This window comes from Triturus cristatus, chromosome 11, assembly GCF_964204655.1.
Source record: "Triturus cristatus chromosome 11, aTriCri1.1, whole genome shotgun sequence".
NCBI lineage: Eukaryota > Metazoa > Chordata > Amphibia > Caudata > Salamandridae > Triturus > Triturus cristatus.
In genome coordinates this window covers 105,867,830-105,939,918 of record NC_140594.1, presented here as the reverse complement: position 1 = coordinate 105,939,918, position 72,089 = coordinate 105,867,830, and the positions used below count along the sequence as shown (strand labels likewise).

The window sequence follows — 72,089 nt, the reverse complement described above, 5'->3', positions numbered from 1 at the left end:
TTTGTCGTTGTTCAGTTCGTTTCATGCTTGTGAAAGACTTATATGTACGTAGGAAGCAGTTTCCGTTTTCTCTAGCATATGCTGTAACTATTCACAAGTCTCAAGGATTGACTGTAGATTGTGCATTTGTGAACATTGGTTCAACTGTGTTCAAAGAAGGTATGGCATATGTTGCTTTGTCACGAGTGAAAACATTATCAGGTTTATTCATGATAGACTTTGATGACTCAAAAGTTAGTGCTGATACAAATTGTGTAAAGGAGTATAATAGATTAAGAAGAAGCTATGCTCCTCATTTAGGTCAGTATCCTGTGTTGGAGAAACGTGTAGTTTCTCGTAAAAGGAGAAATGAGAATATCTGTAATGAAGATGTAGAGAGGAGGAAAAAAAAGAGGAGTGATGTAATTGCAAGCAAAAAGAAAAAGGAAAATGAAGAACAGGTTGTAGGATGTCATTTTGAAAATAGCTCTGGTGTCAACTGCTACGCTAATGTAGTGCTGAATGTTGCATTTTATCTGGAAAGTGTGCAAGAGCAGATAATAGTAAATCAGGGAAAAAGATTCTGTTCTGAGTTGAGTCTCCTTTTTCAAAAGCTGAGTAATGATAAAACTCAAATAGAAAGTGCTACTGAAATTAGAAAACTTTTAGATGTATGTTCAGGACGAACACAGTTTTCTCAAAATGTACAGCAAGACGCACAGGAATTCTTGATGTTTTTTCTTCAGGTACTGGAAGAAGAAGGGGTTCCCATTGAAAATTTATTTGGTCTCTCTTATAAATGGGAACATAGTTGTGAAAACTGTTATAATATATGTGGCTCTAATGTTGATTCTGAAAGGTTTATTTATTTAACATTGCCAGAAAGTAAAACAGTCACTTTTGCTAAATTAGTTAAAGATGCTAATCATAGCATGGAATGCAGTGAGTGTCAATCTGACATGTTTTCAACGTTAATTTTAAAAGAATACGGACAGTATGTAATTTTAATGATGCAACGCTGTAAAGCTGATGGTTCAAAATTAGATACTTTAATAAAGAAGTTTACAGGACAGCAATTATCAATTTCAGGAAAAACTTTTGTAACAGTTGCAATAATTTTCCATGATGGACCTACTGTAACTTCTGGTCATTACACAGTTTATCTTAAATGTGAAAAAGGCTGGACACTGTGTAATGATTCCCAATTGATTTTTAAGCAACCTTTGCCTTTTGATTTAGCAAATTCCTATCTAATCTTCCTGAAACCAAAATTTTAGAGAGACTTGGCAAGATGTGTACAAAACAATTTTACCATTTTATTGGATTACCATTGGAATTTAAAAAAAAAATGATTTTACAAATTATCATTTGGCCTAATGGAAAGGTAACCAATTGTAATGTGGACTTTTTCAATTTTTAATGAAACTTTGGAAAACCAAAAATTTAGAAAAAATCGGTAACATCTGCACAATTTAAATTTTGGAATGTTATTGGATTGCCATTGGAAATTTATTCCAAAAAGATTTTTAAAATTACTATTTGGCCATGCGGAAAGGTAAACAATTCTATTGTGGACTTATTTAATTATTAATTAATCTTTCGGAAACCAAAATGTTACAGACAATCGGTGAGATCTGTACAATTTAAACTTTAGATTTTTATTGGATTACCATTGGAAATTTAATCAAAAAAGAATTTTAAAATTACTATTTGGCCTAAAGGAAATGGAATCAGATGTATTGTGGAGTTATTTGAGATATATTTTTGTGATTATACTTCTGAAACAAAAATGTCAGACGGTATTTTAAAGAAATAAGTATTGATATTAGATGATATTTTTTAAGAATATTAATCATTTCTATAAAGTTATGTTTATGCAAAAAGAGATTGTGGGCTTTTTTAAAACAATCTTTGAGATTGTTAATTTTTTTTTTGCCCGCTGTTAAATGATGAATGCAATTGCTTTCACAATTTATAGTGAAATGCAATATATTCTGAAAATAGCAAAAAAAAGGCAAAACATTTTTTTGAAAAATATGTAAATATGTGTACTGTATTATAAAATGTTTTATTAAATATTAATACTTTTTTCTTTTTTTCAGATTGAGATAGAAAATTTTCGACAACTAGAACCATTTTTAAAGCAATTAAAATTAAATTTAAATTAATAAATAATTTTTTGAGTGGGTATGGTAAGTCAAAAATTTCATGGTCCCTTTTTTCCACTTCTCCACAATCACATTTTCCGTTTTTCATTGTAGTCTCTCAAGGACCTTGTAATGTGATAATTGATTTTTAGTGTTTTTAAAAAAAAAAAAATAATAATTACGCGTACCGTACGCGTACGGTAAAAAAAAAATCAAAAAAAAGTTTTAAAAACATATATAAAAAATAGATGAAAGGTAAGGTTGGCTCTTACAAGAGCCGTTGTGTTCATGCAGGGACAGAGGAAAGAAAGAATGGGAATATTAGTCGGTACGACAAATGTGCTGATCTATTTTATTGTTCACTAGGGAAACACTGGTCTCCCTATGACAAATTAGATCATGACAAGTGGCGCACCGTATTTCAACCCTCAAAAAGCGATGGTTTGTTTCCAGAGGAGAAGAAAAAGGAGATGCTCCCACCACAGATGAAGGGCTCACCTGACCTGCAGAAGAAGGACTCGGCCCTGCAGATGATGGACCAGGCTGAGCTGCTGTGGATGTGCTTGGTTGACTTACTGAAGGGTTACCTTCAGTATGTCGAGCATGTGTCCTTCTGTGTACATCTTTAAGGTGTCTCAACATGGTGTGATTCCCGAAGGAATACTTCTTGTTGGGATTCCCTCTTGAAAGTACACGGCCACACAGCTTACAAGTCACTAAGGGTGCATTTACCTTTTTCTTGCCCTCTGGAAAAGTAAAATACTCCCATATGAAAGAGGTCTTTTCTTTCCTCCTTCTCTGCCTCAAGGTAGTGCTGCTAGCCTCATTCTCAGAAGAGCTCTGCTGTTCTGCCATCGTATCACAAAGACAACCCAGCTCCTTCTCCTAAGGGATCACAAGCAGAAATGAGGGGAATGGGTGTGGTGTAGGAGAGTTCTAGAACTGAAAGTAGTTTCAACCAATCAAAAGTTGTGTTTCATGATCACATGACCCACCGTACGCTTACGGTGCGCTTACGGTACGCTTACGGCAAAAGTACGCATGCGCGTAAAAAAGACACGCGCTCGCGCGCATGCGCATAACAGTCACTCCCCAACACTTCCGCGTAACGTGCGCGTGTAGCGTACACGCGTACGCGCCCCACGCGCAGTACGCGCGGCTACGCAAATTGCGTAACTATACGCAAACAGCGTAGATAAATTACGGACATTGCGTAAACCGTACGCTTACCGTAAGCTTACCGTACGCGCACTAAAAAAAAAAAAAAAAAAAAATATTTTCAAAGTTATACTAATATATCTTACCTGTTTGGTAAAAAAAAAAAGAGAAAACTTGAAATATTGCAGATTTTTTAGAAAAAAAACATAGTGTTTTAAGAGAATAAAAAGTTTTTAAAAAACTTGTTTTTTTTTTAAAATAAAAAAACACATTTAATATAAGAATTTATAAAAAAAAATCATAAAAAATCAATAAAAAAAAATATGGGAATCACATATGTTATAGCTAAGAATTAGCATTTAAAAAACCATACAAATTCACTGAAAAAACCATGGGTTTCACACACGTTATAGTTAGAAATTAGCATTTAAAAAACCTTGCAAATTCACTGAAAAAACCATAGGTTTCACACATGTTATAGTTAGGAATTAGCATTTAAAAAACCTTGCAAATTCAGTGAAAAAACCTTAGGTTTCACACACGTTATAGTTAGGAATTAGCATTTAAAAAACCTTGCAAATTCAGTGAAAAAACCATAGGTTTCACACACGTTATAGTTAGCTGGACATTTCACTCGTAAAAAACCAATGAAATTTCCCCGTTATAGTTAGTTAAGCTAACTATAACTCGCGCGCCCGCAATGCACTGCTGATGACGTCACATATTACATCACTCATGACATGGTCAGTGACATCACTCATGACATCACTGATGACATCTCAAATGACATCACTGATGACATCACTGATGACATCATCCTTGTGATAGAGTGGCAGACCTCCTCTCACCCTAATATAACCTTTGATACACACATTCAAAAATAGAGACTGAAATTTTCAAAAAAATGGACATACCAATACCAATTACAACAACCTCTTCAATAATTCTAAGATCCACATAAACATCCACTTATTCACCAACAGTCCTGTACAGTCACTCATTCGTGTACTCACACATCATATGTACTCATACACCTAAACATCCTGTAACACAATGCCACTCATCCATAGAGTTACTCACACACATAGTTACTCATGCTAATAAAGAATCAAACATCCATTTACTTGCATATACAGTTATACACACACCACCACACTTACTTCTACGGAAACTTACACATACTTAGTCTTTTAAACAATCACTTATTGAAACACATACTTATTCATACAGGAACTCTTTCAATCTCTCACTCTCACATACACTCACTTATATACACCAATAGTCACATATACTAGTTTAAAACATATGTAGTTACTCATAGAGACACTATTGAGACAGCCATTCACTCACTAACACACCCATACACACACTCTTCCACCCATACAGTCCTGCACATATGCTGTCTTCAACACATACAAACAGTGAGTTACTCATTCATGCACTTATGCACTACGTAATACCCCCCACTGAACCATACAGACACTCAGACACTCATACTGATACTCAAAAAACCAACTAATAACCTATATAGACACTCATGTTGCTGCTCACCAACCCATGCAGCCACTTATACACAAAGTGAGAGACTGATACAGGTATTTACACATTTAAACATTACTCACTTAGCCATGTATTCAATAAGATACACTTAATCAGTCAGTAATACAATCAATTTTTCAAAAACAAATCATCCATTTAGACACTTATATACTCATTTATTCTTCCATCGACCTTGAGATATATAAAACATATTTAATTTTCAGAAAAACACACATTCACTGGATGATGTCATCAGTGATGTCATCAGTGATGTCATTTGAGATGTCATCAGTGATGTCATGAGTGATGTCACTGACCATGTCATGAGTGATGTAATATGTGACGTCATCAGCAGTGCATTGCGGGCGCGCGAGTTATAGTTAGCTTAACTAACTATAACGGGGAAATTTCATTGGTTTTTTATGAGTGAAATGTCCAGCTAACTATAACGTGTGTGAAACCTATGGTTTTTCACTGAATTTGCAAGGTTTTTTAAATGCTAATTCCTAACTATAACGTGTGTGAAACCTAAGGTTTTTTCACTGAATTTGCAAGGTTTTTTAAATGCTAATTCCTAATTATAACATGTGTGAAACCTATGGTTTTTTCAGTGAATATATATATATATTCACTGAAAAAACCATAGGTTTCACACACGTTATAGTTAGGAATTAGCATTTAAAAAACCTTGCAAATTCACTTAAAAAACCATAGGTTTCACACATGTTATAGTTAGCTGGGCATTTTCCTCATGAAAAACCAATGCAATTCCCCCGTTATAGTTAGTGCAGGCAACTATAACTCACGCGACCGTAATCCGCTGCTGATGACGTCAGATATTACATCACTGATGACATATGTGTCTTTCTGAAAAAAAAAAAATATATATGTATAGCTAGAAAAAAAAGGAAGAAGACATGGGTATATAAATGTGTAAATACAGTGATGTAATATCTGACCTCATCAGCAGCGGATTACGGTCGCGTGAGTTATAGTTGCCTGCACTAACTATAACGGGGGAATTGCATTGGTTTTTCATGAGGAAAATGCCCAGCTAACTATAACATGTGTGAAACCTATGGTTTTTTAAGTGAATTTGCAAGGTTTTTTAAATGCTAATTCCTAACTATAACGTGTGTGAAACCTATGTTTTTTTCCGTGAATATATATATATATATATGTAACTTTTTAGTATTACTTCACTTTCTGCACTTTTTTGCACAAATTTTGCACTATCAAAATTCTCGGGGCGCATGAAGAATTTAGCCTTGACACAAGTATTTGTGATCTTAGATCGTTCTAGAGGTATTTGTACCGAGACTAAGGGACCTAATTATCTCAACATTTACACATAGGAGATGTTGTAAACTTGCACATAATTTAACATTTTTTACATATACCATATTGCTTGTCCATCTAGCGTATTTGCACAAATCATTATGCTTTGTTCGCACATGATAAGTGTTTACATATTTATGCGTATTTTGCACATTTGCGTGTTTTGCACAAACCTGCATGGTTATTGTATAATATCCTATATTTTTACATGCTTTTTAAGAATTTCCAATTAGGGGTCTGTTCTTGATTAATGAAGTATAATTTGCTATGTGCACTTTTCATATATATAACCATGCCTAAATAGGGGAGTTTACTGTATAACTATGGTATTATGATACACAATTTGTTGTTTACGTGTTTTTTACATGTTATGTATCATGGACTAACTATATGCTCAAAAACATATTTTTATAATTAGTTTTTATGGCATGGTATTTTTATGTGTAACCGAGTTGATATGCACTTATAATATTGTTCCTGAACGTTCTTTTTGAATTTTCTAATTATTGCAATTGCTTGTTGTGACGCTGTTCCTTCATATTAAGTATTTTTTCTATGTATATGATGACGTCCGCCCGAGAGTGTTGCTTCTGTGCCTTTAAATATTTGTGTTGCACCTCTGTTCATCATATGACCAAGGACACCGTTCTGTGTCCGAAACGCGTCTGAGACAGCACCAGAAGAAATCACTGCATTAAATTCAATCTGGCATCAGCTATACTTGAGTCCATGTTCCTGCTTTGTGCTCGATAGCACTTGGGAAAACTTCTCCATGTGGATATATATATATATATATATACTATAACGCCCCTGAAACCTATGGTTTTTTCATTGAATATATATATCTATATATTACCTACTGGCGATAGCCAGTAGGTAGTTATAGTTAGGACCACGTTTCCATAGGAAAACCTCAACATTCTATTTTGAATAACTTTGGCGCCGGTCGACGAATCCTCGCAAATTTTTCAAAATAGGTGGGGCGCTACGCTCCGCTCCTACCCTGAAAGTCTCGGGGGGATCCGTCAAGCGGGGGCTGAGATAAAAGGGGGGTCCCAAAACGCGTTTTTCCCATGCATTTTTCCATAGGACCTTTAGAACGAGCTACAGCCCGAACGGCTGAACAGAATTACTCAAAATTTGGCAGATAGGTAGTCCCTAGGTCAAGGAAGTGCCTTTTGTAGGTTTGGTGTAAATCTGTTCAGTAGATTCTGAGAAAATAGCCTTTAAATCAATATATATATCTGAGCCAGCTTACGGTACGCTTACCGTACGCTTACGGTAAGCGTACGGTGGCGTGCGCGAGCGCGATTCTGATTGGCTCTTAGATCTTAGTAAACATTCGAATCGGCCGAAACCAGGAAGCGGCGGCCGCCATTTTGTCTCTCGCACTGAGAGTGATTTTTAAAATATCAAGCCCAAAAACATGTAAAGGGGCTGTTTTGACAACTCCCTCCCACATAGTCATGTTGAGGGAGTCCCCAAACATCCCCCAAGTGCAAAAACGGTTTTATTTTTTTTTCGGCAATTTCGCGGGGTACGCTTACCGTACGCTTACCGTAAGCGTACGGTAAAAAAATAAAAATAAAAAAAACACTATCCACACTTACCCCACCCCCTGTGCTTTTGGTGGCCGAAGGCCATCAAAAGCACAGGGCTTATGTTAAGGGCAAAAAACACTATCCACACTTACCCCACCCCCTGTGCTTTTGGTGGCCGAAGGCCACCAAATGTACAGGGCTTATTATAAGGGAAAAAAACTTAGCATTTAAAAAACCGTACTAATTCACTGAAAAAACCATAGGTTTCACACACGTTATAGTTAGGAATTAGCATTTAAAAAACCTTGCAAATTCACTGAAAAAACCATAGGTTTCACACATGTTATAGTTAGCGGAAATTTTACTGATAAAAAACCAGTGAAATTCCCCCGTTATAGTTAGCGCAGGCAACTATAACTCACGCGACTGCAATCTTCTGCTGATGACATATGTGTCTTTATGAAAAAAAAATATTTGTAATATATGTATAGCTAAAAATGTATGGAAGAAGACATGGGCAAATAAGTGTCTAAATACAGTATTAGCATCAGCAGAGGATTGCGGTCGCGTGAGTTATAGTTGCCTGCGCTAACTATAACGGGGGAATTTCACTGGTTTTTTATCAGTAAAATTTCCGCTAACTATAACATGTGTGAAACCTATGGTTTTTTCAGTGAATATATATATATATATATATTCACAGAAAAAACCATAGGTTTCACACATGTTATAGTTAGCGGAAATTTTACTGATAAAAAACCAATGAAATTCCCCCGTTATAGTTAGTGCAGGCAACTATAACTCACGCGACCGCAATCCTCTGCTGATGCTAATACTGTATTTAGACACTTATTTGCCCATGTCTTCTTCCATACATTTTTAGCTATACATATATTACAAATATTTTTTTTTCATAAAGACACATATGTCATCAGCAGAAGATTGCGGTCGCGTGAGTTATAGTTGCCTGCACTAACTATAACGGGGGAATTTCATTGGTTTTTTATCAGTAAAATTTCCGCTAACTATAACATGTGTGAAACCTATGGTTTTTTCTGTGAATTTGCAAGGTTTTTTAAATGCTAATTCCTAACTATAACGTGTGTGAAACCTATGGTTTTTTCAGTGAATTTGTACGGTTTTTTAAATGCTAAGTTACTTTACGCCATTCGTGGCGTGCGCGCCCACTTAACGCAGTTCGTTCCGTGCGCGCACGGTGCGCTTCGCGCACCGTGCGCGCACAGTGAGCACGCGGTGCGCTTCGCGCACCGCGCACCCACTTTATGCAGTTAGTGCCGTGCCACGTTACGCGCACATGGAGGACATATTATGCGCTTCCTTGTGATAGGTAATCTGTGGAATTTTTTTGGGGAAATGCTGGGCTCTTATAAGCCATGCACAAATGGTGGCCTTCGGCCACCGTTTGCACACGGGGTGGAGAAAGTGTGGATTTTTTATTTTTATAATTTTTTACCGTACGCGTACGGTAAGCGTACGGTAAGCGTAATCGGCGAAATTTTCGAAAAATTAAAATTTACCGTTTTTTGCCTTGGGGGATCTTTGAAGACTCAACTAACATGGTTATGTGCATGGGCGCTGTCTAAACAGCCCCTTTATATGTTTTTGGCATTTGTTTATCAGCTCCCCCCTCAGAGTGCGAGAGAGAAAATGGCGGCCGCCGCTTCCTGGTCTCGACCGATTCGAATGTTTACTAAGATCTAAGAGCCAATCAGAATCGCGCTCGCGCACGCCACCGTACGCGTACGGTAAGCGTACCGTAAGCGCACCGTAAGCTGGCTCAGATATATATATTGATTTAACGGCTATTTTCTCAGAATCTACTGAACAGATTTACACCAAACCTACAAAAGGCACTTCCTTGACCTGAGGACTACCTCTCTGCCAAATTTCTAGTAATTCTGTTCAGCCGTTCGGGCTGTAGCCCTGTCTAAAGGTCCTATGGAAAAATGCATGGGAAAAACGCGTTTTGGGACCCCCCTTTTATCTCAGCCCCCGCTTGACGAATCCCCCCGAGACTTTCAGGGTAGGAGCGGAGCGTAGCGCCCCACCTATTTTGAAAAATTTGCGAGGATTCGTCGACCGGCGCCAAAGTTATTCAAAATAGAATGTTGAGGTTTTCCTATGGAAAAGGGGTCCTAACTATAACTACCTACTGGCGACCGCCAGTAGGTAATATATATATATATATATATATAGCTCCAAGTCTCACTCATACTGCCGAACTCAGGACGGGTGCCTTTTCCCGCTAACGTGAGGGTGAAGTCACGTTTAAAATGAAAGCTCCAAGGATGCGCAGCACTCTTGGAACTTAAAACTGATTTATTGTAAGCAAATGCATTTCGGCGTTTCTGCCTTCTTCAGTGCTCATTGCCCAGACACAAACATCGCACATGTTTAAATACCAGCAAGATGATTTCACTGGTTAAGCGCTGGGTCGTTGCCAACAACAAAGGACTGCCACAATTGTAGTTCCCAATACCAATATCACGGCTGCCATCTCTGTGTGTGCATTTTCTATTACAGTTCTTATGGTAAGTATATTGTTTTCCATTAGTTTTCAAAGTTTTTACAGTCTCTCATAGACTGGAAAACAAAGTTGTCAAATATACCTTGCACGCAGTGCAAATCCGCGTGGGCCTTCATGAATAGCAATTGTCCCTGCGCCTCCTATCAAGGGTGCAATGCCGGTCATCATTGTGGTTACAGATTCAGAGCTGGTCGGCGGGAATGTGCGATCAAATAGGTTCTTATAATGAACTGGAGGATAACCTTAAGAAAGAAATAGCGCTGTGGTACTGGTTGCTGCTTGAAATGGAGGATGGCCCCTTCACGCTCCCAGAGACCCTGTGGGTAGATTGCTTGCCGGAGTTTGCTACGGAAGATCAATGGCAAGTAACAATGTCTATGCTTTATAAAATTGTAGAACCTGCATTTTTAAGGAGGAATCATTTTTTCACGGTGCACAGGGCGTATTGGACCCCTCGAAGACTCTCCAAGTTTGGTTCAGGAGGTGTGGTGGTGTGTCCCAAGTGTAAAAGCCCGAGTGAAGATGATCTACATATGTTTCTGCGGTGTCCGAAGATCCAGGCTTTTTGGGAGGCCGTGAGTTGTTTTCTGTCAAGTATCCTAGGGGTGCAGATTCAGGTAAGCCCAGAGTTGGTTACATCTGGGAGAGCTGATCTGCAAGGTAAGGGCACAGACAATAATGCTAAGCTTATTTTTTATGCCGTGCTTTTGGCCCGTAGAGAGATATGTAAATAATGGGTTTCTCCGGTGCCTCCAACAGAGCATGACTGGTTATGTTCCATGAGATTTACTGCAAAACTGGACATTTCGGATCAGACAAAGAAAATATATAAATTTTGGAATCCTTTTTTGGCACGTTTGGGGAAGAGTAGGGTGTTTTGATTTGTAAGCAGTAAAGGTCCAATGATTAAGCCTGAGCCTTCCTCGGCTGGTGAAGGTTTTTCTGGGTGACTAGGAGGGTCTGGGGAAAGAGGAGCCTTTGGTCTTAGACTTCGGCCTGGCGCCCCCCCCCCCCCTCCTTTTCCCTCCCTCTTAAACTATTTCCAGTAAATGAGGTCGAAAAGCCCAGGGTGGTTTAGTTAGAGTTTTGGGCGGCAAATAGGCAAAAAAAGAAAGAAAAAAAAAGATACAGCCCTTTCTAAACCCCCTCACATGCACAGTGGGCTGCTCTGAACCCACCAGGTCTGCGGCAGTGCGCATGCTCTTCAGTAAACCGCGCAGAGGCTCACACAGGCCGTTCCTATGAGCCGCTGTACTGTTTGCTGATAATGAAAGGCTGACAGAAGTTGGGCACAGCCCCAACACCCTTATTAAGGAACCACCACTGACAATCTGGTTACCTTTAACAATTGATTAAACTAAGATTAATAAGGGGAAGTCAGCATCTTCTGAGGGCAGAGGGATAAACCAGTAGATACTGTGATTTTAAATCAGTATATGGAGCATAATCATTTACCCTGCAAAGATTTTGAGTCTTCACTTTTGGGGTACTATCCAGGTCCCAGAAGGTGCTAACACCTTTTTTCCTTACTGATCAATCGTTTAACTGCCTTTTTTATTTTACTATAAATAAAACCACGTCAAGTTTAACAAAGTAAAGCTCCCGTATGTTCATTGACTTTCATTTTGTATGATTATTACATCTGCTTAAATTGAGTTCCAAATTTACAAACACTTCCTGAAGTAAGCCTTGACTACTCATCTGCAATTTACTGTTGAAATTATGAAGGGAGTACAAATCAAGCATGATGGAATCCTATAGTTTATAGTTTGTGATTTGTAAAGCGCATGGTTGTCCTAGGGCTTCCCAGAGCTAGGGGACAGAGAGAAGATTGAGGCTGGACAAAAATTAGAGGTACTGCTTGAACAGCCACGTTTTGATTGATTTCCAAAATTCGAATTCTTTGTCCAGGATCCGATATTCCTGTGGTAGAGAGTTCCAGAGTTTGGGAGCTAGGTGTGAGAATGATCTGCCTCCCCACCTCGCTTTCCTGGTGCCTGTTGGTTTCAGGAGTCCTTCCTAGCTCGATCTCAGATTCCTATTTGGGACATAAGGGGACACTAGAATTCAGATTTTTCTAGGGCCCCTATTGTGTAAAGCTCTGTGTGTTATGACCAGTGCCTTGAATTTGATTCTGGCCTCATCCGGGAGCCAATTTAGCCTTTGAGGGGCTTTTTGGCAGACTCCCGAGATGGGGCCTTGCACAGCAGCCTTGCTGCCGCATTCTGGACCACCTGAAGTCTGTTGGTCACGTATTTCGGCACCCATAGAAATAGCGAGTTTCCATAGTCCAGACGTGATATGACCAAAGAATGGACTACAGTCTTCCTAAGCTGTATTGGAATCCGATCTAGGATTTTCCAAAGACTTCTAAGTAGTCCGAAACAGGTGGCAGTGCCTTTCTTGGCTTGAGTCATCATTGAAGGGTCCTTTTCTAGCCAAAATCCCAGGTTCTTGATGGATTCTTTAGGTGTGGGTGGGCTGCCCAAGCAGTCAGGCCAGCTTATGGATGGCCTGGGAATTGTCTTATTCCTGAGGATCATTAACTCAGTTTTATCCCCGTTTCCTTTTAAGCAGCTGTTGGTCATTCAGTCCATGAATTTTTCCATGCAGGGCGATAACTTCTCGGAGTCCCCGTTGGTTCTAGGGTCTAAAGAGATCACCAGCTGCGTATCGTCAACGTAGGACGTCATAGAGATATCGAAGTCTTGGGCAATCTGAGATAGTGGCTCCATGGAGACATTAAACAGCGTGGGGCTCAGCGAGGAGCCCTGTGGCACCCCACACGTTAATGATATCGTTCTACGGAGGGTGGTGTTTTCCACGACTTGGAAAGTTCCTCCCTCCAGGAACGAACCCAGCCACTGTAGCATGGTGCCTTGTGCCCGTATGGTCTGCTTTGCAGAGTGTGGTGATGAGACTCTTTCGAGTGATATGTGCGCGATACAAATTCTCTTGATTGATTGATGGTGATCCACTGTGTCGAAGGCAGCACTCAGGTCCAAGAGGAGTAAGGCTGCTGAGTTTCCCTGATCTAGCCTGGGCCTTGGGACATCACCGCCACACCCACCACCCTTGGCTTGGTCAGCTAATTGAGCAAGATGGCAATGTCAAAAGTGACTGATAACTTTAGTAATGTGAGAATTACAGTACCACTGTCACCAGCTACCAGAATGAGGCCCTCAAGCACAGACTCCAGCTCTGACATAGCTCCCTTTCCCAGAGGAAATCCATCCTGGTGCCAGTGACTTAACAAGGTCTACTCCCAACTACAGCACAAGGCTGCAGTGACCCCTAAATGCAAGAAAGGAGAATGCCCCATCAAATGTTGGTATTATATAAAATTGCAGAAATAACCAAGTGCTGTGGTCCCCTCAGACCCCTAGACCCTATTGCCACGGCACCTACTGTACTATTTATAGCTACTCCCTATCCTGGTGTACATCTAGAAAACCAGTTGCTTTTATTCAGCATCAGAAGATGGTCAGGTTAGACACGAGAAACATTGTTTAAAACGCATGTGATACATCGCATGTCATTACAATGCAAGTCGTTACAACGACGTGTTGTTACATCGCATGCCATTGAAAAGCAAGTTGTTACAATGACTTGCTGTAGGGGACAGAAGGTGTTGGATTTTTTGGATTTTCAATCCAACACCTTCCCTACAGTTGCAAACACTGGAGCTGGAATAGTAAATTATACTATTCCAAACTCCAGCGCCCCCCTACAGCAAGTCGTTGTAATGACTTGCATTGTAATGGCATGCGATGTAACAACGCGTCAGTGTAACTACTTGCGTTGTAATGGCATGTGTAGAAAACACATGCGTTGTAATGAGTGCTATTCGTTAGAGACACACTCTCAAGTCAATGTCTACCATTTATCTATTAGAAATACTGAAAGTAGAGGGGCGTGGCTATGATGTCACAGAAGATGGGCAGCCTTGCGTCAGAACTCTGTGTCAGAACAGAGTAATTGTTGTGTCTGATATGGGCAGAATGGACCTTTTAACCCCTTCAGCGCTGCGCAGATTACCGCGCTGTGCTGAAGGTTCCGTGCGCGGGCGGGGCCATGACGGAGCGGTTCCGTCATGCGCACAGCGCGACCGACGCGCATGACGGAACCGCTCTGTCATACGCATCGAAGGGGTTAATGGAAAACTGATATTTCAGTTGCCAACAGTCACGGAATCAGGCACTTTTTGGGTCATTCTTTGAGCATTCTCCTGATTTTATAGATGCTTGCACTCTGCCCAGAGGTGTCTCCTGCAGAGTTGGTTGTTTTATCTGATGATTATCCTCTCACACGTTTGAGGTATGGATCTTGGAGGTGCTGTACAGTCATATATATAAACAGTTCTGAGAGGTGGATAATCATTATTGATGGGCCATTCTACAGTTGTATGAGAAGTGTGATGCTTTCTACTGGTGGCTTTATTTGTGGCATTTTCTTAAAGGAAACCATCACCTTACATATAACTGTTGCAGATTGATGGACTTCTTTTGGCACACGTTTCTTGCTGGCATTTGATTATTTAATTATAAATCCTACCTGTACATCAGCTTGCTATACTACCTTTGCTCCTCTACTGCAAAATGTTTGATAAATAAATACCATATGATTAATATCATGTGATTTTTTTCCCTGGCCTTGGTTACACTCTTTTGTATTCCTTCTTTCTCATGGCACGCTGGCGGTGATTTGTTTGGCTTTCCCTAATTCATTTTTCTATTTTAATCTCAGTTTTTCTGCATCTTAACACGTCTGACATATCACATTCTCCTGCATGGATAAAATTAAAGTTACCCAGTACATGTTTCTCTCCTTCTTACAGTCAGTGATACTTGGAAACTCACACAAGAGATTTCACAAAAATAGAAGATATTCCCACTCTTGGACATGATAATTTCTTTCTACTGCAATCTCAAGCTAATACTCTAAATGAAATCTTTGAATCCTATTAGCAAATTATCTTAAATCTGGGTTGAAGTGTAATAAAGTGGAGTCTCTATTGAATATCCCACCAGGCGTCATGGCGATTGTGATATATAATGCACGGAATACGGTCTAGAGGGGTGGGTCACCCCACGTGGGTATGCTAGCTCTGCATGACTTGTGCGGGGAAGGAAAAAATTCATTTTTTGATATAACCCTCACACACTCTAGTATTGTCATGCTTCATCATTGGGTTCACCCTGACTCCTAACGGTCAGGGTGGGCTCCACCATGTTTCAGTGAGCACTTAGAATAAGTGTTTCCAGCGGGTTTAACTAGAGAATAAAAATACCTCACCTTCTCCTAGGTACCCCTTTATTCGTGGAGACGGTGGGGAAACTAAAATAAGACTCGAGGGTAATGTGGACTATTATGGTACTATGACCCTAGATCTTTAGACCAAAATGTTTCAGCCCTACTCTAAGGCCTAACATGGTCCGGGGCTTTCATCTGGGTATCAGATCAATGCCTCCCTGGTGATTAGGTCACTAGGTTCACTAGTTAATATTGATTACAAACTTTTTGCTAAAATCTTAGCAATGCGTTTAGACCCCTTATCATCCACATTATTGGTCAGAAACATTCAGGATTTATTAAGAGCAGACTGTCCTCAGACAATACTAGAATATTTTTTAACATGCTAACTAAATCTTATAATCTCCAATATCCTTTGAGTGCCATAATTATATATACTGAGAAAGCTGTCAAAGATTAGCTTGGAATTGTATGTTTAAATCCCTGCAATGACATGGGTGTGATTATAAAATGATGAGCTTTATTTCACTACTTGATAGCTTTCCTAAAGTAGTTGTGTTTCTTAATGGTCTAGCATCCCTATATTTTCCAATTAAAAGAGTACGACAATGGGCGTGGGAGAAGCTACGGAGACTGTTGGGACTGGCTCTGCTGTACTCTCCGGCGTTACCGCTCCCAAACCCCTCATGGCTACCCATCATGGGAGAAACACTAGTACAACGCACACTGGCTAAGTTTGATGTCCAAAAGATAGGCGATCTATTTCCGAAAGATCATGTCTTCTCGGTGTCGGAGGATGTTCGGTTTCAGGACTGCTCATTCATGGATGCCTTCATACTGTGACGTATGCATTCCATACTACGAGCCGCTCCTCCTACATATCCAGTGGCGCCAGAACCTGCTGCCCCATTAACGCTGATAATTGAGAGTGAAAAGGGCACTCATTTAATTTCTAAAATGTACAGTGCATGCCTCAAAATACGTCCATTCGCTGACGTTAAAATCCGCACGGCATGGGAACGTGATCTAGGCCGGCCCATATCGGATGACCAATGGGAACAGTGTTGCATGGTCACGACAGAAATATCCCTCAACAGCAGACACAAACTCATTCACTTTAAATTCCTTCGTAGAATGTACCACACTCCTGCCTGGTCGCATAAGATAGATCCATCTAGACCACACTATTGTTTGAAATGTTCTGTCCCTCAAGCGGACTTCACCCACTTAACTTGGACTTGTCCAAAACTACACCCGTATTGGGATCAGGTGCATGCCACATTAGGTAACATGATCTCCCTGTCGCTGACCCCCACTCCGGAAATCGCACTCTTGGGATACACAATCAACTTCCCCAAGAAAGTAAGGAGGTTTGTGTCACTTGGGTTTCTGCTGGCTAAGCAGGAGATAGTGCTAGTGTGGGTCAAGAAAACAGCACCCACACTGCAGGCCTGGCTGCGTAGCCTAGCTTATTGTAATGTAAATTGTGAAGTCTACGCGTCACTAATTCCAAGCTCCTCATGCCCCAAAGACATATGGGGCCCTTACAGGGCATACATCGCTGAGAGAAGCAGGGACACTGATACACAAGCTGAATGCGGCATTGTGCCAGAAGGGGTGGGTTAAGATGACATCATAAAGGCACGAAACTCCTGTTATTTAATGTACTCTGTACTCACATTTCTGCACTACGCTTATCTCATTGGATGAATCTGACTACGGATTGTGTAGCTGCTACTATACACGGAGTTGCTATAGATCACAACATCTGTGACCAGATGAAATAGGGACTGGCAGTTAACTAAATTCTGCTGCCCTATGGACAGGATTTCCTCTACTGTTGCTAAATATTATGTTATGCATGTCATAGTATATCATTGTTATGTGATGAAGCGCCTGACAATGTACCGCTCCAATAATGATTCCCTGATTATTATGTGTTAAAAATTAAAAATAAAGATTAAAAAAAAAAAAAAGAGTACGACAAGGCAGCGCTTTATTTTCACTTTTATTTATTTTAGCTTTAGAGCCCTTCCTATCTCAAATTAGAATATTCCCAGGAATACATGGGTTCAAAAAGGGGAGAAATATGACTATCTGTTTATGCTGATGATATCGTTTTGTTTATTTCTAAACCTAATATTTCATTTCCAGCTATAGCCAGAGCAATTTTAGTTGTCTCAGCTCTTCCATGTTACAAGAATAACTATGAAAAAACTGACATTTTGTCCTTAAATACTGTAATAGGCAAATATTTTTACCCTTTTGGTTTTCCATGGAAACCCAAGATAATAAAATGTTTGGATATTTGGTTCACAGAATCAATTCGAGAAACAATTAAATATAAAATTTATTGATAATCTTTGTTCAAATTGCTCGATATTTAATTACTAAATGGAATGCTGTATACCATTCTTGGTGGGGTCATTTGGATTCCATAAAGAGGATGCTATCTCCTATTACTTTCACTATTTTGATGATTACAATAAACATTCCCTCTTATTTTTAAAAGATTGACTTTTTATTGGCTAAATTGTATGGAACAAAATAAATCTCTAGGCTCATATTGAGTAAATAAAATGGAGGAGTAAATTTTTCCTAACTTTCATCTATATTATAAAGACTTTTGTTTAAAACAAGCATCATTTAGGTTAGCATTTATTGCTAATCCCTTTTTTCTTCTTTGGGTTGACACAGAAAATTCCTTCATCATCCCTTCTCTTTTGAGAATTGTATCACTTTTACAGCAAGAACTCGAAGATTATCACTTTCAGATTTAAAAAATACTTGTAACTTTTGGAACCTTATTTATTTAATGGGAATTCACAGCAGAAGATTATTTTTAAATCATATGTCAGGTACAATAAGCATATGAGACTCATTTGAAAATCAACCTTCTGGAAATGCTGGAGAGGTACTGGCATAAAATAAATCCATCAATTCTTTTAATGATTCTACCCCTATAAAGTTTTCAGAATTCCACAAGCATGTAATTGTACTAACTTATTTAGGAAGAATTTTGATTCTATTTTAAAGCGTCAATTATATAGGTATTTAACTACAATGGATGACCCTAGAATACACCTCCACCACTTTCCAAAATATATGAAACATGTAATAATAAATGTTTGTCTTGTAACTACAAAATGCAAGATGTATGGTACATTTTATTCCTGTGCCATTACTCATGAACTTTGGAAGCAAGTACAGAAACAGATTAATTCAATGTTTCAAGAAAAACTCCCTTCCAAAAGCATATGTATTTTTCTTGGAAGCCTAGCCAAAGTGTTTGTTTCACAATCTTCCAACACTAGATTAGAGGACATGTTACTGGCCATTGCCTTCCAACAATAACTAATAATTGGAATAGTACATCTAACAATTCATTTGCAGTTTGGTGCTATGCGGTTTGTCTTGGTCATTAATTTGATAGAGGATATACTCTACTGCCTTCTTTATTTCCTAAAAAAGAATTGTCATGGCCATCCTTTTGTGATGTGCTGCATTCCGCATTACAAGCTACGCGACCTTGGAATGTGGAATGCACAGAGATGATGTTCGTCGAGTTCTCTGGGGGACCGTTGCTGTCGGGAAGCTGATGAGGGTTGACTAATAAAGTCGTTTTCCTCCTACATCAACTGCTGTTGTGGCTTATTCACTTCTACAAATTTGGCGACAATTTTTACAAGACTTTTAACCCTCAAGAAAGCGGTAAAGAACCTACATGTGTTCGATTAAAAAAAAAAAGGAGAAAAGAAGAAACTGTAAGTAAGGCTTGTCGTCTACTCGACTTTCACTTACCTTGACACAGTCCGCACCTCAACTGTCTCTAGTCATAAGGCTTCAGCTTCCAATACATCTACATTATTTCAAAAATCCTGTTTGACACTTACTCTGAGAGTGTTACACGCTGTTCGTGTCATAGATCAGGCTACACGTCACACATCAGGCTTATTTCAGGCGGACATCGACGCCAGCGTCAGCACGCTCCACACTGTACGCACGCAGTGGACATTTTGGTTCTGTACGACTTTGGTTGCCGTTCCTATGGAAACAAAGCAACAAAATCATTTACACTACCTCGTTTTATCTATTTGCTGATTTCCACTCCATCTTGGATAAAGGCGACTACACACAAACGTCATTGTTTGGTTATAGGCGCTTGAGAACTGCTCCTAAAACGCTGCACCAGACTGTGACATGCACACAGCTTTCAAAAGCGTGTCCATTCTTTGTTTTCACACGTTTTGAGAATTCTTCTCAAGACGTTGTGCTACACAGTGACACGCACACATGTTTTAAACACGTGTCTACTATTTAAATCTTCCATTTGTGAACACGTGTCTACTATTTAAAGCCTCCACTTTGTGAACAAGATGCTTACTTGAGTGGATCTACAAGTTTAAGATCATCACTTTATATAGTGTTGTGCACGCAGCTACATCGTGTGACATCCCAAACACTGTGACACGCACACATTTTATTTTGCGTGTCAAATATTCTACAAAACTCAACCACTTTAAGGAAAGACTGTATTTTCAACGTTTTCTAACCTCCATCAAAGCTAAACTTTGATATGCACATATTTTCATTTGCGTATTAATTCAAACTTATCACCGTGATACTCACACGTCATTTATTATTCTTTCTTTCTCTGTTTTGCTCAGATCTTCAACAACATTTTCTAGAAGTATACCACCAACACTTTGTAGAATTATTTTGTTTTATGTTTATTGTAAACGTTATATTCGGTAAATCAACATGCAAATTATTAATGCACCTACACCCTTTATTCAAGTTCCCGGAGATCCCCCTATTCCATGTTGCTCATGGTACAGAGCCTTTACAAAATATCTTGCTGCTATTGGTGGTAACAGATATTGTCCAGAAAGAAAAAAGGTTTTATTAGAACACAGTTTACGTTTTGAAGGACAGTCAGTTTATGAGCACCTACCACCGTATGAGGTGAGAGAGGAAGAGGAAGATATTGATGAGTATCAATTAGCAGTCAAAAATTAGAAAACAGTTTGATATATTACCTAGCTTATTTGTATATAGACACAAGTTTTTCACTAGGGAGCAGAAACAGGATGAATCCATTGTTACTTATGTGGCTGCTTTGCGCACATTAGCAGTTGAATGTGAGTTTGAAGACTTTACGTCTCAACTTATCAGAGATCAGATTGTGGTTAGGTGTTGGGATAAGAAAGTTCAAGAGAAGCTGTTAACATTAAAAAACCCAACACTCACAGAAACCATAGATATAGTGAAAAGCATAGAAATTTCACGTAAATCGTCTAAAGAGTTAACAAAGAAATCTGACCGTGGAGTGTCGATAGTAAAAGAAAATATGAAAGAGAGTGCCAGTCATACACAAAGGGGGCTTAGTAAGTATGTCTAAAAAAAAGAAGGGAAAGATAGTTTTTTAAATCAAAATAATATCTGTTTCAGATGTGGTAACCCAAGACACAGTTTCAATGGACGTCCCTGTCCTGCCATGAATGTAAAATGTAGGTTATGTAATAGAATGGGACATTTTGCAAATGTTTGTCAATCCCCTAAAGAAAGTATCAAAGTTAACTCTGTTATTGACAAAGAAATGAGGGATGAATCTGGAAATGAACAATTTGAGAAAGAATTTATAGTAGTTGTACAAAGTGATGAAATGGATTGTATAGACCCATATGAAGATATGGTAGTAGATGGAAAAGCTGTTAATTTGTTAATTGATTCAGGGGCTAGGATGACTATGGTCACAGAAGATTTATTCAAGAAAACATGGAGTGATAAACATTTACTTCCCCCTGACAGAAATCCTGTTACATATGATGGGAGGAAAATTTAACTAACAGGGTACTTTGAGAGTCATTTGAATTTTGAGGAGAGGGTGTTTTTCGGGAAAGTATATGTAGCAAAGAAGGGTCTGAATATCCTTGGGTGGTATCACCAAGGATTATTCGGAATGACTCTTAGACCAGGATAAAAAGTTCAGGTATCTTTGGTTGCAGAACTTCCACTTGGTGAACAGTCAGGTCAAGAAATTACTAGTGTGAAATGGATCAACAACTATAAAAAAGTATTCAGTGACAAGTTGGGAAGAATTGCTGGTTTTAAGCACATGATAAAAGTACAAAGCGGTACCACCCCAGTTAAACATAAACTGAGGAATGTTCCTTTCAGTGTACGAGAAGAACTGTCACAAATGATGATGTCATAGAACCAATCGAGTCATCTCTTTGGTTATCTCAATTGGGTATTGCAAGGAAAACAAATGGTCTGTGTGGACCTTAGGAGTCTAAATAAAGTTATCTGGGTAGATTCACATTCGCTACCACGTATTGATGACATTGTTTCTACATTTTCTGGTGCAAAGATTTTCAGTAAAATTGATTTGGCCTCTGCCTATCATCAGGTAGTACTTGACGAATCATCTAAACATTTTACAGCTTTTGTCTCTCCCATCGGGACTTTCCAATTCAAGAGAATGCTGTTCAGATTGACTTCAGCTGCATCCGTTTTTCAACGTGTATTGGAGAATGTTTTGAGTGGCATAAAAGGTGTAGTAACGTTTCAAGACAATATTTTGGTGGCAGAAAAAGATCTGGTGCAACATGATGAGATAATGGATTTGGTAGTAAGGAGACTGCAAAAAGCTGGTATTGTTGCAAATCTCAAAAAATGTGAATATGCTAAGGACAGCATAGAGTATCTTGGACATGTGATCTCAGAAAAAGGAATATCACCAAGACCTGGTTTAGTTGACGCCATCATCAATGCACCTTGTCCCACAACCAAAAAACATGTTTAATCCTTTTTGGGAGTTTGTGAATTTTATGCAAAGTTTGTTGAGAATTTTTCTGCAAAAACAGTCAATTTGAGGGAATTGCTAAAAAAAATAAAAATTATTCCCATGGTCTTCTGTGTGTCAAGAGGGATTTGACAATCTTAAGAAAGAGATTAGCTCTCCAAGCGTTTTAGCACCTTTCGATTCATCGAGACAATGCATCATTACAGTCGATACAAGCAATGATGGTTTGGGTGCAACGTTGTCTCAGATAAACAAACATGGAAAAGAAGTCACTTTGGGTTTTGCATCAAGGTCACTGAGAGATAATGAGAAAATATTTTCTGTGATTGAAAAGGAACTTTTAGCGTGTTGTTGGGCGGTGAAGAGATTTAAGTGCTTCATATGGGGGAGGAGGTTTGTGCTACAAACAGATCATAAACCGTTGGTGAATATTTTATCTGGCAGCACAATCAGAGACCATACCCCGCGAATCTCAAGATTGAGTGCAAAGTTGTTGCGATATGACCTTAAAATAGAGTACATCCCAGGTGGGAAGAATGTAAGGGCAGATTTCTTATCTCGTTCTCCCATTCCTTTTGATGCAAACTCCGATGATTGTGATGAGGATTACGATGAATGTTTGATTGCAGCCGTGGATGTATGTCAAGGACATGCGCTCAGTGAAGAGGAATGGAAGTCAAGTATGGAAGACAATGGTGATCTGGTTATAGTAAAAAAATGTGTGATTGAAGGATGGCCGAGGGAACGTATGTTGCCTGGGAATTTGCAAGTGTATGCAAAAGTCGCAGATGAACTACATGTGCAAAAGAAGGGGATTTTGATGAGAGGAGACAGATGTGTTCCCCCTTTCGGCCTGAGGCAAAGAATTATTGATATTGGACATGAGGGTCATTTAGGGCAAACTTTGACCAAGAGGAAAATTTGAGAAGATTACTGGTGGCCAGCAATGGACACTGACATAATTAACAAAGTTGAAAGGTGTTTCATTTGTGCCAACAGTGATAAGAGTATCAAAATTACCACTCTTCCTCTCCAACCCAGTATTTTGCCTGAAGGTCCATGGTTCAAAATTGCAATTGATTTTATTGGTCCGTTCAATATGTTACCACTCAAGTACAAGTTTGCCCTAGTCATTGTCAACTACTACAGCAAGTGGTGGGAAGTAGATTTCATGGAGGAACCCAACACTGCCTTTGTTTTAAAGTCCCTCAAAAAAAAATTCCTTAGGGAAGGTTTTCCAAAGGACAACGGGGTCCAGTTAATTTCCAGAGAGATGAGAGAGTTTCTGGAAAAAAATGTTATTGTACACAAACGTATTGCTCTGTACCATCCACAAGCCAATGGTAGACTGTATTCAGTGGTCTTTTCAAAATGCTGTTCCAGTTCTCGAAGCTGTTGAGAGCATGTTATGGTCCCATCGCACTACTCCTAATGCGGTGACTGGTAAAAGTCCAGTTGAATTAATGAGGGGGTGTACTCCCACGTCCAAGTTGTGTCCCGCGTGGTTAAGGTCACACCAATCCAAAACGTAGAAAAGGAGTTCTGTTGATAAGACCTTCCGCCCCAAAGTAGAGTCGTACCAGAGCAAGATGAAAGAGTATTATGACAACAGACATAGAGTTGGGGAACCTCACGCATGCATTGAGGTGGGGGATTGGGTTTGGATCAAGATCCCCACTCACGTTGTGAAAGGTAATTCCAAATTCAAAGATCCTGTACAGATGGATGCAGTGTCTAAGAATGCTGTTAGGGTCTGCCACGGTTTTCCGTGATCTTCTCCTCGGGATGACACTGATGCTAGGTATGGGTCCCCCTCCCATCCGTCCCCAGCCCGGAGAATGTAGTATACACGTGGACTAGGGAGATGGGTGAGCGAGGGAAAACGGGGTAGGGGCAGCTGGGAGAGAGAGACCTGGAAGACAAGAAGCAATGGGTTAGAAGAGGAGCTAGGACACCTACACCCCTCCCAATGACCCCCTCGGGGAGTAAGGACCCTGGTACCTGGTACACCTGTCTCTCCGAGGCCGAGGTTCTTCGAGCCGAATGTGGAGGATTCGTGGGTCACCACGATAGGAAGAACAAGGTTTGGGGGTGGCGCTACCACTTCCACGCCCGGGAATCCATGAGCGGAGGAGCGCCAAACAGGTAAGGTTCTCTTCCCCCCTCCCACGGAGTGTGGTCTTGGAGCGTTCCGCTCGGTTTCCACCCGACAGTCTGGGGAGAAACGAACAGAAGGCCGTCGAGGGATTGCGGGGAATCCCCCCGGAGATGTTCGCGCTGCTACTCTATGCTCGCGAATCCGGCGTGAGCAGAGGAGCGCACTCCGATGTGTTGTTCGCCCGGAAATCCGAGGGCCTGGCTGGGGTGTTGTCCGCCCGGAAATCCGTGGGCTGTGACGGGAACTCCGGGGTTCCGGAGTGGAGATGGCCGCGAGGGTTCAGACGAGCCAGAGGTCTGGACTCGCGGGGTCTGAGATACTAGCGGTGAGCACTGAGACACTCACCGGGATGCGAAGGCGTCGGTGGCGTCACCGGCACTGGAAGGCTGAAGCTCGAAGGTCCGCTGGAAGCTCCGACGTTTCTGCAGATACGGGCGGGCTGGAAACCGCGATGGTGGTAACAGGAGAGCCGTTGCAATGATTGCGAGAATCACGGGCAACGCCCCCGGGGTGGCTGTGGGCTTTTATTCGCTGTGGGGAGGTTACGTGATCGCGCGGCCGCCGCGCCTCTGGGACTTGTAGTTCTTCCGGGTTCTTTGTGCGGGTGCCGGCGATCACGGATCATGACAGCACACCCCCCTTTACCCCGTCACCACCGCCTCCGGCGCCCCCAGGCTTGGCAGGACAGCGACGGTGAAAAGCCACCACTAGACGATCGGCATGTACCGCAGATGCGGGTTCCCAGGAGTCTTCCTCCGGACCGTACCCCTTCCAGGCCAGGAGGTACCACAACTTTCCCCTCACCAACTTGGAATCCAGCACTTGGCGAACCACATACTCCTGATCATGGTGGATCCACACCGGAGCAGGAGCCCTCCGAACTGGACAGCGCGAGGGTTTGAGGAGAGAGACGTGGAACACAGGGTGGATGTGCATGTGCGGCGGAAGACGCAACTGCACTGTTACGGGGTTTATGTGTCTGACAACCGGGTTGGGCCCTATGTACTTGGGGTTGAAAACACTGGGCTTCCGAAAACGGAAGTTCCTCGTGGACAGCCACACCCTATCTCCCTTGCGGTACACTGGAGGGGGCCTGCGGTGCTTGTCTGCCTGTGCTTTGTATCTGGCTTTGGCTAGCCGAAGGTGTATACGGGCTTGTTTCAGGGCTGAGTGAATGGTGTGAAGCCGGCTCTTGAGGTCGGGAAGGCTAATGTTTTCACGAGGGAGGAGGAAGGGGACGAAGCGTGGATGGAACCCTGCGGCGAGAAAGAACGGAGACTGCCGGGTGGAGGAGTGTTGGGAGTTGTTGTATGCCACCTCAGCCACCCATAGTAAGTCTACCCAGGTTTCCGCAGCTTGGTCTGCGTAGCAGCGCAGGTACTGTTTGAGTGTCTGGTTTAGCCTCTCCGTTTGCCCGTCTGTCTGCGGGTGGAAGCTCGTGGAGAGGGAGGAGCGAATACCCAGTGCCTCACACCACACCTTCCAAAACCGTGCAGTAAATTGTGACCCTCTGTCGGATACGATCCCCATCGGTAGTCCGTGAAGCCTCACCACGTGTTGCAAGAGGAGTTTTGCCAACGTACCCGCTGTGGGCACTTGTTTGCAGGCTATAAAGTGTCCCATCTTGGTGAGATAGTCGATGACCACTACTATCGCTGTGCAACCTTGATCTTTCGGAAGCCCTACCACAAAGTCTATTGAAATTCGTTCCCAGGGGTTCATAGGCGTGGGTAGTGGCATTAGAAGGCCTTGGGTCTTTTGATGGTCGCTTTTTATTTGAGCGCAGACTGCGCACTCTTTCACCCACTGCAATACGTCCGGTCGAACGGAGGGCCACCAGAATTGTCGCAGCACTTTTTCCAGGGTCTTGGTACCCCCCGCATGTCCTGCACAGAGTAGGTCGTGACACCAGGTGAAGACGAGTTTACGGAGTTTGAGAGTAGGAACCAGTATCCGGGATCCGTTTAACGGGAGGCTGTGTTGTATGCGCCATTCTCTATGCCTTTCTAACCAGGAGGACCATGCAAATGTTTGTATTCCTCGCTTCACCCCTTGCAGGAATGATTCGGTGTGCATGCTTCCGATGATTTGCTCTGGTGATAAGATGGGCTGGTCAGGTACCTCGGATGGGAGGTTTGGGAGGGTTTGTCTTGATAGGGCATCGGCTTTTTTGTTTTGCGTTCCTGGCCAGTAGGTGACAAAGAAATGATACTCCGCAAAAAAGAGGACCCATCGCTTCTGCCGGGGAGAGAGTTGTCGAGCAGATCGCAGAAACTGGAGGTTGCGGTGGTCCGTGAACACGGTCACCTGATGTTGGGCCCCCATTAACCAATGACGCCATTCCAGGAATGCGTCTTTGATGGCAAGCAGCTCTTTCTCAGAGACGGTATAGTTACGTTCTGCTGGGTTCAACTTCCTGGACATAAAGGCCACCGGATGGAGTTGTCCTGTATCCGGGTGGTGTTGGGAAAGAATAGCTCCCACTGCTTCGTCTGACGCGTCGGCTTCCACTATAAACGGGAGATCGGGTTGCGGTGGTGAAGGCTTTCTTGAGTTGTTCAAACGCTGCTTGGGCTTCATGCGACCAGAGGAAGGGTATTCCTTTCCGTGTTAATTTGGTGAGTGGGGTCACCATCTGTGAGAAGTGGTGGATGAATTGTCGATAAAAGTTTGAGAAGCCAAGAAAGCTTTGGACTTCCTTCACGGTTCTCGGCTGGGGCCATCGGGTCACGGCCTGGACCTTGCGGTCTGTCATGACTTGTCCGTCGGGGGTTAGCAGGACACCAAGAAACTCCACAGTGGTGACATGGAATTCGCATTTTGTGAGCTTGCAAAACAGGTGGTGACTTTCTAAGGCCTGCAACACAGATGTCACATGGCCAACGTGTTCTTCTTCAGAGGAGGAAAAGATTAAAATGTCATCTATGTACACCACTACATAGACGTCCAAGAAGTCCCTCAATACTTCGTTCAAAAAGAACTGAAAGGCGGCTGGGGCGTTGCAGAGCCCGAAGGGCATTACCAAATATTCGAACAGGCCGAATCTTGTCTTGAACGCCGTCTTCCACTCATCCCCCTCTCGCATCCGTACCAGGTGGTACGCCCCCCGGAGGTCCAATTTGGTGTATAACCGTGCTCCTCGCACCTGTTCCAACAACACGGGGATAAGTGGCAGTGGGTATTGGTTTTTGATGGTCATGGCGTTGAGGGCGCGATAGTCTATGCAGCAGCGCAGCTCCCCGTTGGCCTTCGGTATGAAGAAGAGGGGAGACGCCGCGGGAGATCTGGAGGGGCGAATGAACCCTAACCGTAGGTAGGTATCCAGATATTCGCGGAGATGACGAGTTTCCGGACCTGTGAGGGCGTACACCCTGCTACACGGGACAGTGGCTCCGGGTGTTAGGTCGATGCGACAGTCGTAGTCGTGATGTGGAGGGAGAACCTCGGCCGTCTGCTGATCTAATACTCCCTTGTAGTGGGCGTAACAGTCAGGGAGCGTCACGTCCTTCTCCGCGGCCGTGGCTATGTGGTGTGAGGCTGGTTCGTCTGGGTCCGGAGCGGACTCGTGCCGACTGCACTGGGTGTGACAAAAGAGAGAGCAGAAGGTTACCGAGTTGGTAGCCCAGCGTATCCGGGGCTTGTGTAGTCGTAACCATGGCAATCCAAGGATAAGATGACATCGAGGAGCTTGTATGATGTTAAATGCGAGCCACTCGCTATGTTCCTCCCCTATGGAAACCTTCAGGGTTGGTGTGGCATACCGTATGGGCCCGGATTCCAGCTCTTTGCCGTCAACGGCATAGACGAGTTCAGGGGTGTCTTTGGCCAATAGTGGAATCCCCAACCGGTGGGCTTCGCTGGTATCCATGAAGCAGCCCGTCGCTCCTGAGTCGATCATTGCCCTTACTTGGTGGAGTTCGGGGCCTATTGCAAGCTGCACGGTTATAAAGAAGTGGTCGGGTTCATTGGAGGCGTCTGCTTCTAGGGAAGGGATGTATTGACAGCTTGAAGGTGTCCCTTCTTGCTCCTTCAAGCGTTCGAGTTTCCCACCGGTCCATCACTGGCTACGGTGGCGGCTTGCCCCACCCGTGGTCGTCTGTTCTTTAAGCGGACTGGGCATTCCCGCAGGAAATGGCCTTTCTTGCCACAATACAAACAGAGGCCCTGTTTGCGCCGGTGGTCTCTTTCACTGAGGGTGAGGGACGCTCTCACCGTTCCAATTTCCATAGGATCTGTTCTGGGAGACGCTGGTTCCTGCATGCGAGGGTGGTCATAGGACAAGGGAGTCTTATCTTTGCGCTTGTGTTCCCCTTTTCTTTCTCTGAGCCGATATTCCAATCGGGAAGCCAGCTCTATCATGGCCGCGCAGGTGCTGGGTTGTGGGTCTATCTGCGCTATGACATCCTTCAGCTCCTCGGTGAGCCCTCGGTAAAAGATAGCGGCTTGCTTCGTCTCGGGCCAGTCCGTTTCCGCCACCAGTCGCCGAAAGCTATTGATGTACCCTATGAAATCCGAACTGCTTTGGCGCAGGTCAAGGAGGTCCCGATCCGCAGAGAAGGTATCCGCCCGACGGTCAAAGGTTTTCTCGAATTCCTGTCGGAAGGTGTCCCAGTCGTACAGGAGGGCGTCGTCTCTGCGAACGATGGGGACCGCCCATTGCGCCGCTTCTCCCGTCAAATAGGAAATAAGAAACGCCACCCTGGCTTGGTTAGTGAGGAAAGGTTTTGGTTTGCAGTGGAAGTGCAAGAGTATCTGGGTCATGAAGACTTGTACTTTCTGAATATCTCCATGAAATCTCTCCGGGGGGGCCAACGGAACGTGAGAAGGCATTTCTACCACTACTTGCGGGGTCTGAGATGGGAGCACGGGCCCTGCATCAAACGGGTTTCGTTGGAGGCGGTCCAGGCGTGTATGTAAGGCCGCGGTTTCCGCTCTTGACGTTGCTAACTCCAGTTGGACTTGAGCTAAGGCCGCTAATACGTCGTCCAACGTGGCCATGGTATGATACCAGTGTGATCAAGAGGAGAGAAATCTCGTGGGCATATGATTCTGCCACGGTTTTCCGTGATCTTCTCCTCGGGATGACACTGATGCTAGGTATGGGTCCCCCTCCCATCCGTCCCCAGCCCGGAGAATGTAGTATACACGCGGAATAGGGAGACGGGTGAGCGAGGGAAAACGGGGTAGGGGCAGCTGGGAGAGAGTGACCTGGAAGACAAGAAGCAATGGGTTAGAAGAGGAGCTAGGACACCTACACCCCTCCCAATGACCCCCTCGGGGAGTAAGGAACCTGGTACCTGGTACACCTGTCTCTCCGAGGCCGAGGTTCTTCGAGCCGAATGGGGAGGATTCATGGGTTACCACGACAGGAAGAACAAGGTTTGGGGGTGGCGCTACCACTTCCACGCCCGGGAATCCATGAGCGGAGGAGCGCCAAACAGGTAAGGTTCTCTTCCCCCCTCCCACGGAGTGTGGTCTTGGAGCGTTCTGCTCGGTTTCCACCCGACAGTCTGGGGAGAAACGAAGAGAAGGCCGTCGAGGGATTGCGGGGAATCCCCCCGGAGATGTTCGCGCTGCTACTCTATGCTCGCGAATCCGGCGTGAGCAGAGGAGCGCACTCCGATGTGTTGTTCGCCCGGAAATCCGAGGGCCTGGCTGGGGTGTTGTCCGCCCGGAAATCCGTGGGCTGTGACGGGAACTCCGGGGTTCCGGAGTGGAGATGGCCGCGAGGGTTCAGACGAGCCGGAGGTCTGGACTCGCGGGGTCTGAGATACTAGCGGTGAGCACTGAGACACTCACCGGGATGCGAAGGCGTCGGCGGCGTCACCGGCACTGGAAGGCTGAAGCTCGAAGGTCCGCTGGAAGCTCCGACGTTTCTGCAGATACGGGCGGGCTGGAAACCGCGATGGTGGTAACAGGAGAGCCATTGCAATGATTGCGAGAATCATAGGCAATGCCCCCGGGGTGGCTGTGGGCTTTTATTCGCTGTGGGGAGGTTACGTGATCGCGCGGCCGCCGTGCCTCTGGGACTTGTAGTTCTTCCGGGTTCTTTGTGCGGGTGCCGGCGATCACGGATCATGACAGGGTCAATGGGCATGAATGATGGAATAAAAATAGAGTGCATAAAGTTATGGCCGTGAGTAAGAAGGAGTGTGTGCCCGTTGACCAAAGCAAAACTTTTGACAGAAATGAAACTGCTAAGCTTCCAAGCCATCAACTTAAGGGATTTGGCATGTCAGATAACAACATGCAAAGTAATGACGATGAAGATATCTTTCCTGTAGTGTTACGTAGAAGCGAGAGGGTTGTTTCTAAGCCCATCAGATTTCGCGTTGTATAGAACTTTTCTTTCTGCTTTTTCTTCGCGTTGTATTTTGCATATTATATTCTCATTTTCTTTAATTGTTTTGTTTTCCCAATTTGCTAATTGAGCATGTTTGTTTTCTTAACATGTTTGTGAAAGGAGGGAAATGTGTTGTGATGTGCTGCATTCCGCATTCCAAGCTACGCGACCTTGGAATGTGGAATGCACAGAGATGATGTTCGTCGAGTTCTCTGGGGGACCGTTGCTGTCGGGAAGCTGATGAGGGTTGACTAATAAAGTCAGTTTCCTCCTACATCAACTACTGTTGTGGCTTATTGACTTCTACACATCCCTTACTTTATTTCTTGATACTGTTAGACTCAACTCTTTGACCATCAGACAATGCTAATTTTAAACCTCTGAAATCTAATCTCCACGTTGTATTTGAAAATATATTGATCTGTTTATATTTGCAATATATTTTAACTTTTAAACATCTTTTGGTCTAAGTTATTTGTAAAACTATTTTGTTAACTAATGCTAATGTATTCTACAAACATAATAGATATTTATTTAATCTTTTTTCCCTTCCCTTGTTCCTTTTTCCTTCAAAGGCCAGCTTTAATAGAGATTACTATATTTTAGTAATTAATTAATTATTGAGTACTTAGATATTGTCAAGATAATTTCTATATTCTTTATATTTTCTTATATTTCAGCAAAGGGAATATTTTAGTAGATTTGTAACAAAAGAAGTGAGCACACTGAAGAAATCATCAAAACTCAAGAGGATAAAAGTGGATCCTCTTTATTGATGCATGTTGCTCAATCTTTAACCAGGATCTAGCCAACACATGTTTTGACACATATGTGTAACCAGTGACTTTATCAGGGCATTAAGTAAAGATCATAAAAGGTCCTCCAAAATAAGTATTCAGTTGTCATCTTAAAAATGTGCCTGCGTAAACTGCGAGTCAATGTCCCCGTTGTTATGGCAAGATTATATATGTGTGTTTTCACAGATTCAGAGTATCGCCTGCGAAGTGTATGAACGCCTCTGTGTGTGATCATGTCTTGTAATGCTATCTATTTCGATTTGATCTTCTATGCTTCACAGGAATTTTTGTAAATACCATAAGCTGGTTGTCTTGACTACAATGACTTGTGGTTTTGCAGTCCCTTCTGAGGGATTGATTTCTTTATAAAGGCATCTGAGCTGAGCTGGGGTGAGCAAGGCATAACTGCAGAGGGAATCTTTGCGTGGAAGCGATCCAATTCATGTAGACACTCAGTGGACAGAATGTGGTAATGGGGAACAATCGCGCAAAGGAATCACAATAGAGGTATAACAGGGAACAGTGATCTTGATTCTCCATCATATTTGATTCATTTTTGTAATTTTAATCAATAATATTGATCTAAATTTGATTTAATTTGTTTGGAGCTTTGTGTTTATTTCTTAACTGTAATTTAGTTTTGCTGTTATATCACACATAAATAATCTCTGTGGAATGCCTCACTGCGTGTGCTAAACTAGCCACTGGTAATTCCTCGGCCCGCATCCCGGACCATCGTTATTTTGCACACCATGCTACCTCAGTTTGCACCCAGCCATATGCAAATCAGGCTTGACTCTGCCCCAATTGGAACGGACCAGCCCAATGTGCTACCAAGGGCAAGCAAAAGGGAGGCAGATGAGAGATGCATGTAAGGAGCACCTATTCACAATAGGATGCACAGAACAACAAGAAGTTTGTGCAGGATGGACAAATACCTTGCTTACTTCAATTACCTTGCTTTGAAAACATTCAAGAATGCTGAAACATGAATGCTGAATACTGTCAGAGGTATTTGATATCCTTTGTCTCATTAGGTTTGACATGGAAATTATGTAAATTTCACAGATCATTTCACTGATGTCTTAGGTATTCTCAGCAGCTTCTTTTTTTAGCCCACTGAAATGTAAAACTATTTCCATGGATTATCACACATTATTCCACAGATCTGGATTGCCTCTAGCTACAATGGGGCATATTTACCGTTTTGTTTGTTTCAATCTCTCGCTACTATTATAGTACAAGAGAGTGCTCTGAAGCAGCCAAAAGATATCAATTGAGAGCTGTGTAAACCACCTAACTAAATATATTTGTTAATCAGTCCGCATGGACATGTTAAGACAAAAGTTAAAGCAGTAAGTATAATGTTATTATGTTTGAGAACTTATAAATCATTAAATAACATGACCAACAATGTTTTAAATAAACCACAATCACAAAGGGCTGTGACTGTAAAGCCTATGAGACCTTTATTATTCAAAGTTGCAGCTGGACACAAATTCATTGCGATATATTTTCATTACAATTCAGATTATACACAAATACATAGCATACAATTTTCAAGACAAAAGTAAAAAATATACCACAACCCAAAAAAATAACACAATCAAGAAAAAAACAACGTGCTTGATTCAATAGCTAGGCGGAATATCTTGCCACAGTTTTATAGCGCTAAAGAATCGCAATAGAGCCAAGTGATTCAAAACGTAAAGAAGAACAGCTCAAATCATTTTACATGAAAAGATATACATCATTTTTATTCAAAATCTTCAATGTTTAATATGACATTCAAAGTAAACATAAAACTCAAGTGTATACAGTGTCTCGCAGGGTACAAACATAGCAATATCACAACTAATAAAGATGCCCACTCGTTCTGAAAAAATTGAAAACCTACCCCCCAAAAACGACCATCATACCATCCCTCATAATACATGCATAACATTCAAACCGCAAGTTTTGAAGACCAAGGTAACGATCCCTTTTCCTATATACTCATGGACACTTGTCAAGTAAACATTACACGGATGTCATACGTTCCATATTTCATAATGGGACACTAAACTCCAAACAAATTTAATTGCTTAAGTATTCTGTCCCTTGAATTCCAATCCTAGGTGTGTGCCTGAAAATGTCAGAAAATCCTGTTCAAATAATACTAAATGAAATCCCAGAGATCGGAGTCATCAGAGTTTCAAAACAATTCAGAACAATTTCACAACCTTCTTTCCCAGTGGTCCAACTCCTGCGAAGTTAGCACTGTAGAGCCTGCGACAAGTATGGCATCGCATCACTTCTCGGTAAACCAGGTGTGGATTTCATATAGTCTCCATTGTAGAGTGTGATCAGAGTTTGTGGAGATGTGCAGTCAGTAGGATAAGTACATCAGTTTTAACAAGTTGTAAGTTCTATATAGGAGTGTGACCACAAGACTGTACCAAATTGCTTATGTATTTCTTTGATTGGTACCTGATCATTGCCCAGCAAACTTATGTGTACTTCCAAATGGAGCAAAGAGATGAACAGGGCGGATCTAATCTCAAAGCAGTGGATGTACAGAGCAGTCCACTTCATATACTATAACCGTCCTCAGAGTGAAAGACTTGCCTATGTTAGATCTCCATTGCCGCGCAAATCCTTCTGCTCCCACAGACATTGCAACTAAAGGGAGTTGCAGGTAATTCCTACAATTAATCAGGGGATGCTGTATTTGTAGCAGAACAAATGCCAATAACACCTGGAAATCTGTTAAAGAAGCAAGGATGGGAGTGTTTAATAAATGGCTAACATTTTAGTATGTTGGTTTGTGGAACAACCGAATATAAAGTAGGAGAATTATAATGCTTTAACCACCAACAAGAGGTTTGGTTTCTACCAAACTAGATTTCATTCAGTGGAATGTTGAATGGGAGCAATGGAGGTTCTTTTAAGACCATTCTCTAATTTAGTGTACAACTGTTTTCCACAATGGGTCATTAGTATTTTAATTATTTTAATAAATGTTAATGATGAGTTTGTAGCACATTATATTAGCAGATAAGAAAACGTTGGTAGAGGCAGATGAATCCCACAGTTTGGTCAATGAGGAGAAAAGATTTAAATAAAAATACAAATCTTTGGTGGAAACCAGACGAAAACACTGTATTCTAGAAAAAGCTCAAAGCAATAATAACAGACATTGAGAATAGAAAAGGGATACTACTGAGGACATTTTAAACCTCTGTGAACCTAACAATGGAATTCAGGAAAGAATGACAAACTCCAATATTATTGGTAAATTACGGGCTTAAAGTTTCCAGGAAACGGTTGGAGATTTTTTCCAGCCAAGGAATGAAGTAACTCCTCTTCCTGGATGGAAAGGGCAATGCATCACCTCCAGATTTGTTGGGGACGGAGGGGAACAACGTTTTTCGCAGGGAAATGTTGTTTTCCCCAAGGAGAATGAAACATGAAAATAACTCTGTGCATTTACATAGGAGGCTACAAGGCTCTTTTCCTTTGCACCGATTTCTTCACTATGTAGAACTCTGTGCAACAGGAATAGGAGCCTGTGGGATTTTGGCATGATATTTCCAGTGGGGTGTCTGTAAATCAGCACCTGGCAGAGCTTTCCAGATGTTTTCCTGAAAACGTTGGTGCATCATTTGAGTCAGTGGTTTGTGGTGCTTGGCACCGGCACTTACTTGCCAGCACTGGCTCTGATGACAGTCCACAAGTGGTTAGCGCTATCTGTCTAATTTGAGATGAAAACAACAAGAGCTTTAATAAGTACATATATATTAAAATTATTAATACCTGCAGCTCACGCCATTATTATAGGTTTGGGTGGCCTTTAATCGTCTGAATTGTCACACTTTTAGGAGTGCAATAGTCAGTAGTTGTGTTGGTATTGTCATTTGCAACGCTGACAGGGCAATGGGTGGTACAGGCTGCAATGGCGTTCCAGGAAGGGTCCTGTCATTTTACTTTTATTTTTTTAACAAATTAAACTCCAAGATTGTCCTGGATCACAAATTGGCCACAATTAAGAAAATCACAAGCGTTTGTCCCTACAACATTGGGTCATGTTGCCAGTGCTAGGCTTTATCTTAGCCAAAAAACTAATCTTGTGAGCTTGGCTGACATCAGTTTCTCCAATTGCTATCATATGCAAGGTTCCTTTAAAGGAAAGTTCAGGACTGGAACCATGATGTGTACCAGTGACGCGGATTTGCACCCCATATAATTACTAGAAAGAAGGACGGAGGATAGGAGGAGTTAGTACATCATCAAACAGGATTGTACCTTCTCAGAAGTACGAGCTTGGAGGAATAAAGTGCTGGAGAAACCCCTTGTGCCTAGATCATTTAGAACTCTGTCCCAGGCTGAGGCCTCCAATGAAAGGCCTTCTTACTGGGTCTTACCAAGGGTGCTAGCCCTTTGAATTGAAGGTGTTCCTGTGTGACTGACAGATAGAACCATGGATTACAATTGACTACTGCAAGGTTTGTAACAACCTGAGCCTTTTTGGAATGCCACAGTGTTGGCCGGATGTTTGTTATTGTTATAATCGTCATAGCCGGATACTGGTGTTGACTTGGTTGACCTCTTCTTTGAGGACCTCAACATTTTCACTTGTACAGGAAAGACAACTTGGCTTTCAATGCCGCAGCCGTGGGTGGATTTATGGGTTCCCTTGCCTTTGTCATGAAATTCATTACGTTCTTGTGCGCCTCCTGGAAGAGCTCGGTTCCCAGGGCCTCCTCCATCCGCCCACGCCATGCCTCCAGCATTGGGCGGTCTTTGAAGATGTCAAAGCCAAGTGCAAAAGGCTGCATGAAAAACAAGAGGGTATGAGCTCTGGTTCAGTTCTGCATGGATTGAGCACTTGCTGTCCAAATCTGTGCATAACCTTGAAAAGAATGGTCCAAAATCTGCTGGGTTTCTCTCGGACTGTCATATTGCTGAGGGTGATAAAGTGAGTGCCCCTGGGATAACAATAATATCCAATATTTAAGTGCTTATGTACAACAGTATGTGAGATCTACTGTGTAAAGATCAACAACTACAAATTATTGTTTTATTATTTTTATTACCAATACAATAATCCCTTGCCCTGATTGTAGGCAATATAGACTAGTTTGATTTGGTAGAAATAGGCTTTGCCGTCAGCCAGAATAACCTCGATCCCCTCCTCAAATGTTTTCAATCTGTCCTGAATTCATAGTTATTTACATTTCAAGTTCATTAAAGGTTGTAGGAAAACTATGTAAACATTTTAAGAAAGAATCTTTAAACTTCAACAAACTGTATCATACATTACAAAATTATAACAAATCTATGCACGCAAAACTAAATATTGTTCAAATATAATAAGAATAATAAAGCATTTTATAAAGCTCATGGTTACACCTAAACAGTGTGTCCCAGCGCTGAGACCTAACCTGACCAGAAAGAGGAGGTTAACAGGGAAAGCAAACCGTTAGACAGTGACATCTGACCTAAACAACCAAGTTTTGAGTCCTTTATGAAAAGTAAATTCTGCTGGTTCAGCTCTCGGGTTCATTGGGAGGGAGTTCCAAATTAAAGCAGCCAAATGGCTAAAGAACCAATCCCGTAACCTAACTCTCTGCACCTGCGGTACCATCACTAAGTTGGCCCTGGCGGATCTAATATTAAGTGACGGAATGTAAGGCTTAACCATACATCGTAAGTACTTAGGGCCATTGCCCATTAATATTTTGTTGCAGTAGCACATAGCCTTACAGATGATTCTCTTTTCCACTACAAGCCAAAGGAGAGAATCCAGGGTGCTCGAGATCGCAGACCTTCTGGGAAGATTCAGAAGTAAGCGAGCTGCTGCATTTTGTAACCGTTTGAGTTTCTTCAGGCTTCCCTTTGCAGCCCCAAGATATCGGACATTGCAGTAATCTATTTGGGAGGTTACTAAAGCATGCACAATGGTTTTCCTGGCCGCAATGGGGAGCATGTCCAGGGTCTTCCTCAAGATCCTTAGAGTCCAGATGCATGTTCCCACTACACTATTTATTTGGTTCTCAAATGTCAGTTTGGGATCGAACCATACTCCCAAGATTTAGGTTTTAGAATTGGGGACTGGGTCTGACCCAGGACCTTCGGCCACCAAGCCGATGTCCAGACAGAAGGAGATTTGCCAACTATCAGTACCCCTGTTTTGTTGCCGTTCAGTTTAAGACAGCTGTTTGTCATCCAGGAGGCTAATTCTTCCAGGCACAGGGAAAACTGGGATGTAGCCGTAACCTCGTCCTGAGAAAGTGTGACAATCAGCTGCGTATGACACAATTTTCACATTGTGCCTTCTAACTCTAGAACTTCTAACTAAAAATGAAACTATTTTTTTTAAACAATATTGTTAACTTGGGCTGACTTTAAAATGTCCAGTTAATACTTTTCCTCTAAAGAATTCGGGGACAATAGGCTCAAACCCTAAAAAGAAGGAACATGACATTAAAACAATACTTGCATGAGACTCAGCTTCTCTTTCACACAAACGACAAATCAGTCATAGCCCTGAAGCAGCCCCTATAGGGAATGATCCAATTTGCCTCTTCTGGTATCCACTTCAGTGCAGAAAATGTGCAGGCATTATCTTGCAGTTGTCCATAGACCTAGATTGCTGCAAGACTGCTGGGTGCCTATCTTGTCATGCTCAGCTCATGGTTCAAAAGACTGTCCTATTCTGATTTGCTGTCCAGCTCAAACTGCTGCTTCCGAGATCTCAATCCAATAAAACTCAATAGCATAGCTATACAACTATCCATACTAGTGGCAATAAAATCCTTACCTCAGTTGCCTAGCTCTAAATACTAATTGCAATAAAATCCTTACCCCAGTTGCCTAGCTCTAAATACCAATTGCAATAAAATCCTTACCCCAGTTGCCTAGATACCTTTCAGGTCACAGTTGGAATTACACATGAAAAATCACTAGGTTCAACACCTCTTGTGTGTTTATCTCTGCTACTTCTTGCCTCCTTATTTAAAAAAAGAACAAAAAAAAAAGAACAGACCAGTCTGCTTTCCAGCTCATTATAGAGAAATAGGTGCCAGATGTACCAAGCATTTAACAGTATCAAACACTCCAGTTCAGCGTTTGGAACCGTTAAAAAGCTTTTTCCTATGTATTAATTTCATTTAGAGAGTCGGAATAGTAGGATTCTGAATGGATACCAATTCGGTATCTGGAAGGGGCATATTGTAGGTGTACTTTACAAATATCGAATCAATATCTTATGTATCAATGTTTTGTGACTGAAATCTGGTTGGAAAACTTTGAAAATGTACAGACTCAAAGGAGGTAGCAATGCATTTACAGAAGCGAAGGGGTCCCCTTTGAACATTTCCCTTTTGTGAATGTTAAAAAAAGTTTGTTTAAGAATAGGCAGTGGTTTTGGGGATCACTGAAAACCTTCAATTTCTAAATGAAATACCCAATTTCCTTTAAGAAAAACAAGCTGCATTTAAAACAAAATTGCATTATTGAAAAGCAGTCACAGGCATGGCAGTCTGCTGGCCCCAGCAGGCCACCATCTCTGATTGGACCTCAATTCTTAGTGCGTTCCAATTTGCAAAATAGCTCATTAATATTCATGTGGCAGGTTGGAGTGCGATCCACTGCGATTCAGATTTTTAAGAACTGATTTATTAGTACAATGTCAGATCTTAAAAATCTTTACTGGTCACAATTTGAGACCAGTATTTTGCTTCCAGATATCAGTACAGCTGGCACTGATGTGCTGTAGGTTACAATAGTGACTACTGCACATGTGGTTATTATTGGTACTGGCATAGTGCGCTGCTGCCACAATGCTTGCTTCTTAGTGTTGTTACCATGCCCAATGAAGTTCATGCGGGGCTTGGAGAAATGATTGGAACGGGAATGGGTAGACTTGCATTTTATGCATGAAAGCCAGCGTTGTTCTAGTATCATGTTGCAGTAAACCCAGTGCATATGAGGAAAGTGAGGGACAGCTGACGTATAAGGGGCCTGAAGCTTTAGTCAACTTCACCCATGAGGGCTTCTTCTTTTTGTTTTTTAAACTAAACCTTTTTCCATTTTCCATAATTAAGAATGAACATTCCATGTGTTTATCAATGGATCCTTCACCTGTCTTGTGGTTGATTGCAGTAAAATGGTGGCCAAAGTACAAAGATGACAAATCATCAGCTGTGAAGAAACACCGAGTGACACTTGGGCATGGATAGAGAAAAAGTACATTCACATATATACAGTATAAAGCATATTAGAGATTTGCGGTTACCCTAAATCAACAAGAGAGAACTTGTGGAACCAACATACTAAAATATGAATTTATTAAGAAAGAGAACATGCAAGTAGTACCATGGTGGGGCGCCGGAGTATGGAGGTGGCACCAAATCCTGGTGGACCCATTCAACTGAGAATGAGTTTGACAATCTTTTGGGACTCAGTGTTTGGGTTCTTAAGTTTTCTTAAGAGCTCTACGCTGGGGGCTTCGGCCCATTTCGGGACTCCCACCACCCTTATGTTATTTCTCCTTGCTTGCCCCTCGTAGTCTTCTAGCTTTACTAGGATGGTGTCATTTTCGGTGAACAGACAACATTTTGAGTGGTTTATTTCGAACTACAACAATTTTGAGTTTGAAATATCGAGGTACAAGAATATCAACAGCAAGTATATCGTTGAACAGAATATTGACAGTAAGGTAAGAAATATCATTTTGTTAATATCGAAGACAGTAATATCGTTTGTAAAAATATCGTTGTTAATAATATCAATATTTATATTAGTGTTCTGTATTTTAGTATGTGTTTTAAAAGTATGTGATGTAATTTTTTTGGTATAAGTGTAGTTTTTTCAACGTATGTGTTACATTTTTAGTAGTAATTACTTTTATGAAAATGTATTTTTGCGTATTTTAGTTCTGTAGTGGGTTGTGGGTTTATAGGGGAATAGGGTGGGAAGTAATTTAATTATAATAAAGTATTTTTTATGTATTATTTATTTATAATTAATTATCAATTAATTATCAATCAATTATTAATTGGTTATTAATTAATATTAATTAAATAATAGATCATTATATTAATTGTGTTATTTTTTTAGGAGCGGGTTGTGGGTTTATAGGGGAATAGGGTGGGAAGTAATTCAATTATAATAAAGTAATGATTAATTTCCATGTATTATTATTTATAATTAATTTATTAATTGGTTATTAATTAATATTAATTAATTAATAGATAATTATATTAATTGTGTTATTTTTTGGGAGTGGGTAGTGGGTTTATAGGAGAATAGGGTGGGAAGTAATTTAATTATAAAAAGGGTAAGTATTAATTTTTATTTATTAGTATGTATAATTAATTTACTATTAATTAATTATTAATTGGTTATTAATTTTTATTAATTAATTGATAATTATATTAATAGTGTTTTTTAGGAGTGGGTTGTGGGTTTATAGGGGAATAGTGTGGGAAGTAATTTAATTATAATAAAGTAATTATTAATATTTATTTATTAGTACTTAATAATTAATTATTAATTAATTAATAATTGGTTATTTAATTTTAATAATTATTTAATTGATAGGTATGTTAATTTTAATCCTCTGCTATCCAACACTGTCCCTACTTTTGCACTCACTGGAGTGGGAATAGTTATTTTTATTCCTACGCTATCCAACACTTTCCTTACTGTTGCACTCACTGGAGTGGGAATAGTTAGTTTTATTCCTACGCTATCCAACACTTTCCCTACTGTTGCACTCTCTGGAGTGGGAATAGTAATTTTTACCCCAACGCTATCCAATACTTTCCCTACTGTTGCTCTCTCTGAAGTGGGAATAGTAATTTTTAACCCTTCCCAATCCAAAACGTTCCCTACTGTTGCACTCACTGGAGTGGGAATAGTATTTTTTACCGCCCGCTATCCACCACTTTCCCTACTGTTGCACTCTTGGAGTGGGAATAATACATTTTACCCCTACGCTATCCAACTCTTTCCCTACCTTTGCAGTCTCTGGAGTAGGAATAGTAATTTGTACATCTTCGCTATCCAATACTTTCCCTACTGTTGCACTCAGTGGAGTGGGAATAGTCATTTTTACCCCTCCGCTATCCAAAACTTTCCCTACTGTTGCACTCACTGGATTGGGAATAGAAATTTTTACCCCTTCGCTATTCAACACTTTTCCTACTGTTGCACTCTCTGGAGTGGGAATAGTGATTTTCACCCCTTCGCTATTCAACACTTTCCCTACTGTTGCACTCACTGAAGTGGTAATAGTAATTATTACCCCTAGGCTATCCAACACTTTCCCTACTGTTGCACTCTCTGGAGTAGGAATAGTAATTTTATCCCCTAGGCTAGCCAACACTTTCCCTACTGTTGCACTCTCTGGAGTAGGAATAGTAATGTCACCCCCTCCGCTACCCAATATTTTCTCTACTGTTTTAGTTAATGTAGTGTAAAATGCATTTTAAAAAGATTTTTAAAAACGTAATATTTTAATTTGTTATATATGTTTTTTTTTTTTTAATTTATATTATTGATGTATGTGTATATATATATATATATATATATATGTATTTATAGGTTTTAATATGTTTTTTAACAAATTATAAGTTATTAAAATAATTATTTATAAATAATATCAAGTATATATATAATATTTTATTCATATATATGTTTAATATATTGGTACATTATATGTATTACTTATAATTTAAACATTTTCTAATAATTTTAACTATGTTTTTTAATTATATGTATCATTTACTTTATTTGACATTATTTTTTAAACATTAAAAAAACGATAGCTTTAACAACGATATTTTTTTCTGATATTTTTGTACTTACACTTATGTAGATAGGACTTTGATATTCTGGGCATCGATATTTTTGCTTCGATATTTTTGTACCTCGATATTCTGACTGTCAATATTCTGTCAGTGATCCGTCATTTTTCTTGGGGACTCGTGCCACTTTTTTCCGGAGTAACTTGCTGGCACATGCATCAAGGAAGGCTTTTGCGATTCCTTAATTGCGATTATTAAGGAATCGCAATTAAGGGATCGCAAAAGCCTATGCATGTAGGAATCACTATAAAAATAGCGATTCCTAAACAGTCCTTAATTGCGACTCGCAAATTGCGAGTCACAATTAAGGAATGCCTTCCTATTCATTCCTATGGGCCTACAGGCCCATAGGAATGAATGGGAGATTGCATGCGCAATTTGCGAGTACCAGTAGGTACTCGCAAATTGCTCATGCAATTTCAAGGGTGCAAGGGTGTCAAAATGACACCCTGTTGCACCCTTGAAATTGTGATGTGCACACATGTTGTACACACACATGCCCCAAGGGCATATGTGTGTGTAACCTAAAACTTAAAAAAATGCATTTTAGTGCATTTTTCAAAGTTTTCGCAAATTACAGACAAGTTTGATTTGTCTGTAACTTGCGGTCTCAAATAGCGAAATCACTATTTGAAAGTGCTTCTAGCATTCCATTTAAGGAATCGCAAATTGCGATTCCTTAAATGCAATCGCAATTTAGGAATTCACAAATAATTGTGAATTCTTAAATTGCGCATATGTAACATCTCCAAAGGCTAATTTGCGATCGCAAACGGGCGATTTTTGCGAATCGCACCGTTTGCGATCGCAAAAACCTTTGATGCATGTGCCCCTTGGTGTTTCTCTGCAGTCTGCTCCGTATGTGTGACTCTGTCACTGATTTCCTTGAGGTCTGCCCGCAAGAGGGTCATTTCCATCATGACTGTATCTATTTTTGGTTCAAGTGCACATTTAATTACCTGGATTGCAGCCATGATGTCTTTCAGAGAGGGTTCCGACACGTTGTCTGTGGTATGCAAGACCGGGCCTGTGCCTCTTCACATGTTTGTAGAGCTTGTTCAGGCATTGTCATGGAAATAGTGTACTTGACCCTTTTGCTCTGTCGGTTGCCTCTGGCTCCCTTACCCCCGCCATCCCAGCCGGGCTGTATAGACATATGCGCCTGTTGATGTGTGTAGTTCTGCTCCAACCCTTGTGGGTCTCAAGGGTGTCGTCTCCGCTGCTCAACCTAGGTGTTGGGGGGATCAGCGCCTCCCCATCCCTGCAGCCTGTTGGGATTCCCCACTCAACACTCCTTGACTTGGTCTTTAAGTGGCCCCTTCTAGTTGCGAGGGGGGTGTCAGTTCCAGTGTCTGTCACCCAGAGGTTTTTCAGGTGCCCTGAGTAGGGAGGTGTAGAAGATGGAGAGGTCACGCCCCCCTTGAATTACCTCCACTTGTCCATTGAGGAGCTGCTGCCTCTGGTTGTTGCTGCTTTGGAGACATCAGCAGGCCGGGGCCATCTGCCATGTTCTCATCCTGACCCAGGCGCCACCCTCAGGGCATTCACACAGGATGTTGCAGCCCTTGTGGAGGTCAACGTAGTTCTGGTTGCGCTCAGGTGCTCAGTTGCCTGATCTGGGGTATTTATCCTCTGTGCTGGGTTTTGCAGTTGCAAGGGACCCAATCCTCTTTGCTCCCCGGCATGCGCTCTGCTTTCTTAACTTGGGACTGCGTTGATGGTCGCTAGGCCACTGGGGCTCTCTTGGCGTGGTCTGTATCAGCGCTGTCTTGGAGCAGCACCTGCAGAAGCAGACCGCACCTCTCACTGACCATTTCACTTGTGGGGGTCTCCCACCCTGGACCGGAGATAAGGCTCAATAACTGGAAGGGGCGGCCTGCCGCAGTGCAGCCTCGGTGCAGCCCACACAGGACCAAGCCTGGACCACACCGCATCACTCCTCTCCTCCGCCGTGTCATCGGTGTCTTCATGGCTGGTGTGAGTTCCCAGGTATGCCCCGGGATTACTGCTTAGTATTTGGTGGGCTGGGAGTTGCGAGGCAAGGATGATTGTGCAAATTGTGCGGAGGATTGCGATATAGGCTGTCGGAGACGCCCTAGCAAGCAGCCATATTGCTTAGCATTCGCCCACGCCCCTACTCCCCAATACTATCTTGGTAGAAGAATATCAAGGATAGAATATCAAGGGACAAAACATTGAAAGGTAAATGCATAAAGGGAAGTATAAATTTACTATTCCCAACTCCACATACCTTGAAGATATATGTACCGCGTAGCTACGTATATGTGGAATTTGGTATAGAAAATCTAGAATTACCTAGCTGTCGATATTTTTCTTTTGATATTTTTTCTCGGTATTCTGTTGTATCGATATTGTGGTTTTGATATTCAGGGTGCCCAAACCCAGGCTGAGACTCAAGGAACGGGGGCAATGCTGTCACATTTCCTGGTGTTTCTGATCAGCCTTGTGCCTGAGTGGAATACAACCTTGAGAGGAGCTAGATATGTCTAAAGAAGTGCAGTTGAAATCTTAAAGGAGAATGAAAAGTTTGATGTTTCCCAGTAGCTTCAGTTGATATCTAGTACACTTGGTGGTTCCTGGACATGTACATCGAGGGAAAGAGAGATCTATCAAGAGTTGAAGCTGACAGATTTAGCTAAATTCACAGTCTTGGGAAAGATGTTTAGGTCTTTTCGTTTTTGAGTCCATCAAGCAGAACTTCTTGTGAACCGTTGGGCAGGAGGAGGAGAAATTCAGTGTTTTAAGTAACACCCCTGAGTTTCCACTGAAACACCTACAGCCAGGTTCCGTAAGGGAGGCAGCAGGAATCCAATACATTTGAAGTAAAGTAGAATGTCATCACCGTCCTAGTGGAAAGTAATGATACATTTAGTAAACACCATGCCAAGGTGTTTAAAATAAAGGTTGAAAAGTAGGAATAGAGCCCTGAAGTACTCTGTAGGGCACAGCTGTGGCAGCTGATATGGGATTGCCTAGTTTCATACAATTGAATATGTTGGTTAGGTAAGGTCTAAGCTAATTTAGCCCTGTGCCTTTGATACCCATTCTATCATCCTAAGTGTATAGAGAATTATGGCTAATGGTTCTGGAGTGACCAGGAAGTACTAAGATGCAAGATGTGCCTTTGTCAGGAAACATAAGACTCCTATTTATGATAAGAAATAACCAGATAAGTTCCCTGCTGGGTATTATAGTGACCCAGATGAATAGTTATAGATGCATTTACTTCGAATACTAGGCCCATGACAGGTATAGACCAGGCTGGAGTACTCAACGCAGATGCGAGAGGTAACATAGCTGAAAGTTTTTAGGAGACAGAGGTAAGTGGGAGCCCCTATAAGGGCCAATTATGGTTCTCTCCAGTTATGGATTACTAAACGAGCCAGTCTACAGGACGGATGGAGTGCATCAGGAAATATACAGCACTCCTTATAGGCATGCCGGTTACAGCAGGAACTAATTTGGGTGAGGAAGATGAACCCAACATTATCAACAAGTCAATGAATTTGGCTCTAGACCTTGCAGCAAAACGGTGCCATGCACAATGAAGGTTCTAAAAATATGTCTAGATAGAGCAAACAGACTTATGCACAAAGGCGTGTACAGATAAATCGGCGACATAACTTGATGTAGACAATTTGCTTGGGAGGCTAACAGCAGAGTTAAATTGGCAGAAAGGAGTCATCAGATTACACAGCATTTTCAGTTTCAGATGTCCTGTAGTACAGGTGTTGGTCATTTCCCTGTAAGTAGCATTTGTAGGATTGGCTAGACTGCCCTAAGTGAGGACTTCCTACTAGAAGTTTCCAATTTCTTTAGACACCTGGCCAAGGACCTCTTTGGCGAATACCCAAAATGCCTATCAACTCAAGTTGCCCTCCCAAAAGTGCGTCAGGTGACTAACAGACTCTGGAAGAAGATCAGATGGGCAAAGACAGTTTTCAAACAAGTGCCTATTTTTATGCAAGCCCTGCGCTCTTTGTAGCTGATAATTCACTTAGCTGACACATTACATTTTTCACCCTCTAGCTTAAGAATAATACAGCATCTTCTTATGTCACATTCCTACAACCTCAAGGATCTGCAGATATCACTAGGGCATTGCCGGTATAGGCATTGACCGCCTCATATGTTTATATTTCCACTACCCTCTTCTGTCAGGCATAGTCTCCTAAGTATGGAATATAAAACACGCCATTGTACCATTTATCAGGTAGCTAGAAATCTCTTTGCAAGGGTCCGGTCCCTATCTTTCCCAGGCTCTCACCTCCATGAGGTCCACGACAGCCACCACGTCGGCCAAGGAGATCTCATCGCCGATGATGAAGGGTTTGTCCTTCAGGAACTTCTGCTGAAACTGGTCCAGGATCATATTCAGTTGCTTCCCGACGACTTCCATCCTTTCAGAGTCCACTTCTTTATCCAAAAGCATGGGGGTCAGGACCTGCAGGAAGAAGGGAGCTTGAGTACCCATCTTGCGGAGAGGGGACTTCTTCTTAACAGAAGGTGGACATTTCCTTCTTGAGCCACCAGATAAATAAGGGCAAAGAAAGAAGAGGATGAGACTGTACTTTATCCAAACAGAGAAAGACATAGGCTTTTGGGGAAGTAGGATATGGGACAACAACCCATTACTCCTGAGAACAGGGGGAGGCTACCACTTATCACTCCTGATGGGGGTGGCATTGTGGGGAGCATGCAGCGGTCCCTTCAATTACCATGTGTTTCTCCTTATACCAGCCGCCACAATTAACAAGAGGGAATTGTTGTTGTTCTGTTACCACCTCACTTCAGGTCTTGGAACCGACTAGCAAAGGAGAGAGGGAGACATTAGAGGCCTCCTTTTCTTTGAGAATCGGTATGGTTGACTAAGGCACTTTATGAGTTGCAAAGACTTTTCCAACTCCCAATGTGACTTTAGTATATTGCACAATATTGTTTGGCAGCCACAAAGCCTATGATTTTGATAATCATACGAGCTGATGAACTTGATTGATAATGGGGAAATTCCAGCCTTCCAAGCAGGACGGGTTGCAACCCCACTCCAGCTCTGGTTAAATACTAAGGGAGTTATTTACAAGCCCCTTGCGCTGCCCGTGCGTCACTTTTAATTTGGGACAAGGTGACGAACCGGTAGTGCAAGGGGCTTGTAAATTAGCTCATGAGGGGACTAGTTACTAAGATTTAGCGCCGTATTTGCATCACAAAAGTGACGCAAAACAACGCTAAATCTTTTTTCACCTATTCACTTTCCAGCATGAAACCTGTTTTTACGCTGGACAATAACTTGAAAGTAACACAAAGCTGCGCATAGTGCTGCTTTGCATTACTAAGTGCCAAAGGGGCGTACCATGACTGATGCATGTGTGTTCCCATGCAACCGCCCAAGGCTTCTGACACTAAGCCTTATTTACCTAAAAAGTAGACAGGGTTTCCCACGAGAAAATAGCACCCATTTCAAATAGGCGCTACAAAGGAGAAATGCTTTATTTTCTGACTTTGTATGGTGCTGCACTGTACAGCCCACATGCAAAGTGGTTAAAGGCTTCAAGCATGGTATTTTGTACTGAAAGGGTTCCCTTACAGTACAAAACCTATACTGGACTCATGGAGACACCCTTGCACTACTGTGCAAAGGTGTCTCTGTGGTGCACGGCAGCATATTTCTGCACCGGGGCTTTGGAGAGGAAGTTGGTCTAAGCATAGTTTTTTGTACTAGAAGGATTCCCTTACAGTACAAAACCTATACTGGACTCACGGAGACACCCTTGCACTATGGTGCACAGGTGTGTCTGTGGTGCACGGCAGCATATTCCTGCACCGGAGCTAGGGAGAATGGAGGAGAGTGCCCTATTTCTGTAAATATGGAACTCTCCTGTGCCCTCCTTCTCGCGCAGAAATTGCAGCTGCTGCACTGCGCTCCATGAGAATCTAGGAAATCTGCCCCTTAGTTTGCCCGCAAGCTTCTGTTGTAATGGGAGTTTTTTTTTCACACTATTTTTCATTATAGCTCCCAGGAGAAACCACTAGTATCCAGAGATACTCCATGCCAATCCTCCCAAACCCCTGACACATGGTAATCACTTGCCGCTTTTGTATAATTCCCAAAAGGACTTATGGGCAGTCTATGGCGATAGACTCCACACCTTAGGGCACACCCAAAGAAGGCTACATGTGGAGCTTGAGCTCTGCTAGATGACAATGTTCAGGGCTCTGTGTTCAGCAAAACACACGCAAACAAAAGACAAACCTCACCTGAGAGTGTCCCACCTAGATACCCCAGCTATACAAACGAGACGTTCATAGGACAGGGAGGGAACAGGAGTGCTTTAAAGCATCTCAGAAAGCAAGATCTCAGATCACCTGCTAGGATAGACCCTTCAATGCATAATGGTCACCTTGCTTACTCTGACAGTGCATTTAAGGATCGCCCATACTAATGCATGTCCATTGCCATGCACTCATCAGCCTTTCTTTCCCTGGCAGGCTCCCTGGGACGTATAGGGACCTTACAACACTCCCGGAGGAGTGATCCGCACTCTCCATGAATAAAGAGAATCTAAATATGAATGCAGAGTAATCCCTAACCCTACTCCCTATACTGTTGTTGCCCTCTCATTCCAGGCTTTCAGGACACCATGGTTCCAGTCCTGGAATTTTCTTTCGCAAATCATCGTTACCACATGTGCACCTGCCATTTCGGATCAATGGGAGCCACACAAGGCTACAAGTCCCCAAAAAATATAGGTTGTCTAATAAAAGCTCAGGAGTGCAAACATGGAGCTAGGTGGCAACTTTATTCCATTCTCTATTTTTATAAAAAGCTAGGTATATCAATCGCGACACAGGGGAAGAGTAAAAGCAACAAAATAGAAATAATATTCTATGGGTATATCCTTTTCATGTTGTCCAAAAAAATGTCTTTAGAAATTGTCATATTGTATGGTTATATTTGTTTGTGTGATTAGTCCTGTGTCTTATGATTTATATGTAATATATATGTTGTTTTATCACGTTACAGCCCTGATGAAGTTCCCCTTGAGGGAATGAAACGCGTTGGCTGACCATCTTTTTACAATCCAAAATTATTTTGAATTAAAAAGGACATTAAGTTACAACAAAATAGAAATGTTCACGTTTTGCATGAAATCAAAATGCACAAGTGTGTTGCTGTGAGTGGGTAGATTACACAAAACCGAGAGGCAGCACGGTGAGGTCACGGTCACGAGCTGCTGAAACATTTCCTTTTTAAAGGAGACTTGAAAGACTAGGAGACCACTTTCTGAGGAGCTTGAGGCTAAAGAAACAGCAGTGTCTGCTGGGATGATCACAGTGACCAAAGATGGGGAGGAGGACGAGAACCCCTGAATCCACCTCATCTCCCCCGAAACTCTGATGCTCTTTGTATTGGACGTCCATCAGGCACCAGGATTCAAGTTAAAAAAGGTGAAAGTCCATTTTTCTCCTCAGAATGAACCATCACACCCTGAACCAGAATCTGAAGAACAGCTATACTCAAAAACAATCATGTCCAAGCACTATTCCATGCCCACTTCTGCTTACCTTGCACCAGAAGACCTCTGAGCTATACGCCCGCACCGCGGTATGCTGCCAAGCGAGATACTCGTCCACACTAGTGCGCTTCTCTAGGTTTGCTGGGTACCAGTGGTCGGGGGTGTCAAACTTGCGGGACAGGTACAGGAGAATTGCAACGCTACAAGGAGGTGGCACAAGAGAATTAAAGCCACAACTGACAAACATGCTTGAACGTAATAAAGTAAAGCCACAACAGTAAGGTTACTGGACGATCTGAAAGCAAAAACCTAAATTGGGTTCCCTGCTTATTTGAGGATGAGTAAATAGTAATCTGGACTAATCCTCTGGCTAACTAGTTAAGACTATGTCAACTTTTTTTTTCATTCAGGGACTAACCTCATTTAGTTGGAGTGAGGCATAGGGTTGGAATATGAGAACCCCGAGGGGTATTCGGTATTTATCACACTTGATAGAATCCAACACCCACGGTTTCTGAAATTATCAGGTAAGATGAATAGCATCTATTCTGTGTTTTTGCCATGTAATGGGAAACAACATACAGATTTTGGTGTCTACAACAAACAAAATCTGCATATCCCTGTAATTACCAGGATTTCTTTTCCTGTTAAATTGCCTACATTTAATGAGGATTTCAGATTTTTAGATTTTTTTACACCCTATAATTAGCGGATGAGATTAAGTCTACACAAGCCCTTTCTGGTGGATACTACTTAGTAAGTTTCCCCTCTAATAGATAGCAGAGTCCTCACTTTATGAGTGAGTCCGAAAGCAGTACCTACCAGAGGGCGGGACTGGGGAGTGCCTATTTAACCAAGGAAATCCTGTTACAGAGCCATGCGAAGTATCCATCACTCAGTGCCTGAGCTGCCAGGCAGTAGTGTTTTGCAAAGGTATGTAGAGAAGACCAATGGGCTATCTGGTAAACACCAACCACGGGAATGTCCATGACAGTTCCAGTAGAAGCTGTCAAGGCCTCATGCAGTGTGCACAAATGATAGCTGTGTGAATTTAGTGGCCAAGGCGTGGCAGATCTTAAAAGAAAGTGTAACCCTACATAAAATAGCACGCATGGTCACCTCTTTTCTTTTCTTAGCACCTCCATACCCTGCAAAAAGATCATACGGTCATCATAGTAGGAGACAGCTCGTCTGCGGTCTAGCCTGTGCAGCCACTCCTCTTCTTCGGAAGATTGAGGTAGGGCCAATAAAGATGGAAGGGCGATAGACGCGTCAATGTAAATGGATGTCAGAACTTTCTGTATGAATAAGTACATAGAACCAGCTTGCTTGGTAGAAGACAGTGAACGGTAGATGGGCCTGCAACTTTCTGACCCTGTGGGCCAAAGTAGAAGTCATGAAAACAGTTTTTAACATCTAGAGATGAACAGAGCAACTGTGCATTGGTTGTAATGGTGATGTTCTGAGAAAAGTCAATACTAAACCCTGCTTCAGAACAACACATGGCATGATCAGAGACAGATACAATTTACTTTTCAAGAACCGTATCACTAGAGGTGGTCTGAATAATTAAGGCTGGGTGGGAAGACATAGGAATGCAGATAGAGTATCAAAATAGTCTTCCACGACAGAGACTGCTAAACCTTGCTAAGAAAGGAAATGTGCGAAGTGCAGAATGTTAGAAAAGCAAGCCTTTGAGGGGTTCAACCTATGAACTGGCACAAAGGAGCAAATGTAATCCAATAGATTAACTTGGTAGCTGTTTCAGGAAGCCAAGATGACACCCGCTATCTTTGGTGGGAGACACAGCTCAATCTCCTTATGTGTGGACGAGGCATCTGAAGATTGCAGTGGAGGACACGACCACCCTGCTATGAAGGCAGATCTATTCTGTGTTGAAGGGCAAGAGTGGGCTGAATGCTAAATTTTAACAGATTTAAGTGCCAAATCCTCCTCACCCACTTTGGGGCAATAAGTGTGTGGAAATCACATTGGAAAGTGATAATGTCCATCACGTTGGAATGGAGCTCCCACCCACGATCCTCAGGAGACTCAAGATATAACCATCAAAATCAGAGAGCCTGCCCAACAGACTGCCATCAGGAAAAGGCCCTTTTGCAGAGCCCACTGCCACTAGCACAAGCTGTTCCAGCACATTGTCAAGGAACCCACAGTGACCTGTTGGATGATATAAGGGATGGGATATTTTACCTTAATTTTAACTCCAGAATATTGTGGCCAAAATATCTAGATGGTATGTGTGTATCCCTTTATTAACTCCATATATGTACCGTGACAATATATTGATATTTAAGGTATGTAGATGTGGAGTCAAGACTAATAAGTCTATACTTACCTAAATGCACTTGCCTTGTATAAATTGTGTTCCTCGACATTCCGGCTATAATATTTTGGTAGCACAATATTTTTAGAGTTGATATTTCAACATATACCAATGGATGGCGGTGGTGTTGTCCGAGAGTACCTGCACAACATGCTCGAGATAGAGGAAATAAACTCTTTCGGGCTTGATTAAGAGATTAAAAGCCTTATTCTATAATGTCTCTTGGATGTGTGCCCCAGCTGAACAAAGATGTATTCATAACAATGACTGCATGCCTGCAGAGGACAGAAGGGATGGACCACTGAGATGCTGGAGAAGCATATTAATCATGGAGGTGCGGGAGAGAAGAACAGAAGCTATCCACTTGATTCCAGCTCAGTGAAGACCTGGCCTTTCTGTTCGGGCTGGCTTGTTCCCATTGGAGCAGGGTTAAGATTGATTTTCATATGGTTGGGTCCAAACTAAAGTGGGATGGTGTGCAATGTAACAATGGATTGGGATGCAGCCCAAGTAATTACCATGGGTTGAGATTAATTCAAGCATTCCATCCATTACTTTTTCTATACCTTCAAACCAGCAGAGTCCTGAAGACCATTGGGATTTAGCCATGAGGATTGATGGATAGCCCTGTGGCCAGTCAAAAGTACTTGATCTGTGCGAATTGGCAGGTGGATTCAGGAACTCTGCGTTAAGTTTTTTAAGAACTGGGATCAGATCCATAGCGCACAAGGAAGAGATCAGTGATGGGCATTTGCACCAGCCCTGTTATTGAATGGTCCTGGAATGCGATGTTTCTTCGAGGAAGAATAGAACTTCTTCTTGCTGCATTTCTGGTGCTCTATGAAGGAGAACCCCTAGCAGGATCACTGTCAAGAGACTTAGCTGGGGAAGGGGAGAGGCACTGATCAGAAGTGGCCTTATGGTCCTGAAACAGGCTTCCTACTCCCTGGAATTGTTTGGGTGGATGGAGATGCAGAAGTCTCAGTCACTTAGAGATCGTCAGGCACAGCATATAGATTGCAGTGGGTCTGAACCCCAAGATTTTAGGAGGTGAATTTTTGATCATATTTGCAGTCACAGACGTGATGAAAGTTTGGTAAACACTGAAGAAGAGCTAAAGACCTTCATTAGCAAAGCTTGGAAATATAGGAACTGCTACCATTGTGACAGGCGGTCCTATATGTAGTTGATGCCGTCACATCTGATGTGGACAAAGCCACTATGGGAGCAATGTGATGCCACCTCGTGGTGCTGGAGAACTACTGCTGAGGGGAAAAAAATGTCTGGATCCAGTCTGGTGCCCAGGAGACATTCATAAGGTGAGGAATATGTGGGCAGAAGTATCAATCATAAGCTTTATTTACATTCGGGTGTTTAAGTGATGGTGTTATCCTATGAGAAGAGGCAAAGATTGGGGGTTGACAATTGGTCTGCGGTATGAGGTTAAGCTTAGAGACTGAGTTTATGTGTAGGCTTTGAGATTATGGTTACCGGTTATGATTACATTTAATTTTAGGAGTTAGGGTAAGGTTTAGGGGCTGGTTTGGGTTGAGTTTGCTGTTTGCGTTTTACTTAGGGCTTAAATTTAGTGGTGGAGTTAGGTTTACAGGTTAGGTTTAGTGGTGGGAGTTAGGTTTAGCAATTAGGCCTAGAAGTAATGGTTAGACTTAATGGTTAGGTTTGGTGGATGCAGGTTGGTGTAGCTGTTGCATTTAGTCTTGGGGGTTAATTTTAGCAGGCTAGATTAGGTTTAGCTTCTAGGATTATGGTAGTTCTTAGATTAACGGCTACCATCAAACGACTGCATTTGTTGAAAGGAAGCAATCCAAATTAAGCAAATTCCCAAATCATAATATGGACCAATCAGAGGTAACCCCAGCCCTTATATCAGCTCTATGGACCGCCCACACAGAATGTATAACCTTTCAAACTCTGCTTCAAGCATCAGTGTCCTGGTAGCCATGCTGGTGATGGTACAGGAGGCAAGTGGGAAACATGGATGGATGCACTTATATGATAACAATATTGTTAACAAGAAGGAACTTGTATAAACTTGTACTTTTACAGTATATTTATCTGAGTACTTCCGTCATATTTATAAACACCTATCCCCAGATCAATGGATCTTATTTTTATCTACTTTGGAGGATAAAAGGATGAGCAAACCCTGATGAAGTTTTCCTGCAACCACCTTCTTACTGGAGATGCAGCACCATGCCACCTTGAACCCTTACCTTTCTGCCAAGGTGAAGTCTCCATCCTTCAGGGCTGGAACTTTCCGCAATGAATTCACTTTCTGAAACTCTTCACTGTTATTTTCACCTAGGAGGAACAAAACATTAGAGTGTTGAATCCAGCGCATCTCAACACCACAGCCTATGGTTTAGGAGATACAGGAGATAATTTTAACTTTCTTCACTATACAGATCCTACCAGTATTTTTCCTCAAGAGGAGGCGGTACTCACCTAGAGAAGAGAGTACCTAGGTGTGAAACCCAAAGATGACGCTGCCGGATACAACACCATAGTGGTGATCACTTACCACCATCAGTGGTCGATATTGATTGAGGGTTTTGGGTTGACAACTGGTACACGAAGAGCCCAGTAATTTATTAAGTTCACTCCCTTTTGATTACAATATGTTACATTTGTGGAAACTGAGTGACTTTTTAAAAGAAAATGTTTTTATTGGCATTTGCAATATAAAAACATAACAGTTACATTCAGCAAGACAATCAGTCTTCTGGCTGTGGGCCATAGGCATCTGGACCAGCCGTGTCGTATGCCGCTGAAAGCAGGGAAGAGCCATAACAGTACATTACAGTAAGACAGCAGTAATCGATAAATGTTGCTCCGTGTCCAGACTACGATGTAATAATGTTCTATAGGGACTTATATCTCAGTGTTAGGGGGAATGCATGAATATCTGGCATACATATTAAAAGTCATCGTCATTTACAGTACTGAGCCAGTTTACAAATTGCTCCCAGAAGTCTCTGGGGCGGTACCGCCCTGGTAGCTGTTCCCAATATGTCTCCAGTTGCATTTTACAGTATGTAACACTAGTGATCCAGTCTTTTGTGGTCGGTGGCTGGGCTGCTCTCCAGTGTATAGCAACCTGGCGCTTTGCCAGTATGAACAGCATCGCAGTTAACCTTCTATGTTTGGGTGGAATCCCGGTGTTGTCCCCCAACAACGCCGCCAGCGGCGTGCAGGGTAGCGTGTGTCCTATAATGGTTTGTATGTGTTGTAACACTCGTATCCAGAAGTTAGCCATCAGCCAACAGTGCCATGCCACATGTAAGAAGCCGGCCCGTATATCTCCACACCGCCAGCAGCTATCATCAGAGCGCAGGCCCATTCGGTGCAGTTGTGTCGGGTTGCGATATAGGCGGGTATAAATTTGAAGTGTATCAGTCTTAACCTATAGTTGGAGGACAGCAGTTTCAGCTGTCCGCAAACTAATTTCCATTGCTCGTCCGAGATGTTTGTCCCTATCTCCGTCTCCCATCCCGCTTTAGCCTCAGGAATAATGATTGGGGATTCACGCTGCATGGTATTGTATATGCGTTGATTAACTTACGGCCATGCTCAATCGCAAGTACATTTTCTAGGGCAGCCAGTGTAGGGGGAGGGCTCGGAAACGTGTTAAACCCACTTCTACAGGAAGAGAGTAGCTGGTAATACAAAAGCATTTCCGCTGCTGTGGGGGCGCCTGTCCGCACATCTGCTGTACGGTTAAGAAAGTGTCTTCAGGAAAGAGGTCTGCGCCCCTAAAAATGTTAAGTTGTGTCGCTCTTTCGCGTGCTCTGCGGTCTGCCAGTGGGGGTATATGTGGATGATTTGCTAATTGCATCGAGGGGGCGTACAACTTGTCTAGATTTGCTCTTTTTTGCAGCCCTGCCCAGGCCCAGCACAGCGCCTCTACGGAGTTAACCTCATCTCTGGGTCTTTTATAGTGTTGAAAAATGGCGGTAGCAAGTGGCAGGGGAGCCACTCTGTCCATTTCTATAGCCACATGTGACTGAAAAGGTGAAGGGTGTACCCAATAGTATAGGAAATGTGCCTGTGGGCTATAAGCATACAGTGTAAAGTCCGGTGCCGCCAGTCCTCCTTGAGATTGGGGTAGGGTGAGTGTCTCCCACACTATCCGAGGCTGTTTCCTCGCCCATACTAATTCGATAGTGAGGGAGCGAAGTGTTTTGAAGAAGTGTGTCGTTAGGGAGATTAGGATGTTTACAAACAGGTACAGCAGCTTGGGTAAAATGATAATTTTGGTCAGTGCAATGTGTCCCACCATTGAGAGGGGTAGCGTCTTCCACAGGGCTACCCTAGCCTTGATTCAGTCAATTGCCCTGCCATAGTTCTCAGACCACAGTTCATTGAGATCTCTGCATAGCCAAATCCCCAGGCAGCGTGTTGGTCCAGTCGCCCAGGTGAGTGGGTACTCTGTGTCGAAGGATCGAGCGCCCGAGGTCAGGGGGAAGATGACAGATTTGTTCCAATTTATTCGTACCCCGGAGAGCTCTCCATATCGAATCCATTCCCTCGTCATGGGTGCCAGATTTTCACTAGGGTCAGTCATATATAGTGTAATATCATCTGCATATAATGAGATTGATAATCCGCGCGATGTAAACCCTATGCTGCGAAGTGCATGGTGTTGCCTAATGCGCGCTGTCAGTGGCTCTGTTGCAATCGCAAAAAGAAGGGGCAAAAGGGGGCATCCCTGGAAACCGAGTGACCTTAACATATGTTTCTTATTGCATTACTTACCCATGTTTTCACTTACTTTTAATGAACTCTCTCTTTAAATTTAACATATGTTTGTACCTCCCCCCATTAGATTTTTTTGCAATGGTTTAGAAGTGTCAGTATGTGGTTAGAAGCAATAAGAACTGGAGCGGGAGTAAAGTAGTGTTACCCAGGATGTGTGTAGCTGAGGGGTGCACAAGAGCACTGTGGGAAGGATACAGATTGAAATTATTGCTAATCTCACACGTCTCATAGCGCCTACTCAAGTGGACCCCTTTCCGTACACAGTTGTTTGTCTGTCTAACCACCTCTACACACCCATGTTTCTCACCTCAATCTCCAAATCCCCTCTACCCAGCTGCAGCCCTGCCCGATGCCTGCCCAATCAGTAGCTGGTTCCCACTTCACACACTGTGAAAAAGGCCATATAATGTGTGTAGTGAGACGTTTACGCGTGCCATTCTTCGGTGCAGTTTGGCACACTCCAGTATGCTTTCTGGGTCAGAGTGCAGCTCTAACGACTCAGCAACTTAGCAACAAATGATTGTGAAGGTTTTCTTAGTGCGTTATATGGGCTGGGTTTCAGGATATGGGCCTTGTAGCCCCATGGAGAGCCCTCTAGCCAAAATACCCTCAAACCCTCAACTGCACAGCAGCTCACCCTTCAGGCACTTGTAAAGATCTGGCCCAGGGCGCTGCCTCCAGGTGGTTATGTTTATGTGTTGAGCTAGGAAAGATGCACTTCACAATTGTACAGGCTTTGTTACTGCAGAACCACTGCTCAGCAGTACTGATGCATTTCAGTAGCACTGCACAATGATGCAGACTTGAGTTTTATTTTCAAAAAGAAACAGTTCTAAAGTGTCCCAGACCAGTGGCCTTAGTATGGGTTTGGCTCACAGTCACCTACTCTACTCCCACAAGACTTCCTTCTTGTCCTGGCTCATGTTCAAACTGCTGACTGGTCTCGCCACAGCTCTGTCTCAAGGGCTAGGCTGTATGTCACTATATTGAGGGCCAGGTCTACTAAGAAATCATGCAACTAAAGTTGCTGCGCTGCACTGCGTTGCGTGAGAGGGAGAGAGCAGAACAGCAGCATATCTACCAATATGGGGCACTGGCCTCCTCTCTCCCAGCACTAGTGCACTTTGCTTAGCTGTGCACCAATGCGGACACCCTTGCTCAATACTGCAAGGGTATGAGTGTTCTCGGAAGCATAGGTCTAAAAACTATGCATTATGGCTTTTCCCACTTGGTATATATGTGTGCTGTACAATGCAGCACATGTGCAAAGTAGGAAAACGAGGGTAAATGAAAACATTTCTTTTAGGGGGAGCCTTTTTTCTTTATTTAAGTTAGCCTTACCATATTTAATTTCATAAATGAAGCCTTACCTTGATGTTGTTTGTTTGTAGTTGTGACGATGTAACGCCCCATGATGTAATGGCCTCTTTGTGGTAGTGTATACGAAGGACTGCTGTTATTCACAGAGTGCAGAGAAGAGGGCCCTGGTCTGCTGTATCACACCAGCCATGAGGCTTCTCCTACGACCGATGAGGGCACCAACCTACCTCTGTGTCGGCTAAGGAAGTGGTGAATTCACCTCCTTCTGTCTTATCGCCTGTGTAGACCATTGTTAGGAGAGCTGAACAACCATCTACATGTTCAGACTGTGTCAGGTGCTTATGGGACAAAGATTTTGTAGAGCTCGAGTCTGTAGAACACTAACAGGATCTAAGGAGCTTTAGAGCACAGGACACACTGGGGAGGCACTCAGATCCTTTGAGGAACCAGACGCCCACTCTTGGACAGTGTGGCAAACTTGAGGCATTCATAAGGTGAATATTATGTGGGCAGAAGTATCCATCAGAAGGTTTGTTGACACTTGGGGGTTTAGATGATGGGTTTTTTTTCAGGAAAGGGGCATAGGTTTGGGGGTTGAGGATTGGCCTGTGGTTAAATTTAGAGACTGACCTTATGTGTAGACTTTGAGATCAAGGTTAGCGATTAGGATTCGATTTGTATGAGAAGCTTAAAATATCAGGACAGTGTGAGGAGCTTGGGGTAGATGGACAAACATTACTAGCAACCTGGAGCATTTTCAAGAGACCGTGTTTTGTAAGTGCATAAAGGTGTCTCCGTTTTGGCTAGACATGTTCTTTAAGCTCAACATGATCATGGGAATGAACTTGCAATCAAGGGAGAAGGTCATACTTTTCAGTGATTTTCAGCTGAAAGGAAGGGGTCTCTAAAGAAAAATAAAATAAACATTTTCAGGGGATTAACGGTAGCAAAAAATTTGATTTTTTCCAATTGGAAGTCATGCCTATCAAAGTACAAATATTCTTGGTTTCAAGATGTTTTCAAACTAGGCTGCATCAAAGAACTCTTTTAGAGCTGCAATACCAGGATGTATCTCTTTCATTTGATGTTTGTTCTGTAGTACAAATAGGACACACACACTCCGATAGCTGGTCTGGTCACTAAACCCTGACACTCAGGTTCCGGTTGCACTTATTCAAAAACACATCTGAGGTGGCCCCTCCCACACTTGACCATTCACACCTGTGATAGGGGAGGTGTGGCCAAACATAACATTCCTCTATTATTATAAATAGAAAAAACAAAAACACTGAAAAAGAAACAAAGAAAGATAAACAGTAAATAGACAAGACAAAAGAAGAAAAAGAAAGAAAAGATATCAACAAAGAGAAAAACACATATACCATCAACGCAAATATAGACTTCAGTTCAACACAAGGTCTTTCAGACGAGAGGAGGCTGCAGGACAAGGCCGGAGGTGATACCTCCCATACCCGCGCCGCCCATCGTTCTCCAGGCCATCAACTTCTTGTGTCCCATTCATCAGGAACATCCTGGGACAACAAATCTGATGTCGTAGTAGTAACAGCCTCAAAACCCCAACAGGATCCACAACCAATGTCCCAGGAGTTGAAAGGACCTCATCACTAGGTGAAGGAAGTGACGCCCAATAAGGGCCACCCAGGCCACACATGACCACTTTTGTGAAGCAGGTACACACGCTTCTTGTTGAAACAGCAGTTTATTAGTAGAATGGTACAGACCCCTGGGACACCTCTGCTTACAAGTCCAACTGCAACTCCTCTGCCACCAGTTTACAATCAGATGGATGTTGCTAGGGGACCGCAGTATTCCATTTCAACATGACATCATGGCAAACCATGGTAACTAATACAAAGCAAGCAATGTAAAATACAACACATCTCCCCTCTTTAAAACAAAAAATAAAACTATGTACATACGTAATCTTTATATCTTGCAGGCACAGTACGTTGTCTTACATTTGTTCTGACCTTAGCAACAGGCAATCCAACAAGATCAGTATTAACTCTACATGCAACAATATTTTGTTGAGTACTTGGAGACATAACAATTTCAGTGTCAGAGCATGGTGATACCTTCCTAGTGTTCCACCAATTTCCATCATCCAACATAACACTGTTACCCTTAACAACAATAATTTTTTTGGGAGAAGACCATTTAGAATGCCCCTTTTTTGCCTTGTCTCCAACAAATACTCTCACAAACATTCCTTGCATGAAACAACGTTTTGGCTTCACAATGTTTTCATTAAAACGATCACAATAATTTTTTTGATATTTTTCTACTCTATTCCGCATTTCCTCTAAGTCTGCATTGTATATTCCCGCTCTATTCATCCAAGGTGGAACAGCCACAGAACAAGGAATCCTTCCCTTAAGTAAGGAAAAAGGCGTTTCTCTAGTCACAGAATGTGGAGTTGTGCGGTACGACCACAACATGTCCTTGACACACTGTCTCCATAACTCTTTGTTTTTGCATGCCAATTGAATACATTCAACCAGTACTCTGTTGAAACGCTCCACCAACCCGTTTCCCCTTGGATGATAGACTGGCGTGGTAGTGTGCTTGATTCCCCACTTCCTCAGAAAACTCTCAAATTCCTCTGATATGAATTGGGGTCCATTATCCGTAACAAGTTCAGTGGGGCAACCCTCTCTTCTAAAAATGTCTTCACAAAATGAAATAAAACTTGCAGCCTTGACCTCTTTAACAAAGGCAACTTCCGGCCACTTTGAAAAGTAATCTACCATAACTATGGCAAATCTCTCTGATGCGTTTAAGATATCGAAAGGTCCACATATATCAATGGCTAATTTATCCCATGCACCTTTAGGCATGGGCGACGCACTTATAGAAGTTTCGTGCGAAGAATGAGTCTTGTCGCTACACGCACAAGCCATGCAATCTCGAACAAAACGCTCGATTTGCACATCCATACCAGGCCACCAAAAATCCACTCTAATCCTTCTCTTCATAGCTGACATACCCCCATGCCCCTCGTGCATGATGTTTAGTAATCTGTTTCTTAATCTCTCAGGAACCACTAATCTATTACCTCTCCTAAGTATACCTTCTATCACATTCAACTCAGACCATATCAATTTGAAAGAATTTAGATCCTTATGTACCTTCCATCCTTGTTCACCACTTAAGGCTTTTATAACCATGCCCAGTACAACATCTTCCTCCATGGCCTTCTTCCACTCAACTTCACTGATGGCTGTACACACATCCTTTATTTCGGCAACCATCCATTCATCATCTTCCTCCTCATCTGTATTTTCTAACGGTAGTCTAGATATGCAATCTGCATTTACATTCCTTGCACCTGGAATATATTTCACATCAAAAGCATATTCTTGCAAACGGTATAACCATTTAGCTATTCTGGGAGTGGCCTTGCTTGCACCTCTGGTAGAGAATAGATCTATCAAAGGTTTGTGGTCAGTGTATAATTGAAACTTAGTTCCCCACACAAAGGTCCTGAAATATTGTATGCCCCACCAACATGCTAAAGCTTCTTTCTCGATGGTAGAATAAGAGTGTTCTGCCCCTTTTAGTGTGCGGGACGCAAACGCCACTACCCTTTCTTGTCCCTTGTGCATCTGAATTAGTACCGCACCTAACCCATTATTACTGGCATCGGTAGTGATGATAGTTTGGTCATTAGGGTCAAATGGCTTTAATGACACAGCATTTATGATGCATTTCTTGATAGAAACAAAGTTTTGTTGACAAGCCTCAGTCCACTCGAATTTGACACCTTTCTTCATCAAGTTCCTAAGCTCTTGTACCTTGTCTGAAAAATGGTGAACAAATTTCGAGTAGTACTCTGCTAACCCCAAGAATGACCTGAGTTGATCTCTATCTCCTGGGGCGGGAGCCTTTTCAATGGCTTCAACCAAACTACGTTTTGGTTTTACACCCTCACTGGACAAGGTATGACCAAGATACTCCACTTCATTGACACCAAATTTACATTTTTCTAATGCAATAGTGAGACCAGCTTCAGAAAGTCTGATGAGAACCTCTTCCAAGATCAAATCATGATTGTTTACATCACTCCCCCATACCAACACATCATCCTGAAAGACCACTACATTTTTAAGACCGGTTAATATTGATTGCATAACCCTTTGGAAAACAGCTGAAGCGGACGCTAACCCAAATGGCATGCGCTTAAACTGAAAAGCTCCTTCTGGAGTAATGAAAGAAGTGATGTGCTTTGAGTCTTTGTGTAATAATATTTGGTGGTATGCATTAGATAGGTCTAAAGTGGTGAAATATGTTCCCCCCTTGATAGTAGCTAGCATTTCATTTATTCGTGGGAGCGGATACCTATCTATCCATATATTATCATTCACATCTCTCAAATCAATACACATCCTAATATTTCCATTAGGTTTTCGGGCCAAAACAATTGGACTTAGCCATTCGGACGCCTCAATACGTTCAATAATATCTTCATTACACAATCTGACCAACTCATTTTTAAGTTTTTCTCTTAAAACCAAAGGTACATTTCTTACCTTATGTACTTTAGGGGTAGCATCTGCTTTCAAAATGATTTTGTGTTTGAATTTTTTCAAACATCCTAATTTTTCACTGAATAATTTTGGAAATTTATTAACCCATTTGGAAGTTGTACTTGGTGAGGTTAGCAAAACTTGTTGAGGATGATTAGGATTCAAAATTATATTGAGTGCTCTCTGTTCCTTCCACCCTAAAAGAGATCTTCCTTTTTTTACTACAAATAATTTTGCAGTAATCTTCCTGTCTAAAAAACGTATCTCAGTTTCTATACACCCCAACACAGGAAGCTTTTCACCACAATATCCCTCTGGCATAACATCGGTGGGTTGCAATTCATTCAAATTTCCACCTAAACCCTCCCAAATAAACTTGTCTATGATAGTAAATGGGGAACAAGAATCTGCCCATACATGTACATCCTTGTTCTTAATTTTGATGATGCATTTGGGTGGACGATAACTGTCTTGTTTGTTAGTTTCACATTTTAGAACTTGACTTGACTCAATGACCATAACTTCGATATCCTCATTCTCACCCTCACTATCATAGAACAACTCCTCCTTGTGAGGCATATCATCTTGAACTAATGCATTGACAGACTTAGATGTCACAGAAGAACTAGCACTTCTACACCATCTTGCAAAATGTCCTAACCTTTTGCATTTATGGCACCTTGTTTTAATTGCAAGACAATAGGTAGCATCTGCTGTGTGTTTCGGGCTTCCACACCTATAACAAACTTTAGGTTTAAATCTCACACCTTCTGGTCTGTTGGAAGATATAGGTTTGACTTCTACTTTCTTTGTATTCCTTTTTATGTTATGTATAGTATCATCTTCTTTTACTATTTTTGGGGAAGGTGTATTTAACTCTTTTACATATCTGGAAGTGTTTTCCATCCGTTTGGCTACCGATAATGTTTTATCTAGAGAGGGATCCTTTAAACCTAATAATTTTTCCTGTATTTTTAAATTAGACATTCTGTTAATAAGTTGGTCCCTAATTAGATCATCCCTCATATCATTAAATTTACATGTAACAGCCAACATTCTTAAATTTGCTACATATTGTTCAATAGTTTCTCCTGCTGCCTGTACACGTGAAAAAAACTTGTGTCTCTCCACCACCACACTGACTTTTTTTCCAAAGTTCTCCTCCAATGCTTTCAACGCAACTTCAAAAATGTCAATGTTGCTGTCTCCAGCAGCTTCACTATCGGCGCTGGTTTCAGTCACAATGGCTTCCATTGCAGGTAATGTTTTTAAAACATTTCTTCCCTCCAAGCCTAAAAATTGTTTTAAAATCGCTAATTTTCTTTTCGAAACGTAGTCGTCACCCCCAATAGCTTCTAAATAAGTTTCAAAAGTTTCCTTCCAGTGCTCCCATAACATGCATGGTTCACCCGGACTTGGTAGAAAATAAGGTGGTGCTGGAATCACTTGTGACGACATTGTTCACACTGTGTTGTGGTGGATTTCCAATACAATTGGAGTGATGCTAGGTTCCTTGTAACGCTTCTGTTTTGAAACAGGTAAGGAAAGTTATGATTATTAATTTTTATAATTTATTAAAAAAAAATTCCTTGTTGGTTATAAAAGGTTAGTAAATACGAGAAAGAAGAAAAAAAAAAATTATGACATGTGCATAAAAATAATAATTCCAAACGATGTGAAAATAAAGTTTCTTTTATATTCCTTTCCTTCCCTTTAAAACTGGATGCATAACATTGGATCTTAGTCCTTTGTTAGTGTTCTTGCTCTAGAGACGAAAGAAATAACCATAGTCCCTCTTTAGTGTTTTCTTTTTACACAGGATCCTTTGCGAAGCAGGACGAACACTCCAGTGACTTGAAACGAGGAGACAACAATGAAAAGAATGTCGCTGCACGAACACTCCCGGTTAGTGCACGCTTGTTTTAATTTAATTAATGCCGATTGACCACTCGTGTGCGCAAGTATGAAACAATATCCTTCGGCAAGATGAATTTCTCGATGTTATACAATGCCGCTTGTGGGGCACAACGCTGTAAAATCCCTCGTTGCACTCTCACCAATCCTTAGATAGCACACCAGATACGGACATGCACGTCAGCGCGTCAGCGCAGCACAAACAAAGCGAAAAGCCCGAATTCAATAGCGGTGCAGCGCTGCTTGGTTAAAAGGCATAACAGGTAGCTCCTCACAGAGTAACAGCTTGGCAATGCGATGTAAACGCAGGAAAAGTCTGTTGCTAAGCGCACAAAATCGCACCGTTATTTGTTAAAACATGCCACATGCAGGATATCCATTAGCAATTGAAAATTTTAGGTAACAGTCATAGATGCTAGCTCTATCAACGATAAAGAGCACTTAGTGTCACAAGAAACCAAACTAATAATAATCCAGGGGTCACTCACGGTCCAAATAATTTTTTTTAAGGTGAATGTACACAATACTTCCTTGTTGGGTTGTTTCCTCATTCGTCGCCAGTTTTGTGAAGCAGGTACACACGCTTCTTGTTGAAACAGCAGTTTATTAGTAGAATGGTACAGACCCCTGGGACACCTCTGCTTACAAGTCCAACTGCAACTCCTCTGCCACCAGTTTACAATCAGATGGATGTTGCTAGGGGACCGCAGTATTCCATTTCAACATGACATCATGGCAAACCATGGTAACTAATACAAAGCAAGCAATGTAAAATACAACAACCACCTCTCAACCTTCCTAACAAATGAAGAGTCGGTCAGACAGTAGAGAATACAAAACAAAGGTATTTATTAGAGGTACACTTGAGTGGAGTCCGGTCTGACCAGCCTCCTTAGATTGCTGCAGAGGGACTGACCTCTGCCAACGTGGTAACACATAGGTGCCGATCACGATCCGGTAAAAAAAATACCCGTACGACTCGTATCCGGTCTTTTTACCGTACGAATCGTACAAGTGCCGTACAAACTGGCAAGTACGATTCGCATGGGAAAAAGTCCATACGAATCGCATTGGGAATTATTCCCCACACGTCCTCGGGTCGGAAAAAGTATCCGACACGTCCTCGGACGCGTAGCGCTGGGGGTACGCACCGTACATACACGGGTGGGGGTACGACTCGACCGTACACGGGTGTACATACACGGGGGATACGACTCGACCGTACACGGGTGTACATATACGGGGGGGGTACGACACGTACACGGGTGTACATACACGGGGGGTATGACACGTACAGTTCGACACGTACACGGGTGTACATACACGGGGGGTACGACACGTACACGGGTGTACATACACGGGGGTACGACACGTACAGTTCGACACGTACACGGGTGTACATACACGGGGGGTACGACACGTACACGGGTGTACATACACGGGGGGTACGACACGTACAGTTCGACACGTACACGGGTGTACATACACGGGGGGGTACGACTCGAACGAACGGGGCTGGGGGGGGGGGTACGGCGCTTACCGGGCCCCCTACTCCGGTCGTTTCGCGCCGTACTTCGCTTTTCCGGCACTTTTTGGGTGCCGTGAAAATATTGCCGTCCGGACTGCTGTCGGTTCGAATCGTACTTCCTGGGTCGTGAAACGCTGCCTGGAAGCGTCCCGACGTCACGTCGCAGCATTCCCGGATCACATTCATATGCATATTTTCGTCGGTCGGTGTTTTTTATGAATCGTACGGAAATGGTGTTTCCGTGCGAATCGTAATTCCATGTTTGTAAAGTTTTACGACCGGGTACGAGTCGGACGGAGAATACGCTCCGACCGACGGTTCGTACCCGGTTTTTACAGGATCGTAATCAGCACCATAATGTACATCTTCAGAACCACTAAAGACACGCCCAGACTGGAAATTTCCAGTTGGTAGCTGGTGAACAAAGGAGATATAGAAGGATGAGCTGCAATCCTGGGTCCGGGAACAAGCTATCTCAGCATCAAGGTTACTCTGCCTGTACCCACTGCTCTAAGGGTGGGAGCAGTCCTATCTAGTGAGAAAGGTATGTGATGACAAAACAGTCTGTTTATTAGTACAGCGCAGCTCAACCGTGGAGAAATACAAAAAGAAAATTCCAGCTGCTTTCTGCTGAGGCAAACAGAGTGGAACAGAAGCTAGTTTTGATCATGGCTTAAAATGGCGGCTAAATACCAAATGATGCCACGAATGCTAACTTAAGATATGGAATGCATAAAAAATGTGGCTAAAACTTTTCTATTCCAACATAGGAGGTCCTGGCAAAGTGTAGACGTCATCAGAGTCCATTCCCCTAACTGACAGGGTGAAAGATATTGGTGTCCCTGGACTCCTAGAACACGTATACTCCTTAAAACAAGACACGTTCCGGGTGATGGTCTCTCCAGCCCTCTTGGCCATAATCATTATCCCATGTACAGCTTGAATTGTCCAAGAGTCTATCTCAAAAGGAAGCGAGAATTTACCATGTGGATGGCTATTTTTCACCATGACTGTATTGCCAACAGCAAACTGTCTCATTTTTGCCCCACGGATCATGGACATATGGTCATTCTTGGCCCGCTGCTGCCTCAGTTTCACCGCAACACGTTGCTGTAGATGTGACTGCTGCCCACCTGGAGGTATAATATCCCCCAACTCTCGATTAAGACAAAGAGAGACCAGACCTACTTGCGTCGTTGAATGGGGTGTAAGACGGGATTTCCTCAGGGACGTGTACAGCGCACACTCCATATTCTGGCCATGGGACAGTGCAATCCGAAGAACCTTATTTAAAGTGTGCATAAAACGCTCTGCCTCCCCATTGGCTTGAGGCCAGCGTGGAGTGATCTTCCGATGATGAACTCCCAGAGACAACAAGAATTCGGAAAACCCATGGCTGGAAAACATAGGGCCATTATCTATACGTAGTTCTCTGAAAAGTCGGTGGGTGGCCATTATCTTCTCCAGCCGTATGATGGTTTTACTGCCAGTTGTTGCATCTAGGATTTCCACCTCAGAATATTTCGAGAAATCGTCAATGACAACTAACATGTGCCTCCCATCCGGGAGACATCCAAAATCCACGCTGGCTCGATACCAGGGATGAGATGGTATGTCTCCAGTAATAATTGGAGCAGGAGGTTCTGCTGGAACGGTCGCCTGACACAAAGGGCATTGCTGAACAGTCTGCTCTACAAGATTGTCAAGATTAGGAAACCACATCTTACAACGTAGACGAGATTTTGTTTTCACCACTCCCTGATGAGATATGTGCACGAGATCGACCACACGCTGCTGTAATGTCCTAGGGATCACCAAACGAGAACCTTTCATAAGGCACCCTTCTGTAGACACCGTTGGTTCCATACGAACGTTGTATAATGCTCTCAGAGCTGCACCTGCCTCTTCAGTCCGACTAGATAATTCGTCCAGCAGCAAATGCCACTTCCCTGAAGTCACCATAGCAGTGGCCAGCTGCAAACACTCATCTCCAGACGTGGCATTCACAATCTCATCCCTCCTGGAACTTTAGGTAGTAGACTGACATTTGGAAAGTTATCAGAAGACTATATTTCACGTTTCTCTTTCCTCCTCTCTGTTAGTATTATACAGAGTGCTTATTTGTTGACATATTTGGGCCTCCGTCAATGGAGTTAATAGGAATGTGAAAAGCAAGCAGTATTTGTGGAACCTCACACTGGACTCAACTTGTATCGACTAACAGGGCACTGTTCTTTCTAAATGCATCTATATGATACTATAGGAATGTTCCATGGATATTCACATTTTAAATGTTTTGGGGCCAATCCACAAAGGCATAAAAGAGGATATAAAAGACTATTAGATAAGTTTACTTTACATGTTTCAGAATGCCTCTTAGTTTTTAGAAAAATCCCATCTGCGATTACGCCCCCACACACTTACTCTTATTACTCACATGAAGTCTGGAGATGCTGGACCGGAGGGGATCCTGACGTGCTCTGGTGACCTCCTCGATTCCTTCCTTCTCCAAGCAAACTCCTGGATCCATCTAGGTGATCTCTCTGAGGCCTCCTCCACCCCGGATGGTCTCTCACTCTTCTTACTCACATGAAGTCTGGAGATGCTTGACTGGAGGGGATCCTGGCATGCTCTGGTGACCTCCTCGATTCCTTCCTTCTCCAAGCAAACTCCTGGATCCATCTAGGTGATCTCTCTGAGGCCTCCTCCACCCCTGATGGTCTCTCACTCTTCTTACTCACATGAAGTCTGGAGATGCTGGACCGGAGGGGATCCTGACGTGCTCTGGTGACCTCCTCGATTCCTTCCTTCTCCAAGCAAACTCCTGGATCCATCTAGGTGATCTCTCTGAGGCCTCCTCCACCCCGGATGGTCTCTCACTCTTCTTACTCACATGAAGTCTGGAGATGCTTGACTGGAGGGGATCCTGGCATGCTCTGGTGACCTCCTCGATTCCTTCCTTCTCCAAGCAAACTCCTGGATCCATCTAGGTGATCTCTCTGAGGCCTCCTCCACCCCGGATGGTCTCTCACTCTTCTTACTCACATGAAGTCTGGAGATGCTTGACTGGAGGGGATCCTGGCATGCTCTGGTGAGCTCCTCGATTCCTTCCTTCTCCAAGCAAACTCCTGGATCCATCTAGGTGATCTCTCTGAGGCCTCCTCCACCCCGGATGGTCTCTCACTCTTCTTACTCACATGAAGTCTGGAGATGCTTGACCGGAGGGGATCCTGACATGCTCTGGTGACCTCCTCGATTCCTTCCTTCCCCAAGAAAACCACTGGATCCATCTAGGTGATCTCTCTGAGGCCTCCTCCACCCCTGATGGTCTCTCACTCTTCTTACTCACATGAAGTCTGGAGATGCTGGACCGGAGGGGATCCTGACGTGCTCTGGTGACCTCCTCGATTCCTTCCTTCTCCAAGCAAACTCCTGGATCCATCTAGGTGATCTCTCTGAGGCCTCCTCCACCCCGGATGGTCTCTCACTCTTCTTACTCACATGAAGTCTGGAGATGCTTGACTGGAGGGGATCCTGGCATGCTCTGGTGAGCTCCTCGATTCCTTCCTTCTCCAAGCAAACTCCTGGATCCATCTAGGTGATCTCTCTGAGGCCTCCTCCACCCCGGATGGTCTCTCACTCTTCTTACTCACATGAAGTCTGGAGATGCTTGACCGGAGGGGATCCTGACATGCTCTGGTGACCTCCTCGATTCCTTCCTTCCCCAAGAAAACCACTGGATCCATCTAGGTGATCTCTCTGAGGCCTCCTCCACCCCTGATGGTCTCTTACTCTTATTACTCACATGAAGTCTGGAGATGCTGGACCGAAGGGGATCCTGACATGCTCCTTCCTTACCCAAGCAAACCCCTGGATCCATCTAGATGATCTCACTCCGCCCTCTTCAACCCGACCTCCTGATGGTCTCCCTGCCCTCTCTTAGTGATCTCATTGATCCCTCCCAGGTGATCTCCTAGATCTGGCACTGTGCAGCTAGAAACAAGAAGAGGCAACGGCCTGTGACTAAACGGAAGATGATATGACTGGCAGGGTCGGACTGAACTATAGGCAGGGCCAATGGAATTATGTGGCGGGATGGTCAAATTATGCCGTAGGGATGAGTAAATTATTCAGCAAGAAAAGGCAAATTATGCTGCATTATGCGGCACATTTTGTGATAGTATTACGTTTTTTATTTTGTCATTTTTCGACTTGTCTGGACATTAGTTGCACCTCATTATTACCAGTTTGACACCCAAATATAGCAATAAGCTACAGAAAGGAGACCAGTCAATCTTTGCAAAGGGCCTTCTACTGCCCGGCAACAAATGTCGCTGCAGTATTACTTTCTGAACTGTTTGAGCTAGAAGCTAAATTTGCTTTTCTTAAAATCCGCAGATTACGGATTATAGGGCAAATGTGGCAAATCTACAACTATGCAAAAATCGTTGCGTCCGTACAATCGCATAATTCCGGTGGCCCTGACTATAGGGAGGTCTAGCACTGCGGGGCGGGCACATCGTGCCTGTATGGCCTGTTAATTACAGAAACATTGCCTGCTGCAATCACTAATGCATGCAGTCCCCGATACTTTGCAAAGCACCTATAAAGCATGTCTCTCTCTACAAATTCAAAAATGCCCCGATTTGCAATTCAGGGTCACAGTTTTAGCCAACTGTTTCGGTAATGGGGTCACTTTTATTTCGGTGTATGTGCCTATTTTCATCCCCAGTCTGACCCTGACGACTGGTACACCGTACACCTGGGCTCAGAATCCCAGCTTCCCATCCTGCCACAGTGTGTGATTCAGGACAAGCAGACTTGCCCCAGCCTGGGGCTTTCTTGCACAAACTTAAGCTTATGCTCAGAAATGAAAACTGGTAAGAAACGCCTCCCGGAAAAGAAATGTGATAAAATGCCTTAAATCGAGGCGGACGTAAAAAAAGCCTTTTTTGATTTTTACTTCGTATTATTGTATTTGGCACATCATCTGTTATCATCGCACAGACCAAAGCCTGTCTATGGCGCGGCTCTTAAAACTCCGCCAGGCCCCTATACCCGACCCCAATGAGTGCCGGCAGGTGTCTCGCCCACCCTGACCCACCGCCCGGCCTCACCTTTAAACAGGTCCACCAGCTTGAACTCGAAGTCGATGTTGTTCGCCTTGGCGAAGAGGTAGACGGCGCGGCAGGGCTGGGACATGAGGTCCAGGAACAGCTGCAGCATCCTGGGGACAGTGCTGACAGGCACCGGGGAGATGGGAGCCCCTCAGGGCGGGAGAGGCCAAGGAGAGGAGGGCGCACGTGGAGAGAAGGGAGCCCCTGGTGGGAGAGAGGCCAGAGGGAGCTGCAAAGCAGGAGATAAGAAAGAGAACACCTGTCCAGAGAAAGGCCAGAGAAATGAGAGCAAATTAAGAGAGAAGAGACCCTGTGGGGATTGCAGAGAGGGCAAAGGAGGAGGGAGCCCTGCCGAAGAGGAGTTGGAGGGCAATGCTGTGTGAGGGAAGATCTCCCACACACAAAACACACTCCTGACCAGAGCCGAGTGAGGGAGAAACCAGTGAGAGAGACTCAGGACACCAGCAAGACACTCCGACTCCTGCAGGCGGCCACGCCCCCTCCCAACTAGCCACGCCCCATAAATGCATAATAGCCGTCTCA

At 42.7% G+C, this 72,089-nt stretch overlaps 1 protein-coding gene across 2 annotated transcripts; it reads right to left on the bottom strand.

The window, feature by feature from the left end:
• Positions 1-33,053: 33,053 nt before the first annotated feature.
• On the bottom strand, positions 33,054-71,829 carry LOC146783427 (glutathione S-transferase theta-1-like). Of its 2 annotated transcripts, none has more exons than XM_085633375.1 (5): positions 71,547-71,829; positions 54,576-54,663; positions 50,047-50,197; positions 46,751-46,927; positions 33,054-36,420 (listed from the first exon to the last, which is right to left on the bottom strand). In XM_085633375.1, the coding sequence occupies exons 1-5, from the start codon at positions 71,653-71,655 to the stop codon at positions 36,220-36,222; spliced, it is 726 nt and encodes a 241-aa protein (XP_085489501.1). In that variant the 5' UTR covers positions 71,656-71,829; the 3' UTR covers positions 33,054-36,219. The 2 variants fall into 2 exon arrangements, with proteins under 2 accessions (XP_085489501.1, XP_085489502.1); XM_085633376.1 differs by lacking the exon at positions 33,054-36,420 and adding an exon at positions 36,428-36,576.
• Positions 71,830-72,089: the final 260 nt, after the last annotated feature.

Excerpts from the sequence above, each read along its gene's own strand:
- LOC146783427 (XM_085633375.1), bottom strand. The coding sequence starts at position 71,655 with ATGCTGCAGCTGTTCCTGGACCTCATGTCCCAGCCCTGCCGCGCCGTC. Across the intron at positions 46,928-50,046 it reads CAGAGGTCTTCTGGTGCAAG|GTCCTGACCCCCATGCTTTT; the intron begins GTAAGCAGAAGT and ends TTCTTCCTGCAG. Across the intron at positions 36,421-46,750 it reads CTGTCGTGGACCTCATGGAG|CCTTTTGCACTTGGCTTTGA; the intron begins GTGAGAGCCTGG and ends TTTTTCATGCAG.